The sequence below is a fragment of the Simochromis diagramma genome, unplaced genomic scaffold (assembly GCF_900408965.1).
Source record: "Simochromis diagramma unplaced genomic scaffold, fSimDia1.1 OVJJ01000031.1, whole genome shotgun sequence".
Lineage (NCBI taxonomy): Eukaryota > Metazoa > Chordata > Actinopteri > Cichliformes > Cichlidae > Simochromis > Simochromis diagramma.
In genome coordinates, this window is record NW_024386983.1 from 731,598 (window position 1) to 803,221 (window position 71,624).

Sequence of the window (71,624 nt, forward strand, 5' to 3'; positions counted from 1 at the left end):
GCTGACTAAACGTCAAACAGAAAACTGATTAAACAGAAGTATGAGACAGTCGAGAATTTACGCCAGTGTCCTGTTATATTTTAGATAGCAAGGAGCAGACGGCTGAGTTTATTAAACTCCACCGAGACAGCGGTGACGCTAATCAGAAGGCTAGACCGTCCAATTTCACGGCCGTTTACTTCCGGCCTACCCGACCTTCTGAGGACCCGACCCACGTCGACCACGAAGGCCGGGTCCTCAGGAGGATGCAGCCCATGAATTTGGACACGACCAGTGAGTGAAGAAGAAACACCCAGTGCATCATGGGAATAAGCAGCCTACACCTGTTGCAGCATAACTAAGGGAGGATTCAGGGTCACCTGCTCCAGCTCTAACTATCCGGTCGTTATGTGATGACGTGACGAATCCTACTTCCGGGCCTAAAGTAGTCTGCGTTTAATATGGCTTTTGTGTTGTCAACATGTTTAATGTTTTGTATTTTCTTCTATTTAATCTCAAAAAGCTCCTAAAACAGTCAGTGATCACTGTTGACCTCCCTCGGCTTTTATTACCGCTAATCATTTATTTAAGCTCAGTTTTTAAAACCTTAGGATGTAACTACAGCCCAGCCCATGCAGCAGTATATGAATGACTAACCTCGTATTGTGGATGGATTATCTCAGTTGTTCTCCTGGCTGAAGTTTGGTCCTTTTACAGCATCCTGCCATGCGATTACATTTGTTCCTGACCACCGAGAACACTCACGTTAACTTTTATCCAGTGGAAAAAAGTTAGCTTGTTTATATTATGCTAACATAGCTGTGTCGCTAGTGGTCACGTAGCACATCATTATATAGCAGCTAGCCCAACTTCAGTAACCCTACAAACGTCACTGCTGTTTAGTTTTCTGTCTTCATTTATGTTGGAAGTGATAACAGAGCTGTACATTTGAATTTGTTTCCAAAACCCCGCAGTCAGGACATGCTATGTTGTATTTAGATAGAAGCTAGCGAGCTAACTCCCTGCTAACTTCTAACTCCGTTAAATGTAATAAATTCCGTTTTCATGGATGCCTGGATGTTAAACTCAATTGTTACACCTGGTAGAGCAGAACGCTGATCATTTTATTAAAGATGAAAGACTTTAGACAGTTTTTCAACTCTCAGTAATGCCACAGTGATCGTTTGATATATGGACCTGCAGCGGAGTTTAGGCCCAGACATGGCTAGTGACGTCAGACTTAACGACCGGATATGCTTTACCAAAAGGAAAGTTTGAAGCCTAATTTTGAAAGTAGAGATGGTGTCTGTTTCCTGAATCCAAACTTCCCTGTCCTGTGTTGAGGACAGCAGAGCCTCATCACATGCAGACCTGAGAGGACAGCAGAGGGTGTCCACATACTTTTGGTCACACGGGCGTCTCCTGCACTCCTGGAAACACTAAAAACATTGGAGTGATGCTGTATTCAGATGTAGCAGGTGTGATGAGTTTTCAGGAAGCTTTCTGATTCGAGGCACGCTAAGAATTAAAGTTTTGTGAGTTTGCTCTTCGTCTGTTACCAGTTAAACCAGTCTGACCGTCCTCCTCCTCGCCCTCACCTCCCTCTCTTCTCAGGAACAAAAGGAGGCCTGCGACTCCCCAGAGACGCCCCCCTCACATCCTCCTCCACCCCGATCCGCCCACGCAGGTAAAGATGATGGGTTTTACTTTCTCCCTGGGGGTTCTCAACATGGGGTCCTGGCCCTGCCACGGGTCCCCTGAGGGCGAAGCAGGACCGAGGGAAAGATGGGAGCGAGCCGTGTCCGTGGCGGGCCGACCGAGGAGGGTATCTCTAATGAGAAGGTTAAGACTGGCTGCAGATGTCCGACAGATTGGAGGCTCTTTTAGGGCTGGAGGGACCCGGAATCTGGCAGGAATGTGAAAGGAGGGTCGCTCTGGATCACAGGCTCTGAGTGTCGGCCAGGGAGAGGGGTCATTAAAGAGGGCGGCCGGCTGAAACTCGATCCACGCCGGCTTACCCGGGAAACAACCCGACAGCTTGGCTCGCCTCAGAATGCTGCAGCTAATGAGTCGACACATTTCACACAGGTAAGCTTTCTCAGCTCGCCACTTGTTTCAGTTTCTGGATGGAGGACCTGAGCTCAGGTTTCTGGGGTTTTTCATCTTCTACACCCACTAAACCTCCACCAGCCCTCCGCAGCAACACTCAGCGTCACTGAGCCACTGAGCTGCAGCAGCTACAACTACACACTGACACCTGAACAAGTGCTTTACATCAGTTAAGCTGGGATGAAATAAAGGCACGAAGAACCTTTTCAAAGTCTCTGAAGCATCAGTCAGGTCACACAGCCTTACGCGTTCAGTCTTTTTCTAATATTACTGTAATGAACTTTAACCTTTAACATGCTAACTGAGGCCTGCACGGTCTGAACTCAGGGTGGGACGTCCACTGCTGGGAAGACTGCAGCTTTGTGCACACACGGAGAGGAACTCGGGGTTCAGTATCTGGCCTGAGGAGCAGCCAGGGATCGAACCTCCTGATTAGCAGACGACCTCCGGAGCTGCAGCCAGTGTTTCACAGTGTTTCAGCATTTTGTCTCAGTTTATGTTAAACAGATAATGAGACAGTGTAGTATCTCATGTGTTTTAGTGCATTTTTATCCACCTGATTTAAAGACCTGCTAACTACAGTTATGTTCAGATACATAAAACCAGAGCAGAGCCAGAGCTGTACATCCAGGCTAAAAGTGAAGGACAGTCCCAGTTTCCTGCTGATGCACAGCGCTGCATGCACACAAGAACAGCACGATTCAGTGTATGAGTTCCATAAGAATAACAGAGAGACTTTTAATTTGAAAGTCATTTGGAATATGAATCTGCAGGCGACGTTAACCTCCCTGTTTAAACACAACGTTTAATGAAGGAAGAGTGGCGAGATAAAGAACGCCTGCACACACTGCTCTGGACTGTGTGTGTGTGTGTTTAAACGTTATCGATTCTTCTCTAACAGTAATTAGCTGATTGATGAGGGAGCTTCACAGTCAGGACTGCACACACACACACACACGGTGACAGACTGACCAAGCACCCGCCGTGTTGTCGCGCTAATTGCTTTTAGGTAATGCGTCATGTATAAGTGTATGGATGGTGCTGACCTCTGACCTCTGGATGGAGTGATCAGTGAGAGAGAAAACCTGATGAGACGTGATGAGAGTCCTGCCGCTGCGTCGGGTTAATGTGCGTTTAGAGAACAATGAGGAAGTGAAGGGCGAGTGGACACGCCGAGGATCAAACAGCCAGCCAGGAGAAAATAGATGAAAAAATAGAAATGAAAATAAAGACTTCACAGTCGCCTCTGTTGGTGCACAGCGAGCGTTTTCATTGGTTTATCATGGGTTTATAATCTGTAGCTGATGGATTTAATAAGAGATAATCCTGTTTTGCATGGATGCCTAACTCTATTGTAACACCTGATCAGAGACACTGTGACTCTCTCACTCTTATTTATATTAATAATAATTAATAAATAAAAACCAAAGTAAGAGGAAAATCGATATGAGACAATCCGAAAAAGTGCAAAATGGTAAGATTTGTGTTAAGGAACAGAAATCAGCATATTAAATATAGATGAGTGTGTGTGTGTGTGTGTGTGTGTGTGTGTGTGTGTGTGTGTGTGTGCGCGCGCTGAGTTTAATGGTTGATGAGTCCTAATGGCATTCTGTGTGATGATAAGTAACTACACACCAACTGTCTTCTGCTCAACAATTAACTCACTGTCACCACAGACATACACACACACAGACACACACACACACACACACACACACACACACACACACACACACACACACACACACACACACACACACAGACAGTGGAACCATCACTGAATCGTATTTGGACAAAAGGTTAAAGGTCCTCGTGAGCTACCATCCATGGAGCTGCCAGATCCACGCTCTGTAGCTAACTGGCTAACAGCCTCCATGTTGGCTTACTGTGGAAATGACAGGTTTCTGCGTCTCATCCAGGTCGGGGGTCAGTCTGAGCGGAGATGCCCAGACGTCCCCTTCCTGGCCACTTCCTCCAGCTCTTCCAAGGACTCCCAAACAACCCCAGAAACATAATCTCTACCCCTGGTCTCTGGTCCACCGGGCGCTTGTCCTCCCAGCTGGACATGCCCAAAACATCTTGTCCAGGAGGCACCCTGGTCAGATGCTAACCCCGAGTCCCTGCTAAATGATCAAGGCCCTCTCCCTCTCTGAGAGCCCTTGTGAAGAAGCTCGTTTCCACTGATTTCATCCACTTTCATTCTTTCAGTCACTGCTCACAGCTTGTGACTGCAGGCTGAGGGCAGAGAGCTTATAGCAGTGGAGTGGTTTGGGTGCCTATCAGTGAACCCTATCACTGATCAGGGAAAATCAGTGAGATCAGAAAACCTCTCTGATGATTACAAAATCAAAGGACCAGTTCACCCTGCCCAGGCCGGGGCGACTGGGGCCCCACCCTGGATCCAGGAGGAAGGGCTGGAGGGCAAGTGTCTGGTGGACGGGGACAAACCTGTCACCTACAAGTCATTGATGTCAGAGGACGTTAGCTTATTTTATGGAGCTGGTGTGAGTGTGCTGTATACATAAAGATGCTGAAAAAACCTGTAAATGTCCATCAGCTTCCCCTGCTTCAGCTGTAACAGGTTAACGGTCTAACAACCCTTAATTTTTATTCTTGTCATTTCATGATGTCAAACAGTCCGAGTTCTTCCACCACCACAGAGTGACGTTACAGAGGATCCAAGCACCACTGTGGTTTGAGGAGTCAGCTCTGAATTCTGCTTCCTGTCACAGAGGACTGGAAGACGAAAGTGGACACAGAGAGTTATGGTCTGATCAAAGCTCAGGAAAGATGAACGAGGATTCGATATGGACTAAAAACATTGCGGAAGTGAAGCAACTGTGCAAAAGTAAGGAGACAGAAGTCAATACAAGCATCTAACGCCACATCCGGATATATCAAAACGCCAGTTTAGGCCCTGAAGTACTTATTTGATCATCTGACTGTATATTCGTGTCTTCGTGTTTCCGCAGAGTCTCAGAGAAAATCAGAGTAAACTGATCAAAGTCAAAGTGAAAAGAAATGCGGCGGAGGAGGTCGAGGAGGCGGGCGAAGGAATTTTCAGTCAATGGTGGATCAAATAACGGTGGTCGCGTGTTGCAAGCGTGCATTGAATGTAAATTTGCAGAGACGACCTTTGGTACAGTAGAGAACACACACACACTGTAATTAATAACCAGTTGAACCAGTCCACGCTGGGAACATCAGACTGGATTACACATAAATATCTAAGCTGGTAACGCTGTGGTTGGGGGGTTGATGGGGTGTGTGCAGCTCTGTTTCCTTTACACTTTCCTCCACCTGTCCTTAGCATGTCAGCTATAAAAGAACTGATTGTGTTTCTTCTGTATCTGACCAATAATGTGACGGCTGTTTGGTCAGTTCCTCTAATAAACTGTCCAAGACGTCAGAGCTCCAGTTTGTTGCAGCCATAGAAGCTAGCTAGCATTATCTGATAGCGTTGCACTGTAAATACGGTGATGTATGGCTCCCAGAAACCAACATGGCAGCAGTCAAAAGGGTTCAAAGTGGCGAGTGACGTGATGGTGAAACTTTCCTCTGTCGGGGCTGCCGGGGGCTCTGATGCATGTTTATTCAGGCTAACGCGCAGCTGTAAATAAAGTTTGAAGACTGCAGCGTTCAGATGTCGTGCTCATCTTTTATAAATCCAACATGCATGCAGAGGATCTGTGACGCTGCCAGAGGAAACTCCTCTAACTAAACTTTTAATCGATGTCCTGCTGCTGCGGCGGCGTCCTGCTGGCAGGGACGAGAGGGTCTGACTGAGCAGCGGCTCGCATTAATAAACGCTGATGAGCCTGTTTTTCTTTAAAAGCCATTTCTGCTTTATTAGTGTGAGCAGAGTAAAGAGCGACAGGTAGAGACAGATGAGCGGAGCGGGTAAAGGTCATGGTGACAGTGATGCTCAGTGGCGCTCATAGAGCATATCTCCAGCTAATCCCTCTGCTAATACAACCAGTCACAGTCACGCCGTTATTTCAGGCTTTAGTCTGAGACCGCGGTAGCAGGAACACTGCACTGGGCTTTTAGCTCATCAGACTCTTTTAGGGGTTTGGGAGTAAAATTAAAGTTTAGGTAAGTTAGGCTTTGACACTTTGTTAAAATGATTACAATTAGAGTTAAGAGGCCTGTGAATGCATTAATGTCACGGCTGTTCCTTCCCCTACTCATGGACCGGAGCGGGAAGCAGCCAAAGTATGACAACCACTTATCCAGAGTACCTCAGCACTACTCTTCATCAGAGCCCCCCAAACACAGCCAGCAAGTTTGAAGTGGATTGGTTTAACAGCTGCTGAGATAAGCAAAGAAAAGAGACGGAGATACGGAAGTTTCTTCGTGTGGAAACACCCTGTTTGTTAGTGGAAGTGACCTGGAATAGAGCCTGTTTTTATAGTCATCGGCCTTTCTGCTGTTGTCTATGAATGTGAAGGTTTAGTAACTGCAAATACTTAAATACTGTAGCATGAAATGATCATACTTCATAGTCCACACAGCGTCGCTGTCACAGCGAGGAGGCGGAGCAGTCGCCCCCCTGCAGCATACCTGCATTGTTCTGACAGACAGTGAAGCAGCACCAGTCCAACTGTTTGCTTGTGACTGTGTTGTTGGCTGTTTTGGGCGGAGCATAGATTCTCACGCCGCTGTTTCCTGGAACACATTTCTGTGAGACTGTGCCACCAATCATGGTTAAAATACACGGAGGTGCGTTTGCTGCTCTCTGCAGACGAGCTGTCGAACACCATCAATGAGCTGCTATTGATCTCTGCGTGCACACAGCAGGAGATGATGGATGATTTAAATTTAACGCTCAGGTTTTTTGTGTTTCAGGGCTTCGGCCAAAGACGCCACTTAAACATTAATTAATTAGAAAACAACTGCAGCAGTTCAAAAACAGCTAATGTCACTGGTCTCTGGCTCATACGTCTCTGACGGGGTTCAGCGGTTTGTGTCCCAGCTGAAGGTGTCGTGTGAACTGCCAAAGCCTCCCCTGTGCAGTGAGGAAACAGCGTGTTTGTGCAGTTTGGTAGATACCTGCTGGATGAAGGTCGAGCTCACCTAATCACCAGGAGAGGAGCTGGACCGCAGGACGGATACACTCACATCCTGGTCCCTGGACGTCGGGCTTTTCTCCGGTGAATGAGACGGTTGTGTCAGTAAAGTTTGTGCTTACATTTGTACTTTGGTGATAATTTCTAAGAGTAAGGAATCACAAGATGAAAAGTTAAACCAGAGTCCAACCAGTAATTCTCAGGAGCAGTTTATTAAAAGACAAAACAAGAGCAGGCCAGCAGACCAATAACTGAAACTCCCTGAAACCAGCCACCTAATCTCGCCCAATTGATTCAATTTTATTTACATAGCATCAAAACACAACAACTCAAGTCACTTTACATTGTAACAAACTTACAGTAATACAGAGAAAAACCCAACAATCATATGACCCCTATGAGCAGCACTTTGGCAACAGTGGGAAGGAAAAACTCCCTTTTAACAGGAAGAAACCTCCAGCAGAAGCATGTGGCCTGTCTACATTCCCAGTGACCGACAGGGAATGGGAGAGCATGAAGACAGTACAAAGACACTAATTAATAATAAGCCTTCCTGTGTTTGCTTCACTTTCCTGTTACTTCCTTAGTTTCTCGTGGCTCTGTTCCTGTTGGGTTCGGCCCTGATGTTGGTTTATGTCAGAGGGAAGGCTCAGATCTCCCAGCTGAGCGGCTTCCCTTCTCTTTGGTAACTTTGGCGCGCCTTCTGTTGGCCATGGTTAATTTCTTTTGCTTCTTCTTAGATGTTAATAACTGACAGATTTCTTGGAACCACTTCACTCTTTTTGGTTAGGCGGGACGTGGTGTGTAGAAAGACTTTCTGGGGGTTGTGACAGTTGACAGTAAAAATTCAGGTTTTTTATTAATCCATGCGTGCTGCCCTGATAAATATATAAACCTCATGAAAACAGAGGCGATACGCAGACTGTGCGTACTAACTCTGGACACACAGGAACTCCCGCACTCAGGCTGGTGGTCGAACAGCGACACCTGCTGGTTTGTGCTGATTTAGCCTCTCATTTACGTTTCTGCTGATTTTCCCACCTGAAGTCACTTGTTACCGTCAACGGATCAGATTTGTTTAGGAAGTTGTGTAAATGACCCAGAAGTGCTTTCTTTATCACATCAGCAAAGGATGCACCGGAGGATCCTTTGTAAAGGAAAGCAGGTAATGACACCCCACAATTCATAGCAGTGGACCAACATGTTCATTAATGATAGTGTGTTTTCCATTTCATGCCATAACATGTTTGAACCTGTGTCAGGAAAAGTGATTAAGGAAAGACGTTTGATGAGAATGTCAAAATAAAAGTCCTGCAACTACATTTTAGCTGCTCAGTGACTATTTCTGAGCCTCAGTCAGTGAAGCACAGAAGAAGCTCATAATCATTAGCATTAAACATATGCTCCCAAAGAGCCAAGACATCTGACGGTGAAACACATTCCTCCATCAGAGGTGGAAAAAACAATCACCTCAACTGTTTCAGCACGTTTTCCACAATCCACTAAAAATGAATAATTAAAAGAAATTTCAGATGCCAAGCAATTATCATCATCAACATAGATTTTTATTAACCAATGTCTCTTTATAGAAATGATATAACATCATGTACAAGCACGTTCAGTCTGTCCACGTAAAGATGAGCAGTGCCATCTCTTTATTAGTCATCAAAGAAAAGCAGGGTTTGATCTGAGAACAGCCGCTGACATGCAGAAACAGCAAAGCTACAAGAGGAGATAACACTGATTAAAGGTCTCAGGTGAAAACAGACGGGGCTGTGGAAACATTATGAAATCAACATAAATAACGAGGGACTCCTTTTCTATTAGAAAACACAGAGACTAAAGTAAGATATATAAAAATAAGGCATTTCCAGTTATTTTATAGGTGAACTGTGATTCTGTTAGCAGCTAGTCTCGTCACCTGCTAATGGAAGTCGTGTGGTGGCGGGCTGATGAACTACTTTCATCCATGATACATGAACCTGGATTGTTCTCCTGTTCTTGTCATTTATCGTCAGTGGGTGTAGCAGCAGTAGCCCCTTTGTCCACCTGTCAATCAAAGAGGCCACACCCCCAACAATGCAAACTTTAAGCCTTAAGATCATTTAAACAGGAGAGTTAGCCAAAGAGAACGAAACCTTTTGTAAACATGTTGATTTCTGCTGTAAGATCAGACATTTCAACATCTGTGGGGACTGACTCACTGCTGGAGCCTCAAGAGGCCATTAGAGGAACTGCAGATTGTGGCACTTCAGCATTAGCTCAATTCTGCGGTTGATTCTCGTATAAAAGCCTTAAAGATTCAAAGTGTTTTGATGTGTTGGTTTCATATTTTCACTGTGAGCTGTAAATCTTGTGAATTAAGGAAAGACACTGAAAACTTTGTCCCTGAGTTTGTCCTTAAGGCAGCGTTTCTCTGTGGCCTTGATGCAGTTTTACTAGAGACCAAATAAGGGAAACAATACTCTGGTTTATTAAAAGGTGTATTAACTTCCTCAATATGGACAAAAGTACGGGACCACCTACATAAGACAGCTGTAAGAGCTGCTTGGCCATGCAAGAGGAACTTTGGAGCGCTGCAGCCTTTGACTCAACAGAGCGTCGGCGACTTTTGCGAACTGTGCGCCCGAACACTCGAGACCTCGTTCAATTACTTTACACAGTCTGTCACTGCATGGCCGAGTGCCTAAAAGCTTCCACTTTGAAATAATACCCCCGAAAGCGTGGTGAAACATTTAGGAGGGAAGTCGGACTTGATGCAACAATGGTTTCCTGTTACAGCACCTACTTCAATTCAAACTGACAACCCCCGAATTCAATAATTAGGAGATGTGACCCAGTACTTTTGTTCATAAGCGTAGTTCTTGTACTATTGCAGAAGTTCTGAAACCTTCAAGATCTGCCATTTAGATCAGCGGTCCCCAACCCCCGGGCCTCGGACCGGTACCGGTCCGTGAGTCGTTTGGTACCGGGCCGCGAGAGTTGAGGCTCAGGTGTGAAATGTGTGGTTTTCAGGGTTTTTATCAGTTTTCAGCGTTATTTTGTTATCGTTTTTATCGTTAACTCGGTTTTCCTGGGTCTTTTCACGTGTGTTATGAATAAATCTTCTTTTTTTCGGTACCGGTACTAGTTTTATTTTGTTGTATTTATCCGCAACACCTTAAAGGCCGGTCCGTGAAAATATTGTCGGGCATAAACCGGTCCGTGGCGCAAAAAAGGTTGGGGACCGCTGATTTAGATCATCCTGAAATATACGGATCTCCTGCTCTCCAGAGGATGAACTCTAAAGATTTGAATTACCCCTGGACTTTGCTGTCTATCGCCTCCCTCAGGACAAACCCATCTTAATGTTTCTTCTGACCTGCCAAACACTTGTATTTTCCTGACGTGATTTGAATGCAGCATCTCCTTTGAGTTAGAAATAAAGGTCTTTATCAAAGGGTGGAGTTGGTGCCATTTTCACCACAAGCTCCACCCCTTTTCCCTCTACGATGGAAGAACTTCCTCAGACGTCCTCGAACTGCTCACTGCCTGCTGCTGGTTGTGTTTCCCCATTTTGTTCTCCGGACTGATAGTGAGGGCGGAGTCAGAATCTAGGTGGTGTATGGGGGTGAGGTTAGGAGAGCAGTGAGCATCATGGGCGGAGTTAGGAACTGGGTTGGGGTGTGTTTCTGGGACCAGGTCTGAACGAACCTCTGTCCTGTCACATGGCTCCTGCTGTGTTTGCGTCTCTACTGTAAGCTCCACCCCTGCCCCCTCTACATTACCCATAAACCCAGCGCACCCTGAGCAACTCCTGCTGTGCTGTGGCCCCTCCTCCATATTTACGACCCCTCTCTTGAGGTACCCTCTGGGCCGCGTCCGCCTGTCTCTGCGGCTAACATTGGTACGCCCGTTTCGGTGGCCCTGATTGGTTCTGTCGCTCTGGCTCTGGATCCGTTGAGCCCTCTGCAGGGCCATGGCAGCCAAGTCTGAGTGCGATGATGTACTGTCGATCAACCTCCTGCCCAGAGCGAGTGGGCGGACGGGCAGTGCCAGCCTCAGCCTGAGCCAGAAGCGAGAGCGCCACGGTTCAGATCGGGTTCCTCGCCATGTGACGGTGGTGATGGTGGCCTGACGGAGCTGAGGGACCTCCACGCAGGCCAGTTTGCTGACTGAGCGGTAAACCACAGCGATAATAGAGGCTCGGAGACTATTCTCGAGGTACAGACCGAGACGACACTCCAGGAGACTGAAGCTCTTTTCTGCCAGGAAGTTTGGGCTGAGAACGAAGAGGAGGCGGCGGCTCCGCTGCATTGACTGCAGGATGGCCTCTGATAGGTCTGACAGGGGACAGACAAAAAGACTCAAGGACTGCAGCTCAAGGTTCAGCTTACATCTACACGTACACGGGTACTTTTAGCTCTGCCATGAAGAAGACGTGGCAACTTTAGTTTGTCTGATCGTTTCAGAGTTACTGAAAATGTTATGGATAGATCTGCATAAACATTTCACCATAACATTAAAGGGATTCTTCACCTGAGATATGTCAATGTTGGACATTTAGTTGCAAATCTTCATGAAGACACATCAAACTGGGAGACATTGTCTTTATGTTCTCCACAAAATATCAGATATTAAGGGGCTTCATTCATTCATGGTGTGGAGGGAAGCTACGACCGAGGCATAGTTTTATTTTTGTGTGTGTAATTCTGAAAATGGAAGACATCAAATAAAAAACACTGACATGAATAATGATGGTGAAAGGAAAAGACTTTTATACCAAAAAACAGAAATAAAATAACCACAGTTCACAGCGTGACAAAGTGCAGGATGCATTCTCTCATTACAATACTGATTGTTCAGGTTAGAGATAAATAGCGTAGCATATTTTAGTAAGAAAAATATACAATGAGAGCTGATTTTTTGTTGAAATATCAAATATAAAGTGGAAAATAAAGAAAGTGCACAGTAATTAACAAACAAATAACAGGTTACTCAATGCTGATATCTAAAACCTGCAGTGCATGAATCCATACTTGGTTTTTCTTTGTAATGTGTTGTTTAGCAGGTCACTGATACGATAACTCCTCTATGCAGATGACACCCAGCTTTACCTCTCTGCTGGCGTCTGTGCAAAAACTCCTCAATGTCACAGCTATCCAAGCGATGTCACATGTGTGCACGCACAAATCACACAGGTAACCGTACGCACCAGTCTTTAAGAAAACGTGGGTGTTCCCTGACTGGTTCCTGGAGGTTGCTGTTACTGGGTGAAACTGGTTGTACCAAAGACCGTGGATGCTAACAGATTGCTGTAGCTGCACCTACGTTGAATGAAAGTGTCCGATTTGTCTGAAAACACTGTCAACTACTGAGCGGTAACGAAATCACTTGTTGCCATGTTTGCCTTCAAAGTAAAAGTTGTACTTTTTGAGTGGATTTCAGTGGTAAGGCAGAACTTTGTCTTTGAAGGCAAACTTTATTCATTTCCAGGTTTGTGTCGCACTTTAATTTTTACGACTGCCTGGTGGTTATTTTGTGGGTATTTTCAGATGAGTCAGTATCTTTCATACACACTACAGGTGATTGTGTAGTGACCTGCTCATTAGGCAGGTGTTGTGCTCTTTGTAACCAATTAAAATGACGACTACATTCAGCTACAGAGGACATACAGATATATAAATGGAAATGCTGCCCATCTGTGGCACATGTGATGTGTTAGCATCCATTGTATGGATTTGAATAAATTTTGTATAGATGGTCATCGTCGCCCCCCGAGGATGACTCTTACCCACGTTGTTATCCTGACACCTCTCCACGAGTCCCACCAACAGGTGACCTTTGGTTTTTAACAGATATGTAGAAAAAACGATAGAACCCATATCAACCTAACACTGAATGCTAACATGATACAGATACAGGACTTGATTTTAATCCACCTCTATAGTCTATTAGTGTGTTAACTGTGTGTTACCATTTGATTAACATGTGTTTAAGGCTATTTTGTGCATGTTTGCACAAAACACTGTAAAGTAAAACCAGACCTCTTTTATAAAGCACCAGTTTAGAAAACACAAAAGTTTTTAACTCTGGACAAACAAAAAAAATGAAATACATAAATGTGATAATGACACGTGTGATAATGAGTGGATACTGTAGATGATGAAATGGCAGCTAATATCAAAGTTAAATGAAAATGAGTGAAATTGAAAACCTGTAAAACAAACACTTCTATCGAAGCATCTGCATCCTCCTCCTCCCGCTCTCGAGGGCGACCAGCTTTAACGGCACCGTGACTTCAGCTCCAGGACTGACAACACAGACTTCCTGTTGTAATGAACACTGCAGCCTCTAGGGGCGCTTTCAGCATTTTAACTAACGAACTAACCCTTTAAAAATGTTAGTCTGGAGCTCATTTTTAGCCATGCTAGCAGCTTTGCAGTAAGGATGGTAACATCCACGCTTGAACGTTGATGTTCAATGAACCACTTCAAACAATCAAGGTTTCCACAAAGATGAACTCCTTTCCCCAAAGCACCATTAATTGGTCCTTCGAGAGCCGGAGCCCTGGAGTCGACATTCACCGAGGGGAGAAGAGACACGCTGAAAGACTGACGTCAGCCAGGAAGTTCCTGTAGTAAAGTCCCGAGACGCTAAGCAACGCCAAGTAAGTTGGAGAGTGACTCTATAATCGCAACTGGGTTTGTGTCCCGCAACTGGGTGTGTGTCCCGAGAAATTGCCCTGGGTTTGTGTCCCGAGCGTCCCTTCATTGGGTTTTGTCACGCGACTGGGTTAGTGTCCCACTGGGTTAGAGTCCCGAAAGATTGGGTCGGTGTCCCGAGTGTAACGGTGAGAGTTCGAAGTAGGCCTAATTTGTGTTGTTGTTGTTGTCATATGCGTTTGTGTGAATGCTGCGGAGCAGGTGTGGTCTGTGACACGGTTGTTGTTGTTATCATAGGTTCCCGAGCAAGTAAGACTGCCTCACAGGGAGACAACGAATTCACTCCCAGCAGCGCGAGATATTCATATTCTCATACAAAACTGAGATTTTGAGGGTAAATTGGTTGCTGTAAAATGTTTAGATTCAAGTCTTAGAAATTTTCAGAAAACATAGCAGCCTTGAAGAGTGTGTGGAGAAGGCCAGCCCACATCAGCAGCAGTTAAGATATGCTCTGGTGAATGGCTTTCCCCCACCCCTTGCTGACACAAAATGTTTAGATTATTCTTTGGCTTGCCCTGATCAACAACAGCCTGTGCTCCAGACCTTAGATTTAATTGAGGTGGATAATTGTTAAAAGTAATCTGCATTAAGCTTAGGGTTGCTCAAATTCAGTACAATGACATATGAGATGAAGTAAAATAGGTAAATATTTAAACTAATGATGTGCATAGAGGCAATTGACCTGTTTGAAAGACTGTCATCTTATTATGAGCCATTGTTCAGATATAGAGCACACCTGTGAAAACAACTAATATGCTGAACCCTGTATGAAACATCTAAAACTACATGATGGAGAAGCTGAATTGAATATGAAAGTGCACGTCTTTGCCACTGTGGGGCAAAGCATGCAACCACTGTGTGAGGTTGCGTTGTGGTCTCTTCTGAGCTGATGAGGAAGCTACACATTATCAGATCGAGAGCTGGCTGAGAACTCCTCAAAGAGAGGGAAACAGAACTATGATAACTGTGATAACTGGAGTGTGCAGAGTTTCCGTGAGTTCAGCTTCTTCTTTCAGATGTGCAGCAGTTTTTCTGCATCTTGACTCATGTGTGTAGTGTTCATAGCATCAACATCATGATTCTATGAAAAGCACAGGAACCAGAAGCTATGGTGGTGATGACAGCAGTTTCCTATGAACATCACCTAATGCTGTGCCACTGTACTGTGCATATGATGACACTCTGAAGACTGCTGGGATCATAACAGCAGTAAGATAACTGGACCCAGCACCCTTTTCACAGAGGGGTTTTTCTGCAGAGCATGGACAGTAGAAGAGTCATAAGTATCCCCCTCGCAGGACGAAGGCCTGAGGTGAGGTGATGGGGGTTGATAGAGGCCATAAAACTAGAGTGCTGAAGAGGTCTGCAACTTTCATGATAGCTGAGACCCATGTTGACAAACAACAAAACCAACTGGTATGTTTGAATGTCTATTCTACATACATTTGGACTCTGGTCCTATGGACAGTGATGGAAACAACTGGAAGAGACATTCATGACACCCTGCCGAACTAAAACCACTCTGCACAGATGATGGGTGATCACCGCAGAGCTGGGATGTTTTTGAAAATGTTACTTTCTTATTTTAACTATTAAATTAACAATTCATTTGTTTGCTCGTAGGATGCAGTTTGCCATTGGATGAGATCAATGAGGAATGGGATAACTGCTAATACATTTGTTAAACTGTGTACGTTTACAGTAATTTAGGGTGATTGACATATGCTGAGTATAAAAATGTTTGCATTGAAACTGTCAGACATGAGGTGATCATAACTTTTCTAGCATAAAGGTCAAAAAGGGGGGAATGTTAGGTTTTGTATTGTTGATTGTCATTTATGCTTAGAAATATCTACTTATATATGCTTAGAGTTTTATAATTAGTTGTAGATTGGTAGAGGTTCGATCCTTAATAGTCTGCAAACTTTGTGTGCACACCTACATCCTGGGAGCATGGGAGAGGTCGTACCTTGTCTTATTGTTTTATGGTAGGATAAATGTATCTATATCTGTTTTAGGCTAAGTGCCTTTTGTTTAGATGAACTGCTGGACTTCCAGACCAGCAGGTTTAGGGAAGTTATTTATGGGGTCACACTCTGACCCCCCCCCCCCCCCCACACACACACACACACAGGCACGGTACTCTTTGTTTGTATGTAGACGTCATATGTTAATGAACCTATGCATATTCATGTAACCTCAATAAAAGAGCAGTGTTACGGGAGAGCGGACGAGAGCGACTGGGGTCAAGCGAAGGAACGGCGTTTGTCCGGTTCTCTCCCGTGCACGAGAAACATGAAGAACTTTGCCTACTTCGTGTCTTGCTTGCTGTGTAATTATATTGTCTTCAACGTTCCAGCGAATAGGTTCAAGCTACAAACCTATCGGGGAGATTTACATTTTCCTTTTTAAATATCTGCACAGCTGTTAGATGATTAGTGTGAAATATGACTCGCACATACATGGACGTCTGTCCTCTGAGCTGCACGTGCTGGGCTCGACCTGCACCGACGGTGTCGAGCAGCCAGTCCTCTGTTCTCAGCTAGATGTAAGAAGTTATTCCGTTTTTTTCTACCTTACGTTTTTGTAAAATTCATAGTTCATTCCAACCATTTTTAAATTACTTGAACTGTTCTTTGTCAACCACAGAACCACAGTCAAGAGTAAACTGTTATATTTAAGCACCAAGAGCTACGCAGCTATGTTTAGGCATAAAGAACTTGGTCGCCTTCAGCAAATATTGTGGTTTTGGGTTAAAAATGCGACGGCCACATTTAAAACTGAAACTTTGTCCAAAACAAGTCACACTATGACATCGCGTGTCGTTGCACAGAGGCCAAAGGAAACCGTGCGGGTATCTGTAAGTGGTTTTGGCCAAACATCACCTGAAGAGGAAACGAGGTGGAGCACAGTCTCATTAACCCAGGACGCTGAAACATGCCATTTGTTCATAATGCGACACTGATAAAAACATTAGCTTGTTGATGGGAAATGTTTTCTGGTGTAAATACTGACAGAGCTGCTAGCATGGCTGCGGACTTTTTCATATCTTTAAAGGGAAAATGAAACTTTGTTTCATAAAATGAATAAATCTGAGTCAGTCCTGGTCAAAAGCATGACTATAATAACTCTCATTCAGAGAAACCACGAGCCTTCCCCAGGCTGAGCTCCATCAGCTGTAACTGTTCTCAGAGAGCTGCCGCTACGCTGCAGAATTCAGGACTTTCTGCGGGTCTTTGACGGTGTTGCTGATCAGCCCAGTTTGGGAGTTTGTACTGTTCTGACTGTGAAGCCTCATCAGCGCCACCTCCTTACTGCTCTCTTCTTCGTCCTCCCCTCGGCTGCTAACCCTCCTCACGGGCAACTCCACCCTCAGCCTCTTCCAGAAGCGTGACGACAGCTCTCTGGACTTGTCCCCCTGCCATCGGACCAGCGCCAGAGCCACCCGGGCCCGCCTCAGCTCCCTGACCCAGCCCTTCCTCCGGACCGGCTTGTACTGGACCAGGATCACCCGCAGGTGCCCAGCTAGCGCCATGGTGTCAATGCCGGCCTTAAGCTCCAGCAGAGCCTGGGAGCCCTGCGAGGCGTAGCCGGGACTGACGACCACCAGGAGGCGCCTGCTGCGAGCCACGAAACTCAGAGTCTCATCTGTGATGGCTGCAGGGAGAGAGGGATAATGAAGGATGGACGGATGAAAGGATGGATGGATGACGTGTGTTTTGGTTCACCTGTTCAGTGTGTGTGTGTGTGTGTGTGTGTGTGTGTGTGTGTGTGTGAGACAGCACACGTGAGTACTCACTCCCGCCGGGCAGGCTGTCTCGGTCGAAGATGCACACCGAGTACCCGAGCTCGTTCTCCAAGACTCTGCGCAGCGTCAACAGAACAAACTGCTCCTCCTCACTGTTCCTCGCATACGAAATGTACACGTCGAACTCCTTATCATCTGAACACACGCACACACACACACACACACACACACACACACACACACACACACACACACACACACACACGCACACACACACACACACACTCCATTACAGAGGGGAAACTTCTGAGCTTCAGTCGTCAGGAAGTCAGGGCGTAAATGTCACCCACACATGTCGAGTCAGCGAGATAAAAGTGAGTGGAAACTGATCTGATAAAGCACCTCCTCCTCCTTCTTCTTCTTCTTCATTCTCTACAAAACTAAACTGAACAGTCTCACTCAAGGTTTTGGACTTTTCAAATATGCTGCATGTTTCAGTGAATCGCTGCTCTCCACGTCTGTTCCCATTTTTCCACATGACATGAAAGCGTCCCTGCACACACTGCTCAGACGTCCTGTGTGACATTTCTGGTATGCACAAGTTTCATTTGCAGATAAGATACAATCTTTTTCTACCACGACATGTGAAAAATGTCAAATTTTGCCTCCGATCGAGCTAAAGCGAGGGGATTTTTCTGTGAGAAGCTGACCGAGTGTCCTCGAACGCAAACATGTAGCTCTGGAGTGATTTTAGGGTCACAAACGTTCTCCTTTAATAAACTAAATGCTGCAAGCGCAGCCAGGCAGCGCGACTCGTAGAGAAGAAATTTAGTGTCAGGGCATAAAAAGTGAAGTGACACTGCAGATATTTCAGTTACCTGGCAAAAAACAAGGCTGTAGCTTTATTACCTCGTGTTTTACACCCCGAATATGCAGAATCATAATTGAACAAAAAGGTGATAAAAATGGTGCATCTGAGGGTTTATCTGACTGCGGGTCATAAAGGGAACGGGCGAGCAGGTGGAGGGAGCTGGGGGCGGGGTCTCACCTGTGTGCCGCTCGTCTGTGCCAAACCAGGAGCGATAGAGCAGCAGCAGCTCCAGCCAGAAGACGTGATAAACCACGAAGAGGATCAGCATGAGGAGCAGAGTGACGCCGAGGCCGCAGCCCAGCTCCACGGTGGGCAGCGACACTGCAACACAAACACACCTGAGGCCTCAGTGACGGCTAAGCCACACCCCCACGGACAGAAAACAACACTTCATCACAGGGCAGGGGGTCTTCATCATTTCATTGTAACAAACCTGTAACACATAGAACGACATCTGTGCTTTTGATGCTTTCTATCTAACGCTGCTCGAGCTCAAGAGCGCCCCCTGTGGGAGTCCACAGTGGGAGTTCTACATTACGCTGGACGTTATCTATGGTTTTGTCATCGACACCTTGGTCTATTAAAGACGTCACAGGTGTTGGGTGGGGATCACCCAGGACCATAATTCCCAAATCGAACTTCCTGTTTGTTCACTGAGACCTGAAGCTCATCTGGAAAGTGTTTACTGAGCTTGAGTTTCAGATGCATGACGAGCCTTTAATGTGAAACATCCACACGGCATGAGCAGCACTTCCTCACCTTCCTCCTCCAGCTGAGCTCTGCGGGTATCGAAGCCTCGCTCGTTCTTCACGGAGCAGTAAAACTCTCGCTTCAGGTCTTTGGACTGGAAGTCCTGGATCACAAGGATGTTCTCGATAGTCAGGTCCCTGAAGTGGTCTCTCACCACCCTCAAAGCACAAAAAGAAGTGACATTTCAAAATAAAAGCACGCTTTCTGCAGGAATTTACTCTCCGCTGCTTTCGTCTGATAGTTCGAGTTGTTTTAAATATGCTGTGCTGCCGATGGTCTTGCAGCCTAGTATATATATCAATAAAATAGTGTTTCAAGTTTGTTACATTTAAACACCTTAAGAAAAACAGCTCCTTTCACATTATAAGCACTGAGGCTACAGACACACTTTACACATTTTATCTTGTTTTTGTAAAACACTCTTTGAGTTGAACTTTAATTCACTATTTTGAGCTTTTTACTGAAAGGTTTGGAGTTAATTCCAACGGTGCAAAAATAGGAGATGCTGATGAAAGTGAAGGAGGTGTCATTTAAAATGAAAAACCCAAATAAAAGCAAAAACCTTAGCAGTGGTCAGCGCTCTTATCATCAAGTTTATTTGGAGATGTGACTTTATAACAAGCGCCCGTGCAGAGCGGCCGCTGGCGCACGCGCTCTGTTCGCACGCGCTCTGTTCGCACCTGTTAATTTGTGTGAATCGATCAGGAAGTTTGTCCAGCGTCTTCCCATCAACTGTCCACCAGATCTCCCGCCACGGTTTGTCCAGGACGAACGGAAGCTGACCTCTGCACACCAGACGCACCTCGGTGCCTGAAGAGACAGAAGGATATTCATTTCAGTCCAGGATGAAGGTAAAGTGTTTCCTGCTGCAGGCGTGGATGTTCACGTTAAACAGTTCACTCCACTCGTGGATCTGCACGATGTCATAGAGAGGGAATATCCTAATGTGGTCGTTTTGAACTGCGACTCGCGCAAAGCTGCAGGTGGACCTGGAAATGAGCGGCACACGTCCAACTTGGTGACGGACATGACTCAAAGTGATTTTAGTGTATCCTCTGGATTCATTTCTGTTGAATATTTGCGGTTCATTAAGCGATCCGTGCAGAACACATGTTCCCGAGCGTGTTTTTATATCTCGATGTTTCTTTGCTGCACAGGTTCATAAATGCAGTAATTCGGTCTAATTAACGACCCGTTCAAACTTTTTGGAGTCGCAGTGTTTGCTGCTTTGGAAAACGCAGCTGCTGTTTCATGACTTTATTTTCCTTTCACAGACAATGACGCTGATATTGAAGTCTTAGACTGCTGCTGATGACGGCGCTGCGGCAGTCGTTTCCTTCAGACATTTATCAGCCTGCTGGCTGCAGTCCTGCTCGCCTCCATCAGCACCGACTCACACTGTGTGTGCATGTCGCGTGCGTTGATGGAGCGCGTGTCCGTGCACGCCGTTAGCAGCTCGTTCTGTTTTATGAGACGTTCTCCCGCAGCTTCCACTAATTCTGAGCGGACGATTAACTTTGTGAATGTCGAGTCTCAGAGAGCCAGTTTGAAAGAAGCTGCTGGCAGACGAAGTGCCGCCCGTCCGTCTCCGTCACGTCCTCAGAGTCCAGCTGCAGGTGGAAGAACTTCCTCCACAGAGCCACACGACTCTTCCATCAACTGCTGATGTTGTCCATGCACATCTGGACAAATCAGCCTGGTTAGATTCACCCCTGTCCCCGTCCTCTGTGTTAATGAGAGACGTGGCGTCTGTGCAGACCTTTGTGTTCATCAGTGTGAGCAGGACTGAAGGCTGCTGTAGATCAACCTCATTACACTCAAAATGTTCTTAATGGGTTCAAAGATATCTGTGCAGCACGTTTTATTCAAGCAGGATTTATGTTCCTGCTGTGAAGAAGTCACAGGACAGCCAATCACATCAAGCAGCAATCAGAAACAAATCAATGAAAGGAAGTTATTTATTTAACATGTGAGCTCTGTTGGTTTTGGTTTTTCTGTTCTTTCAATTTTTTATTCGTCTGCACGTTTTCCATTTTGACCAATAACAAATTAACACTATCGCTCCGTCAACAGTGACCTCCGGCTGTCATCTGCACCGATCAATGCGTCTGCTGCCTCGCATACAAACAGGGTCTCCACAATGCACGACTGCAGCAGCTCAGGGTGAACGACGACACAAAGAAAACCCTTAAAAACTTGATTTTTCCTTCCGGTCCTCATCATGATACACTCCTCTTTAAATCTACACATAGGAGCGTTTAGCACGTCCTCGAGGCCTCTGAGCTGTAAAGCTGAATGCTGCAGTACAAACAGGAGAAACGTGCAAAGACAAAGACGACTGAACAGCGCTTGTTTGTTCACGTACCTGTTTTGACTGTGAAAATCTGGTCATGTGTGGGGTTCATGATGCTGGGCTCTTTGGGCAGCGAGAGGGGCACTGAGAGTAAATGAGAGCACCGGTTACCTGCACAGTTACTGCCTGTAATCTCTGTATGCGAGTTAGCAGAAACGGTGTCTCACAGATGGCCGTGACGTTGATGCTCCTGGTGAAGTTGAGTGTTTGGTTCCTCCTCTGGTACTGGACTCTGCAGTAATATAAACCCTGATACTGTTCCATCATGAGGTGAACCTGCAGACTGTTTCCTTTCTGCTCCCTGTCGCTGTCCCAGAACGGATACCAGTCGCACACCTGAGAACGGCGAGATTCACACACTTTAGTTTCATCCAGCCCATCCAGACCCGATCTGCAGACGATATCCTGCAGCTCCGCTCGGCTTTACAGCGTGTTTCAGTTCAGCTGTTTGCTTTACTGACTCGTTGACAGAAGGATTAATGAACAGAACAGAGCTGCCACGTTTAAGAGAGGAAAAGCACGAATACCACACTGAACATATTCTGTTAATTGAAAGAAGAAGTAAAACTGTTATTGCAGAAACACAGGCATCCCATCGTACGAGGAAGAGAAAAAAACATTTGTGAGAGAAAATAGATTAATCAGCTATAACGGTGCTGATACGTCTGTGGTTTACTCAGTCATTAGTATCACAAGGTGTATAACGAAACCAGGGAGACTTCTTTACAAAACACATTCATTTCTAGTTAAACATAAAGTACTTCATTGAAGGGATTCCATAAGGCTCAATATTGGGCCCACTGCTATTTTCAAAATATGGAAAATGACTTTATAGAAAGTTAGTTGAATTCTAACTTTGTAACCCTAAAGTCAAACTAAATATGTTTCTATATCATTAATATGTCATCATTTCACCTCTGGTCCTGAAACAGTGCCTTGATTTTCTTTAAAATAATATATAATAAGTGAAGAAATGTTCTATTGTAGAAAAACATCAACATCAGTCAGAGTAACTAAAGAAAGGTAAAGATAATGTACAGCCATTAGAAAAGTAACTGACTGGAAATAAAACAGAGCAGCCCAGTAACCATGATTCAAGAGAGCGCCAACATACAGCGACCAGAACAAACCAATAAATCTGTTACACTGAAGGCTGATTGGAGATGAACTCAAACGTCAGATCGTGTCAGAAGGTGGACGTCGTCTAGCTGCGGCGACTTCGCTTGGTTAAGTCGCTACTCGCACAACAGACATCGATGTGTTTGGTATTTGATTCAGTTTTGAGTTTGTGGCGTTCCACAAGGTTCAGTGTTGGGCCCAATGTTGTGTTCAAAACAATGAAAATGTTATTATTTGCAGAAACATTAAAGATATACTCGATTAGTTTTGATCTACTGACATTTAAGAAAATGTCAATTCAATAAAGAACCGAGTGTCTAAAAGGATTTTAATTTGGTGTCATACAGAGAAAGCACGCAGAGGCTGAAGGACCAGGCTTTATGTCAGAGACCAGCATGATTTTAATGTGATTCTGAGTATCTGAATGCAACAGAATCAAAGACTGCAGATAAAACAGGACAGGGATTAACAGCAGTGCTGAAAACTTACCGGGTGCGCCACAAAGTACCATTGGACCTTTGGTGCGCTCTCTGACATCTTGGTGGCGTCCTGCAGGTCTGGACAGTCTAACGTCTTCCCCTCCTGTAAAGGGATCAAGTCCTCAATCGGTGCCACGGCAACCGGGAGCGCACACTTAACAACGTCGTCCGGCCGCAACACTTTGAGGCGGATGGCGATCTTACTGCAGGAGGACTTGTTACTGCAAGTCAGAGACGGGAGATGTCAGCGAGCAGGAACCCATCCAGAGCATCTGCACATGTTTCAGCTCCGGTCAAACATTCAGATTTTTATTGGGGGGGGGGCAGTACGGAGATTATGTAGGGAAGTGAGGAGAGTGAATGACACACAGGAAACGGTCTGGGGTGGACTCCAACCCAGGCGCCAGCTCAGGAAGGCGCACGCCTTTTCCCACGATGCTGCATCAGCTCTTCTAAAAGTTTCGGGGAACTGACGGCGTTCAGAAGCGGCGTTCAGCCGAAACATGACAAAGTGGAGCAGAGCAAACCACAAACCCACAGGACGCGAACACAGGCTGTGATTTTGGGTCATCGCTGGTCTCGGCATCATCAGCACAACAGAAAGAAGCTGGTTGACTCTCTGCTTCATCTCTAAAACTATTGAGCCTCTTATGTTATCACAGGGTTGTGATTCAGATCAAAGATTCTAAACATCACCAACAAACTGATTATTATCTTATCATATGAACAGTCGTGCGCACGCTAGCCCAGCTGTGCTGTTTTACTCTCAAAACCAAACGTCAGGAACTTACAGGCTACAAATACGTGAACTCAGAGGCTCGTGAGAACTTGAGTTTTGACCTCTGAAACATGTGGATGCTATTCCTGCATCTGTGTCTGCACGGCTTTGTGCATGTGCCAAATAATTCTCTGAAGCCGGTAAGACAGAGGAAACAGGAAGTGACCTGACCACACAGGAACGCAGAACTAGATCACCTTGTTCTTTGAGGTCTGCTGCAGTATTGGTACTGAAAGCAGCTCTGGCAGCACTCGTACCACAGACGGCAGCAGCCTCATGACGGACGGACCGGCAGTGAAGTAAACGACGACATCAGAAGAAATACGTTTGTGTTTGTAGCAAATATGAAAATTAAAATACAGACATCGGTTTTTTGTCTTCATTAGTCACAAAATAACTGATGTGAGCTTAACTGGTTGTGGCTCAGACGACTTACAGGCGGAGCTGTAATGCAGTGCCTGGCAGGGCCTGACCTCCATGAAATGTGTGCTGTGCGTATGTGTGTGTATTCATGTCTTTGTGGGGACCAAAAATTGGAAGTTCAGTGTACTTGTGGGGACCAACGTTTGAAGGCATGTCTGAGACTCAAAATGTGGTTTTAGTGTCAGGGTTACAGTCAGGTTATGTCAATTAAAAGTCCCCACAAGATATGAATCCCCGACGTGTGTGTGTGTGTGTGTGTGTGTGTGTGTGTGTGTGTGTGTGTGTGTGTGTGTGTGTGTGTGTGTGTGTGTGTGTGTGAGTTTTATTCATGTGCTGAGATAATCTGCCCAGTTCAGATTTATTACGGCCGACTCCTCCAAGTCCCCAAAAACGTTCAGATGGAGCTGAAGGAAACCCCGCCCGTCCTCAGTGACTCGTTGCTAACACGGCGAGCCGTTTGCTCACCGTGTTAGCGGGCGAGTGTACGCCGTGTGCAGAGTGCAGCGGGTTCGAGCCCTCCTCTCTCTCTCTCCTGTCTAATAAAAATTCCACGAACAATCTTTAAAAACAAAGCGTGACTGTTGTGCACGGCCGTCTAAGTTTTCATGTTTTTTTCAGTATCATTAGAAATGAATGAATCTTGTTTTGGACGCGCTCATTGGCTTATTGTATTTTTATTTTATTTTGTTTGTGTTTTCTAATAAATACAAAACACAATAGCGACGCAGAGACAGAAACATTATTATTGAAATAAAAAAAGGAAAAGCTTTATATAAAGGTAGTCAAAGCGTCCTCTGAGCGCCGGCTCATCATTTAAAACGCTTCTTCATCGGTTTGTGTTTCAAGGTGCTCGATGAGCTCACCATCAGCCTGCTGCTGTTACTCCATCTGTTTAACGTGTGATCTCCACACCATCCAAATGCTTCACGCTTAAAACTCTAACTCCTATAACTAGTTCACATTCTCATTCTTCTGGATTTCAGAATAAAAGACTTATTTATAAATATGTTCCCGTGCGTTGCATGGTCAGGTGACTCGTGAGGTCGAGTAACGCTGATCTGCTTCCTGTTCCCATCACTCGAAATGAATACGAGGCAAATTCAAACGTGAACACTTTTAGTAAAACGGGGCAGGTGACACTTTACTACATCACGCGATCGTCACTTTGGCACAGATTGACCCTCGTAGACCGATCTCGCTCCATCCGGAGGCTCTTCCCGAGGCTCGAGGACCCTCCTCATCCCCTCGGGACCTGATCCCGTTTGCTGACTGTTACTTGGAGGTTTGGAGCGAGTCCAGCTGACAGGACTTATCCGTCGAGCTGAGCGGCACATCTTTAAGATGCTCTCACAGCCACTTTGGAAGATTAAGTGTGGAGCGGCCAAGACGGAGGATCGAAGCTAAGAAACCGGCTTGTTGTATCTGACTGATCTACAGGCTGATGACCGGGCTGGACCGGCCGTGTTGGGCCATCAGCCGGCTGGAGTCGCTAAAATCGAGGCCTATCCGAGAGACGAGTCTGAAGACTCTGTCAGAATTTATATTAATCTGAGAACAGAGAGGTCAGCTGCCCGCTCAGAGCTGTGGCTGCAGTGAAATTAAATATAATGTGGTCACTGAATGCTGCTGGAGATGGAGGCCCTCTGTCACCCCTCACTTTACAGCGGCAGTGGAAGTGGGTGTGGCCAAGGCTGAACTGCTAATCATTTACACCTGAGGATAAAGGTGTGCCGGAGGCTGGCTCGGTGAAGCTGCTTCGTAGCACTTTTAAAGCAGTTTGAAATAAAAACAGCATTTCTGGTCGTAACAGAAGGATTACAAACTGGTCGCACTGTGGCTGGTATTGAACTCAGAGGGGGAAGGACCAGTATAAAACCAGTATTTGTAATAAAACCTCGAGGTTCTGACGCTCTGAGCCGTTGACAGGTGAAAACATTAAACAATAACAGGCTCTGAAGGTTAAAACATCCAGAGGAAACAAATTATGAACAGAAAAGAGGAGGTCGTGTTTAAAGAGGCTCAGTGAGGAACCAGGAATCCTCCACGTCCAGATGAACAGAATCAACCTTTTGGGATTTACTTACCTGGATGATTGAGCGTGCATAAAGACAAATGTTTGATATATTTGCAACATGCGCTTCGGTTCAGACAAAGGCTTAAAAACTTTCCCAGCAGCCCCGGCGTCTTACCGCAGCATGCAGATGTACTGGCCGGTGTCGGCGGCGGCGGCCGGCTGCAGAAACAGTCTCTCTCTGTCTTTGCTGAGCCGCGAGCTGCAGAGCAGGATGACATCACCAATGAGTGAACGTAAATCAGACACGACTCAATTAGAACAACATTAGAACAAAGTCGGCGAGGCGGATCGAGCCGCCTCCCAAACACCACACGTCCTCTCTGGAAGGGAAATCGTTACAGCCCACTTCATCATTCAGCTCCTCTCAAAGTGTCTCAATTAGACACAACCCCCCCATCTGCTTTAAACTCAACCAGGCTCATCTGTAATCGATCACAAACACATCGGCTGTTTATTCCCTCTGTTATTCTCCAGACAACATAAAGTTTATATAGAAATAAACCTAAAACCTTGAACTGGAGCAGTGGAAACCTGCAGGGCAGAAAAATGAAGCCGGTTTTGGTCCTTGGGCGAAACTTGGGCGATCGTGGCTCAAGAGTTGGGCGTTCGTCTTGTAATCGGAAGGTTGCCGGTTCGAGCCCCGGCTTGGACAGTCTCGGTCGTTGTGTCCTTGGGCAAGACACTTCACCCGTTGCCTACTGGTGGTGGTCAGAGGGCCCGGTGGCGCCAGTGTCCGGCAGCCTCGCCTCTGTCAGTGCGCCCCAGGGTGGCTGTGGCTACAATGTAGCTGCCATCACCAGTGTGTGAATGTGTGTGTGAATGGGTGGATGATTGTGTATAGTGTAAAGCGCTTTGGGGTCCTTAGGACCAAGTAAAAGCACTATACAAATACAGACCATTTAAACTTCCCCTGAAAATGACGCCGACGCGTTAATGGGGGTTACCTGTACGTGATTGGCTGCTCCAGGTCGTGGCCCTCGGGGAGGCGGTACCAGAAGAGGTTGTGCCCGGCGCTCTGGGTGGAGGTGTAGTTGTAGACGGAGGGATGAGAGAAAAGAGGACAGGAGAGCCAACCGACCTCGCCCTCCACGACAGAGACCGCCCCCTCGCTGGACTCGCCCCAGTCGTAGCACATGGGCTCTGAGAGGAACATTAAAGGAACAGTTCAACCAAAGCAAGTCCTCGGCGTGCAGATCACACCGAGAACGAGCCAAACATTCAACGGATGAACTTTTTTATCAGAAACTGATGAGTGAACAGGAAGAGGAGTTTGTGGGGGTTCTTCCTCTCTGGATCAGGATGCTGGTCTGGCTCTGATTTTTCTGTGCGAATTAAACAGCGCTTAGTGGATGTCATCGTTAACTGGCCTTGTTAAAGGACGCGTCCGCCTCATTAAAGGATTAAAGCGCAGAGGGCAGCTGCTGCACTGCTGAAATTAAACTGCTTGCAGCGGTTATTAAATTTGGTGCAGAAAGCTGCACAGAGCGAAGGACAAAGAGCCGTGCGTGTAAACAGATGGCTGATATGATGGAGGCACAGATTTCTGACCCCGACCTCCAGACTCAGAATATCCCAGCGTCCAGCTGGGAAACACAGACATCAGCATCTGGCACACAGACAGACACCCGGCACAGATGATCATGACTGCTGCCTCACATGTCCACAGCCAACTGAGACCTTTTTTACTTCTTTAAAGTTAGCGTGGGAACCAGATTATGTAACACAGAAAACATTTGTTGTGGCTTTTTAGCCTCTCGTATGTTTGGAAAGCTGAGGAGAGAGAACAGGGCCAACAGCCTCTGCATCAGCCCCACACGGAGCTTTCTGCAGCACAGAGCGGTGCAACAGTCACGCCTCATTTCTTTATGTTGGGCAGGAAAATTGGAAATAGGTGCAGCGATTTATTGAAACTTGGAGAAACATACACAGAAATACGGCAAAAATATGTGACTGCCTTTATTTTTCTGCTTGACCTCTGAGCAGCTCTGTCGCCTCTGCACGATGGAAACATGCAACCTAAGCTAAGGCATGCAATAAAAACGGGCTTTATTCATTTCCTTACAAAAATAGAGTTCTGACTGTGCTGTGCCTGGATGTGTGTGTGTGTGTGTGTGTGTGTGTGTGTGTGTGTGTGTGTGTGTGTGTGTGTGTGTGTGTGTGTGTGTGTGTGTCCTGTGATGAAATTTTTCCTGCTGCAGAAAGCAGATGTTCTGATGATGCAGATGTTAATAACAGATGTTAATAATATGAATAAAGCCAAACGGGCCTCACTCACAGTTTTACTGGGCCGCGGAAAATAATGTTTATTTTTATATTTTGTAAATATGAAAACAACTTCATTAATATTTTATTTATATATTATTCTAGTAATCTGGAAAAATAATCTTCCAAAGCCTTTGACTGAATGTGGACACCCCACGCCCCCCTTTAGACTCAGCCCTGCCTGCTGCAGGTATGACGGCGGTGGGTGAAGAAGCTGAAGGTGATGAAGGTCTCGGGTTAAGCGAAACATCAAAATCATCTCTTTCTCTTAACCTGAGCTCACCGACTCGGTAACAGCTCCGCCTCTTTGCTCTCTGCCGAGTGTGTGTAGACCAATGGGTGCAGCGTGTTTAACTATGACATCATCATCTTAGTCACAGGCATGCTCTTTGATACGTTTCTACTGCGGGGCTGTTTTCAGGTGCAGATACGGGCGAAACGCTCACTGACGTCGCGAAGCTCAAAGCAAAAAATGAGCATCAGGGATTTTGTGTGATACTCTGTGAACTGGGCACTCCTACAGAAACAGACGATAAAATATCATCAGCATAGAAATTACACGAACATCTGCTTAAGTTCCAGATTGCCGTCACTGTCTCTGCTTATGAAAATCATATAAAGGTGGAACAGGAAAAAACAGGGTGAATTTTAGCCTAGCACAGACATCACGCCGTGCTGAATGAGGTATCAGTAAAGCCATTAGTGCTGTAGTATTTATAGCTGATGTAATTCTCCTGCAGTGAGGATGAAACAGCTCTAACTGATGGCTGTAACTAAAAGAGAAAGTGCAAACCCTCATCCAGGATTTTTATTGTAAGCAGGACTTAAATTACCGATTGATCATCAAAATTAGCGCAGACCAATTTTCCCTCAATTGATTTAATTGAGCAGCGGTCTCAGCGCTGACCCGAGGCCAATCAGTCAGTCAGATTACAAAGCATGCAGCTCGCTCTACAAGCACCTCATCTATAATGACTGAATGACTTAAATGGAGGATAAAGATGATTTCTGTTCAACACAGCATGGGATAATAATAAGGACGACTATCATCCACCACGAGGAGCAGGCTCTTGTAGAATGTGCGACCCCTAAACCCACCTAAGCACAGGAAATACCCTTAAAATCACATTTAAGACCCCCCCCCTCACAGTCTAAACTGAAACACACACTGAAACTGTCTGAAGGTGCAAAACATTATCAGGGATCAGTGGGACCTCTGTAACCATAGAAACCAGGTAACTCATGCATTATGAGACAAATCCAACAGCAGAAACTGTTTCGATTTCGGGGCTCGTCCAGCGGCCCGTCTGGGGTCCCGAGCCTCAGTTTGAGAAACTGAAGTGCAGGTGGTTTCAGGATGGTGAACACCGAGCTCTGGATTAATGGAGGCTCTGTGCCCCTCCTGTACGGAGCTGGATCGAGTGTGCGTGTTGGTAATTGACCTGTCAGGTTTTCCCGGCCGGCGTATTAGTCTTTCTATTAAAACCTTCTCCAGCATCCGTCCGCCTCTTCCCGTCCTCCTCCCTCGATATCCATCCATCCATCTACACTAACGCCTCCAGTCTGATCCTACCTCTCCACCTCCCGACACACACATCACCCATCCGTCCGTAACAAGCTGCAGCGTTTAGCTTCAGTCCCAGCGATCTGTATGAGGATAATAGGACTACAGTGATGGCGTCGCTGTGTTTGTGATGCTTCAATAATCTGGTTGAAACAGTTTAACGTTGATCTGCAACTCGTGTCACAATCGAGGTTCGACTTTAGTCCTTTTATTTAATTTTGCCGTTTTCAGACGTCAGAAATAGCTTTTATTAATGAACCAATCAGGGATGTTACACATCAGGTGACATCTACATATATCAGCATCGTCCAGGTGACGTTTATTTCTTCACATCCTGCTGATGGTTTTAGTTACTCTGGAGGTCTTTAAGCTACTATTACACCAAACATCTGAGCTTTTAATCATCGTTATCAGGAACGAGTGCTTGTCGGGCCCTGTTTAGTCTCTATAAACAGATCTGCTGTGTGGGTGTGCAGGTCACCCTCAGCCGTGTGTGTCTGCAGCGTGAGCGTGGAGGGAAACTCGCGACCTTCAGGGTGAAATTTAAAATCACGTTGTTGTTTTTGAAACGGTTGATTTATGGCACGTTTGAAGAGAGCAGCTTTTCCGCCTGCAGCGTCCCCTCCCCTCCTCCTCACTTTACATCCACCCACCTCCTCTACACTGACCTCCCACTGCCCACCCCCACCTCCCCGCCACCCTCCGACAGCGTTACAAATGAGGCTCCTCGCTCAGGAACCATCCATTCGCCGTCCCACGGGGCGAGAGCTCCGGCTTTTAATTAACCTCACTTCTGCAGAGTTGCACCGCAGAAACAAGAAAGATTTTCAGTTAAGCAGACCCGAGAGACTCTTAGAGGAAAACACGGCACTCGTTTTTGTCCCTCTCAGTTCCCTTCAGCGTAGAAAGAACTCGTCGCCCTGATGGATCCAAATCCACACTTCATCCTCACTCCTGTGCCTCTACATGAGAATTACCTGAAGCTTTTAAAACAAATGTGCATTCAGATTTTTATCTTTTCTGCTTCGCTGCTGCCGAAAGACAAAAAATGCATTTTTTTTCTGCCAGCAGACTCGAGTCACTGACTCGACCCTCCGAGGAGCTCCGATCTCATCCCGCCTGTCACAGCTGTCACCTACCTGTCGGAGCGCTGGACTGACTGGCAGCAGGGGAAGTCCCGCCCATCACGGCGAGGAGGAAGACGAGGGCGGAGATGAAAGTTGCCCTGCAAAGACAAAGACTGTTAATGTTTATTTTTCAACAACCTTCAAAACAAACACAAACAACATGAAACTGCTTCAAACTTGACAAAGAAAATTTGTTTTGAGTCATTCTTGTCATCATTTTTCCGTAACTCCATCCATGACTTCAACTTTATAAGTGAGTGAGAAAACCAAAGAAGACGTTCACGTATGTGTGGTCTGAATATGTCTGAATGTCTTTATGAAATTATTTATTCCACAAAGACTCTTTTGTTACGTTGGGTTAGTGTAGCATCAGGGTTTAGAATTACAGTCCTCCGCACATTCGAGGTCTTAAATAATCAAGCCCCATCTTATCGTAATGACCTTGTAGTACCATATCACCCTATTAGAGCACTTCGCTCTCGCTCTGCAGGCCTACTTGTTGTTCCTAGAGTATTTAAAAGTAGAATGGGAGGCAGAGCCTTCAGTTTTCAGGCCCCTCTTCTGTGGAACCAGCTTCCAGTTTGAATTCAGGAGACAGACACTATCTCTACTTTCAAGATTAGGCTTCAAACTTTCCTTTTTGCTAAAGCATATAGTTAGGGCTGGACCAGGTGACCCTGAATCCTCCCTTAGTTATGCTGCAATAGACGTAGGCTGCTGGGGATTCCCATGATGCATTGGGTGTTTCTTCTTCACTCACTATGTGTTAGTAGACCTCTCTGCACTGAATCATACTTGTTATTAATCTCTGTCTCTAACTCTGTGCTGAAAAGGTCACTGCAGCTGACCTCCCAGCAGTCTACACACCTGTCTGCTGATTAACTTGCATACATGTGTAACTGACAGCTGTATCTGCTCACCTGACCAGCATCCAAAGGTGTGCAGATCATGGAGGGATATCTGAATGATTCGAGAATTCGTTTGTTTTTTAATTCGCATCCGTTGCCGGGGAAACCTCCGACACACACCGGCTGTTTTACTGGACTACAGCATGAGTCCAGGCCGACCTACCCCACCTCTGTCTGTCTGTGCACGTCCATCTCCATAAATCTGCAGCAGAGTGAGCTGATTAATCCAGTCGTTATCTGAGATGAGATGGATGATGACCTCCACGTCTAAGGAACTGACTTCAAATGAAAACCAACTGGCATGGCAGCGAGAAATGAGAAATTGTATCTATTTTCATTTCATTTTATTGGTTTATTGTGGGAGTGTGTGTTTGCTCTGCAGCAGCGAGTCATGATTAATTTTTATGGATCAATATGTGCCACCTCCTCCTCTTCCTGCGTGCAGCGCGCTTCAGGACAGGAAAGGGGGTTAAAGGTCACATGCCTCCTTACATAGATGATCACAGCTAAATAAAAGCTAAAGATAGATTTGAAAAACCTCAAAATTAACGGAAATCAAATAAAAACTAGACTTCTGCCAAACAACAGGATCTGACTGAGTCAAACTCCAAACACAGGAAATGTCTTCAGCTTTAGTTGTTGTTAATCTGCTTAAATCTGCAGCCTCAGCGAGCCGTTACTATCAGACAGTACTCACATATATTCCTACTTTAACTATACAGCTGAGAAAGCCATGCTTTATCCTAATAATCTATAAAAAGCAGAGTAAAGATTACCCGGTTACTAACAGATAAAAGAAAAAAGGAGGCACGGCTCGCAGGGACAGTAAAACTTGCAGCGCCTGAGATTTCACTCTTAAAGGAAGTCACGGTCCCCTGCCCGCGCACCTCCACAGAGAGGCTGATGAATGTCTCTGAAAAACGAAACGACCCGAGCTGCAGGTAACTGCTCATGTCGCGCTGTCTGAATAACAGACCGTCTTCATGGTCGCTTAGTAATCCAAACCCGTCGCACTGACAGGAAGAAGCTTTGCAGCTTGTTTGTCTTTCCTTCGTCCACCTGGAACAATTGGAGGAGACTCGGTCAGCTGATCGCAGGTGAGGCAGGTGAGACGTTAATGCGCTTAAATCTGGAAATCTGAAAAGTCACATGATCAACACGAGACGCTGATCACTGAAAACGGTTTTGGGCTGAAATACAGTTGTTGGCACTGAGCTTTCTCAGTTGCCATGGTAATGCATCGTCTCTGAGGAGGATGGGCAGCGTATATTTATCCTGCAGCTACAATCCACTTTGCAACCCACCTGCACCCGAGCTCCTCCCTGTTATGGCATTCCTAACTACGTGAGCGTGAAAGCTGCTCTCTCCGAGGAGGTCGGGGTGGTGTGCAGTCCCCCTCCACCAAACTTGACACTTGGAACAATGCAGTCAGAAAAGTACTGTTGTCCTGGCAACTGCCAAACCCAGACTCGCCCATCGGATTGCGAGACGGAGAAGCGTGATTGGTCACTCCAGAGAACACGTCTCCACTGCTCTAGAGTCCAATGGCGACGTGCTTTACATCACTGTATCCGACGCTTTACATTGAGCTTGATGATACAGCCGGTCGCCATGGAAACCTGCTCCACAAAACTCTCTACGCTCTGTTCTTGAGCTAATCTGAAGGTGACGTGAAGTTTGCAGAAGTTTGCAGACAGTGGGTGACCTCTGTGCACGGCGCAGCTCAGCATCCGCTGACCGCGCTCTGATTTTACGTGATCTACCGCTTCATAGTTGTGTTGCTGTCCTTCACCATCGATTCCACTTTGCTATAATCCCACTAACAGCTGACTGTGGAATATTTAGTGGCGAGGAAATTTCACGGCTGGACCTGTTGGAACACCTGAATTCAGTGAGTTGGTTGGTGAGTGGATACTTTTGGAGATGTAGTGCATCATTCAGGAGACGACTGCAGCGAGTTGGGCGTGAGTAAAATAAATAAAGGGTTGTGTTGACCAGCACATCGGCGATAACCGCCGCCGTAGGTCTCAGACTGAGCCTGTCGAAGGCTGTGACGCAAACAGAATCGTGACTCACGTCTTTATCTGCTTCATGCCTCTCATGAACAGAAACCAGCCTCCCAGTATGGAAACCATCACTTTCACTTCAGTTCCCATTAGTCTCATTAGTCATGTGGTCTGGGAAAACATCCCAAAACTTCCAGTAAGACTTTGTTCTGTTCGACCAACACCTGAAAACCCACAAACGTTCATTCACCTGAGATGTGAGAGGCCACAGATCTCAGCTGTTCCTGTTTGAGTTTGTAACATTTTAATAACAAACTAACAGCCGAGCGACGGGAAAATGCACCACAGCAGAAAACGAGTAAGAAGGTGAAGAAAGATGGAGAGGCGCTGCAAGAGACAGACGGAGGGACATAAAGAGTCACGGTGGACAATCAGGCAGAACTAGTGGATCCCAGGAGGGACATACAGACCCAGAGCTGCTCACCAACGCCATCCATCACTCACACACACTCTCTCACTCACACACACCTCCTGTGTGTGTTTGCACGAGCGAGCGATACGCTTCATCACAGGTACAGAGATATAACCCCCTCGAGCTTCGCCCCAGAGGATTCTGGGTACTAGATTGCCCATTTTTAGAGACTGAGTGAGTTAAACAAACACACAAAACAAAACAGCAGCTTCCTCTGAGGAAATCTTCATCACTCCATCTGCACACTTCATTTACAGTTTACTCATCTGCTCGCTTTTATTTCTTTGTTGTTTTTCTTCATTTCTGGGCGGGGGGGGGGGGGTTACTGCACTGCCTCATCAGTTCAGTGCTTAGATGTGAAGATGATGATGATGAAGAGGCATGTGGGCTGCAGTTATGTTTCTGCTGATCACTGCAGACTCTGACCTGACTGACTATAATCGGATTATCGGGACCAGATCGATGGAGACTGTCCTCCAAACGTCAGACTCACATTTATAAAGTGTCCACTTCCAGCTGCCTTCACATCCGGACAGCTGTGAAACAAACTTCATTATTTTAAGAAGCTCTCTGTCCTTCACGTAAAATTCGGCCCTCATAACATATCAGAATTTGAACTTCCACTCACAGCAGCAGCAGCAGCAGGACAAAGCGTAAATGATTTACTGGAGTTGTACATGTTTTTGAGCGCGGGCAGGTCGGGGCAGGGCACGCACGCCGAACCGAAGAACACATAAACATGATATCAGCTGACGCGCGTTTTCTGATAAAGAAAATCGATCCACGCAGGAATTGTGAGATTTTGAGAATGAAACTCGGCATGCAGGCGCACGGACACCAGCAGAGAGGCTCTGCGTCCGGACAGCCCGCTGCGGATCACCGGTGTGCGCGGTGGTGCTCTCACTGACGGCGGCTCTCCGTCAGTGAGCCCGCAGAACCAACCCTGAGCCTGGTAAAGCACAGCGACGGGGTCCGTAGAGGAAACAGTACATTTAAAACCAGCAGGCGGTCACTTACATTGGCAGCAGGTCCTCCGGGGGTGAGAGGTGTGAGTCCGGTCGGGGCTGTCCAGCTGGATGTGCCGGTGGGCGGACCCAGAACCAGGAGTGTCCGGGTCCAGTGTGAGGCGCCAGAGTCCTGCGGCTCACTCACTCCCTCACCCTCTGGGAGCAGCGGGGCTCTGGTGATTAACGGCCGCGTGTCAGGGCTCGATCTCGGCTGTAAATCTCCCACGGAGGCCCCGGTGCTCCGGGAACTCCTCCAAAGTGACGCTCGGAGCTGCTCCGGGTAATTAAGCAGCCGCGGTTAACATCACGTGCCGACTAATTAAAGGCGCGGGAGGGTAGAGCGAGCCTTCGAACAGCTGTGGACAGATGCTGACAGATGTTAACAGCTGGACTCGGTCCGCACAAACTTTAAAGAGTCTTAAAAGCGCGTAAAAGGCGCAGCGAGCGGCGCAGTATTTACGTGGAGGAAGTAAAAGTTCCGCGGATTCCGGTCCACGCTCCTCCTCCTCTCTCACTCTGTTGCGACATCGATGAGTTATTTCCCAATAACACACACACACACACACACAGCTCCGTGAACGTGCCCCCCCACCCCCCCTCCATTAACAGGTCTGTTGTTTGGTGTTGGGATGGATGATCGTTTCTGAAATAACGGCGCTTTATTCATTTCTATCTGTGATGCTTTTTTGAATTCGCTGCGTTTTTCTATTCATGTTTTTATTTCATTCACATTTTTATCAAGATTTGAAACTAGTAAAATATTTACTAGTTTTATTTAAGGAAATCGTCAGAAACTCCAGCTGGGAACCAACAGCAGTGCTGCTTCAGTCTGAAACTGTAATCTGATTACAATGGTTGGACTAAAAGTTGCAGCCTGGTGTGATGTCGCCCCCTGGTGGTGTCTGTCAGCAGTCTGAGCTTTGCAGGCTCACTGACGGAGGAGGCGAAAATCGTTCAAATGTGGTGAAGTACATTTAAAATAAGAGAAAAATAAAACCTGATCAATCCCAATTTTCTGAATCTTTCACAATAAAAGCCTCTCACCCGTTGACTCGATGACGCCAGAGAAAACGCTACCCAGTTATTTCCCAATAAAATCCCCATGTTTCTTCACGGTAACCAACAGCTGTTTTAATTTTAATGGAGTGAGGATGAAAGATTTGATCTAAACTACTGAAATGTGTAAAACTGGTGGAAATTCAGTGGAAAGCTCTGCAGCCGTACTCTTCCTGAAGGCGTTAAAGGAAATTAAACTCATACAGCCCACCTTTACAGCACTGACGATGGAGGACCAGCCAGTTCATTTTTGGATCAATAAATAATCAATAAAGGTGTGACTGATCAGAGCAGACTAAACTTGAAGTTTCTGATACAGCTTCACCTTAAAATTCCTCCTACAGCTTCACAATAAAAGCCTCCTTGTAATTTCACAGTAAAAGCCTATTAAACTCTTTACAGCAAGTCACATAGATCAGGGGTCTCCAATCCCAGTCCACGAGGGCCGGTGTCCTGCAGGTTTTAGATCTCACCCTGGGTCAACACACCTGAATCACATGATTAGTTCATCATCAGGCCTCTGGAGAACTTCAGGACATGTTGAGGAGGTCATTTCGCCATTTAATTCAGCTGTGATGGATCAAGGACACATCTAAACCCTGCAGGGACACCGGCCCTCGTGGACTGGGACTGGGGACCCCCGACATAGGTGTTTCACATTAAAAGTCTCCAAGCTGCTGCTTCACAATAAAAGCCTCTCATCTGTAGATGAGACAGTAGAGATCCCCAGGCTGCTTCAAAGTAAAACCCCTTTACCTACTTCCCCGTGAAGACCCATCGTGGCTCCACAATAAAAGCCTACCGTTTACAAAGAAAAAAAAACTCACGAAGTTCCTTCAAAGTAAAAGCACTAAAACGGCTTTACAGTAAAAGTCCATCAGTTTAATTTTGAGTTTACCTTTTCAAGTTCACTTGTTAAAATAAAAGCCCTTGCATTAGTTCTCCAACATCTTCAAAGTTAAAGCCCTCCCCATCTTCTTTATAATAAAAGCCCTACAGCTGTTTTACATTAAAATCCAAAAGATTACATTAAAAGCAGGAAGTCACACAAACACTTCACAATTAAAGTCTTGAAACACATTTGAGCAGTAAAAGCCTCCACAGTAAGAATCCTAAGCTTTGCAAGAAAATCACCAAAACGATTACAATAAGTCACAACAATGTTTCAAAGTAAAAGCTTAAAAGTCTATGGTTTGCTTCACAATGAAAGCTTCACATAAAATAAAAGTCTTGAAGCTGGGTCAGGGTACTACTGCTCCTTCACAATAAAAGTCTCTCAGTGCACACAAAATAAAAGCACAAAGATGCTTGAAATTAAAAGCAAACAAGTCCTCCTATCACTTCACAATAAAAGCCCACCAACAGTTTCACAATAAAGGTCACAAAGCTCCTTCAAATTAAAAGACTTAAAGTGGCAATTAAAACTCAACAAAATTCCTTTACTTGCTTCACAATAAAAGTCCCCTAGTAGCTTCACAGTAAAAGCCTCTGAGCATTTTTACAGTAAACTGTTTCAAAATAAGAGCTCAGAGACAAAATAAAATGCTAAAGCTGCTTCGTAGTAAAACTCTCACAGCTAACTGCGTGACCAGATTTAGAAATGAAACTCTCGGAGTCGCTTCAAACCGTGTGAATTGGTTTGTAATTAGATGCTTCACAATAAAAGTCATTTCTTTCAAAATAAAACCTGCCACCTGCTTAACCACGAGATGCTGTTGGATCCCAGAGGTCAGGCTGACGGTGTTTCCTCCTTGTTGCTGTGATGTCAGCTGATGGTCGTGTTTTTGTGTCTCTCCTTGTTAAAGTTGGATGAAGCCGCCTGCGAGGTCGTCGCCCGTAAAGTGGAAACCAGCCGCTGAGTGCCTGGATGAGCTTTTAGACCATCTCTGTGGGTTTCATCTCGGGAATAATTGAGAGCTTTTTAGTGGGAAACCACAAAAACACCTGAGTGTTTCCTGCCGTGGCTGCTTCAGAGATCCCAACGTGACATACACGAGCTTTATTTGTGGCCTAAAGTCTGAATCTGTGCGTTTTGTGTTTATGCAGCAGGACCGAAGTCATTCGAATACAAATCCTCGGACTTACAGGAGATTTGATGACAGATAAACGAGGCCCTTTATCACCATGAAGCAAGTCTGCTGAAGTTACAACTTCAAATAAAAATGAGCGATATCTGTGCTACTCTGACCTTTTCTCAATATTGTTTAAAACGATTCTTTCATTTTCTTTACACATTAAAATCACAGACTCACTAATCTCAAATATTTTGGGACAGACTAATGAACTAACGTGCTTATGGACTGAACAGCTGAACGTACAGAAATCCTGTTTTAAGCAGGCGCTGCTGAAACGTCTTTAGGCAGCTGTTGTTGTGAAATGTTGTTATTTAAAAATAAAAGTGAATTGAACTGAAACAGTGGCCAGAGCATGAGGATTCATTTCAGATTAAAACACAGAGGCCGACTTTGTTGCTTATTGTGTTTCCAGGGTCTGTGTGCAGGGGATATCCTTAAATGGTCATGTCTGCACAGAAGCCCCGCCCTTACGCCCTTGAAACCTCCTTTATGTGAGGAGCAACCAATCAGAAGAAAGTTGCCCTGAAGGATGGGCTGTGCAAAGGGCCAGGATAAGATAAAGAAGGATTATTTTGTGACTCATGCAAAGCTGCTGAGAATGAGCAGATTAACATGTACACAGACAAACAAGTTCATCGTCAGGAGTAAAAAACAGCCAGACACTGATGCTCATATATGTTTTTTTATTTTTCAGTACTCTTTTTTCATCCTGCTGCGTATTTGCGATGATTTTCTTCTAATATATGATGCGTTTTTATATGGAGGTGCGTCCGAAAAGGTGCAAACATCAGCAAACACAAAGAAAGAGCAAGAGATTTTAGGTTCGACAAACACGTTGCAACTCGGTGACGTTCACCCTCCTCCTGGGCCTGCGTCGCTTCGTAATGACATCATCATTTTGTGATACGACAGTGCCCCCTACAGGTTCAACATCTCACTGTTTTTGAGTAAAAAAACTGAGCGTCTCAGTTTTTATAAGCAGGAAACTTTAAAACTGCCATCGTCAAATTTCTAGAGAGCTCAGAGTCGAACCCTGAACCCTTTAAAACACAGACTTTTGTCTTTTCTACACTTTCTGCTTCTCCTGAACCGGTTTACAAACTCACGCTGCCTTCAGGTGACGCAGATTACCATCGATGCGAGCCTTATCAACGATGGTTCAATGTTCCCGCTCTGATTTTGTGCTTGTGAAATAAAGGATTTGAAACCCTGCACTTATTTTTTGCTAACTTGAGAAGACTCGAGTTAAAGTATTTGAGAATGTCTCAGTAAAATGACAACAGGCAGCACGGAGACAAAAGAAACACGTTTCACGTTTAAAGCAGCGAACGAACGCACACATCTGGTTTTTCTTACACTTTAAGACATTCTCAAATATTTGATACACAACTAAAATCTTTTCTTCGCAGGCGTTCGTTTGAGTTTGTGAAAGGTGACAAATGTCATCTGGCGTCACATGTAAATAAATCGAAACAACATTTTTTTAAATTTACTTTAACATATAAAAGTTAAATTATATAGTTAACAACAGTAGAAATTATTTTATCTATGAAAGTTATTACATTTATTACTAAGTTGTTGCTGATTTTTTTCCCCTCTATGTTGAATTTATTTCCTTTTTTTTCTGCTTTTGTTTCATTGCTGTCGTGTGCTAGCGTGCTCTACGAGCTCAAATGTGAGCGCCATTTGTAGTTACTTCATGTTTGCATTTGAGATCATTTTTTTGATGCATATTCTGAAATAATGTATATTTTCATCATTTTAGTTTATTTTGAAAAGTCTCAACAGGATCTTGAGCTTTATTGTGAAAGGTTTATGTGAAAAATAATCAAGTGGACGGTTTTTTGCTAACAAACCGACGCGTAAAACAGGCGCTTGTACGTCCGTAGTGTGGTTATTTTAAATATAAGACAAAGAGAGAACTATAAGAAGAAAGTAAGATGGCCACTACATCAACATTTAATTTCTATCTAGATTTTAGATTTATTTAGATAATAAACTGAGATTTATGACATATGTTTCGGTTATGTGACTGGCACTTTGCTTCCTCCGTACAAACGGGCTCTCACTTGATTTTTGAGGCGAACTTATCTCGTAACTTGAAGGCAGTTAGATTGAAACTGGTTCTGGGTCTCCTGCTGAGCCTGAAGCAGAGGATGTGGTAGAAAAGACACCCGGTACAACATTTCTGTCGAGTGGTTTGGTTGTGTTGACGCTTACAGAAACATTAAGAGGAGAGCGTTCGTGCCGAGCCGCTCGTGTTCCAGTCCTCGCCGTCCGACCCAGAACCCCAAACTGGAAGACATTCTCAGAGGCAGCGCAGCAGACTGTGACTGGTCCATTCATTTCCACCCTTCAGTCCATTTATCCATTTACAACCTCACCAACCACGCCCCGCTTGACCCCGCCTCCTTTTACCCTCCACTTCCACCGATCAGAGTGTTTTTAAGTGTCATCTCTGCAGCTTGGTGTCGGCCGACGGGAGGTGACGAGTTTCCCAAAAACAAACACATCAAAGTTCAAACTCTCGTTCATCTGCAGGCCGAGCTCCTCGTTTGGTGTCCAACTCCGGTCCTCCAGAGCTACCTGCAGCTTTTAGACGCAACCTTGTTCCGACACACCTGAATCAAATGAATGGTTTGTTATCAGGCCTTTGCCAAACTTGATGTCTGCTGAAGAGGGAATCGAACCTTTTGATTCCGCTGTGTTGGAGTAGGGATGCATCTAAAAGCTGCGGACAGCAGCTCTGGAGGACTACAGCTGGACACCCCTGGGTTAAAGGGACTTTTTTGTAACAAACGTGCAGAACTTCATCAGCAGTTGTTGTTTTAACTGTTTTAAAATGTGACTGTTCTTTAAACCTTTGCTCTGTTTTTATCCCTACGCTCTTTTCGCTAACAGACGTTACTCTCTTACTTGGCACATAAGGTGTTTTTAGTAACTTACTTAAATACGGCTACACTGACTTGCTGCTCCTTATGGTACAAACTGGCCCAGCCTAGTTCTAAAATGAGCAGCTGCTTATTCAGGTTCTGAGAGCTTCCTGTTAATCAGCAACAGAATCAGGATCAGAAGAACAGCCGGGACTGTTTTGGGGACTTGGTCCAATCTAGATGTGGAACCAGGGACAGTACAGTGGAGGGACATTTCAGCCTGAGCAGAGGTTTTCCATCTCTGATCTTTATGACTCAAAAATATCTTTACAAATGATTTTATGATGACAGAAGTTTCTCAGGGTTGTTCTGAGCCAGCGTGACGACAGAGGCTGAACTTGTGGAACCACAGTATGAGCTGCAGAGACAGGATCGCAGCACTAATGGCACTAACGACTTTCCATACATGCTGCAGTCCTGGTGATTTTCTCCCGCTGAGAACGGTGAAGGCAGTGATAGAACGTGTGCAGGAGGAAGGACGCGTTTGATGGAGACCCGTTTCATTTCTTTCTCCGGTTTTCTTTTTGGGAAACTCGGCTGGTAACATCGGAGAGAAGTAAAGGGTCTGAGTGAGAGAAGAAGGAAAGTCTTAGAGGTTGGAGAGGGCAGTGCAGCGACTCAGGCTGAACGTCTAAACTTTACTCTCTGGAAAGGAAAAGATCTCGCCGTCACAGAGCAATGCAAGGAAGAAACGTACTCGGGGTGGACACAATAAAGGGAGCTTTCAATCCTGAGCATCCACCCAGGGAGCTGCATGTCTGCTCTTCCTTAAACTCTTGACTTTTATTTTGAAAGATGACAGGAAATCTTTTCCTTTCAGCTGTGTGAAGTTCAGACGGGGTTGGAGTGAAACAGTTTTCAGGGCAGTGCTCTTTGTCTAAACAAAGCGGGGCAGTGTCAGAAACGCTCCAAAGCCCCCCATCGGCCGACACCTGAATGCATCACGGTGGAGGGAGTGAAAGCGGGAGCGTCGGACGTTTTATCCAAACACATTCACATCCACGACATAAAAACCTGTTCTGGAATCTTTTGATTCACTAATCAATAACCGACCACTTCATCTTTTCCTTGAAGTTAAATTTAAAATTCTAATTTTCTTCTCTTGAACCGCTGCACACATCGTGCCAAGTCAACATAAACAAATGGACCAATCAGAGCTCAGTGTGCCCGTCCTCATCAAAACCAAACATACAGTCGTGTTAATAACAGACAAAGTGAGCGCATGCTGTGGCGTTTTAACCCGTTAAATCCTGATCACGCAGAGCTCCAACACGCCTGCACAGGGCAGGTCGCGGTCGGCTCGTCGTTCAGCTTCAGTCCTGTTCAGACCGGATCAGAGTTACACAACTCGGCTGTTAGTGTCTCAATAAATCATTTAAACCTCCCCATGTCTGCGGGGGCGTCGCACAGAAAGTACATCATGCAATATTTCTTGTAACGCCGCAAAACCCAAAATCTTGTCATGTGATCAGAGCCTGAACGCAGCACAGAGAGACTGAGCTGCGATCAGTTTTTTATGACATTATTGGTGGACTTCACAGTCCTGCTGATCTCTTTTTAAAACCAGCAGCTTTCAGACCAACCTCGTGTCTGAAACTCCCCACAGTCAGAGTTACACCTCCACCTGTGCTCACGGCTCTTTGACCTTTCCTGCCCGGGTTGTGTCTCACAGGCTGCAGGCCTCTCTAACAGTAACTCACACCAGCCGTGTTTTGGAGAGCAGACTGTATATAAAGGATAGCTGTAGCTACCAGGACGTCACTCGCTGTTAAATCCAAATAAAATTCCAGAATTTCAGTCGCCAAAACTGGAGCTCAGACTTCTTAGGCGGGGGAAATTATCTCCAACAGTGTTTTTTACCAGGCTGTTTATTTCTACTGTAAAGCTGGGCATTTTAACATATGAGTCTATGGGGACTGGCTCACTGCTGAAAGTTGCTGCTTGATTTTGGGCTCCTGCCGTCCTTCATTTATTACTTTCTGTGCAATGGAAAAGAATTAGCACTATGCTAAGCTGCACAGTTTGCACAGTTCATGGTTACTACTACAGTGGGTGTGCTCGCTATAATCTGACAGCACACTGACTGTACAGTTTATACCGAGAAGCATCCAGGGTTGTTTTTGTCCTACGTTTCCCCTGAAATGATTAATTGATTATGTTTTAGGATATTCAAAATCCCCCCATCGTCAACTATTTGTTCATGGAAAATATTTGGGAGTACACCATCTATACTACAGTCTGTTCCAACCGTAAACTGGGCTTGTATTTGACCTATAAACAGCTGCAGGTGCTTTTACAAGCCTCTTGGCAACCCACCTCCACCCCAGCTCTTCTGGGGTGTATCATATCTGATGTCTCAGATGCATAGTGACAAATATAAACTCCTCTGTAGATGTAACAGCCGTTAACACAGCCTGAGACGAAGCCTGCAGACAACACTCAGGGCTGAAAGGTCAAAGCCTTTCTCTGAGCCTCGCACAAACTTTTTAGAACTCGATCCTTCACGTTTGGATGCGTTTAAAGAAGTTTCGTCGGTTTTCGTCAACGTGAAGCGAAAGCAGGAACTCGATCTACAAACTGCTGAGTGATTTTAAAAAGCAGGAATGTGGAGTTCACGTGGACACCACCTGCAGCGACCACACAAACCGGCACGCTGTTCTGATCCTCTCAGGCGCACAGTCACCCGGTCGCCCGACTGACCTCCGTCACAGGAAGCGGTCCGATCGGCACAGAGCCGTCTTCCTTCCTTCAGTCGCCAGTGTCTGCAACAAAAACCCACAAAGGCTCCCACCCCGAAAACACAACATAACGCACGTAAAGATGTGGCAGCTGAAGAAGACGAAACAGAAAAGGTCTTCCTTCCAACCGGACAGAACATCACGCAGAAGAAGAAGAAGAAGCGCGGCGTGTCAAAAGTGCGAAAGTCTTTGCATTCATTAAGAAATGAAAGGAAGTGAAGTTTCTACATGGCTTAAAGCTTCGGAGTTCTCAGCGCTCGCTCGACTCGCAAAAACATTTTGTCGTCGTTGTGACAGAAATGATGATGATGATTACAATGTGGCGATGAAGAGTAGGTGGGCTAGCCTCTCGGCGCCATTCCAGCAGGGCTCTTTGCATAAAATGTAAATCATCATCATCAACGTCTTGTTTTTTTTTCCATTTCCAAACAGGCCCCTCCCCCTCGCCCTCCCCCATTTGATTTAAAATATTTCATAATGAGCACGAAGACCCCACCGCCCCCCCCTCCCCTTTTTTTAAGCTTCTTTTTTTCTTTGTTTTCGCCGTCGTTGTTATGGCGGTTGTTGTCGTCGTCGTCGGTGTGGTTGTAGTTGTTGTTGTTGCTGAACAGAGGGAGTGTTAAAATGGGAGTTCTCCTCCTCCTCCTCCACCTTCGCCTCGTCTTCCTCCTGCGGGTGGCGCTGCAGGCTACGACGCCTCTCGTTCTGTGGAGGACTCCGCTGCCCGCTGCTCCCTCTCCAGGCTCCTCGCCCGCTCCTCGCTGTTCATCGTCGGGCTCCTCGAGGACTTCAGCAGCTTCTCCTCGAGCTCGTGCAGCGACGGCTCCTTATACATGCAGACTACAAGGGGGAGGGCGGGGGGAGGACGGGGGAGAAAGACAGTGAGTCATTAAAGCATCACGCCACCACCAACTCTCGAATTTACACATAAAATAAACTGAAAGAAATCCAGACGTAAATTCAGATGTCAGAGTTCAACCTGTGATGCTGCATTCAGTGACATAATCATAACTAACAGGTGTGCAGTTTGTGTCGTGGACGAGGACACACCTGAACCTTTATGCAAATAAAGACAAACCTATTAAAACTAGCAGCTACTTCGAGGTCTATGTGCTGACGTTAAATAACAGAAAAGAAGAAGAACGAATCAGAAATGAGGAGGTAAAAGAAGACATCAGTGAGTTAACGAGGGGGGAGAAGGAAGAAGGGGAGAGGAGGAGGCTGAAGGACACCGAGGAAGAGGAGAAGATTGACAGAAGGACGAGAGGAAGGTGATAGTTGACAGATGTATAGTTGATGGATATTTTTAAATGAAGATGAGGGATGAGAGGGGAGGGGCAGAGCAGCTGAAAGCAGAGACGGAGCTTCGTGTTTCCAGTTAAACCTCCATCTGTGATATTAGAGCTTCACCTTGTCCTCACACTCTGAGTTCTGGCTGGACGACCTCGGCTCCTGGCTCACCTCTGAGCTCTCCACACCTTCCTCAAACGCTCCCGTTTGCTCCCAGGATCTAAGAGCACAGCAGCTGAGCTACAACGGCTCCTACAAACCGACAGCACAACCTCCCAGTCTCACAGTCAGCTGCCGTTTTACTGGTTGTATCGTCAAACAGGACTAAAAATATCACATTAAAAGACTTCGCTATTCTTTCAATTTATGCCGGTAATTCTGGTTCGAGTTCACCAGGAAATACGAGTCTCGGCTGCTTTACTGTTAAGAGCGTCAGTGTTTACGCAGGCTTTACTCGGCCAACGGTTCACCTGAAGTAGGTCAGAATGTGAGGCTGAGGATTTTGAGATATGACGTCCAGAAACACTTTTTCCTGCCTCTGTGTTTTAATATCAGGACGTTTCCAGCACAGTTTTGCTTAGAAAGGCAGAATGTAGATGTCAGTGTTTCAGTGTTAAGCACCTACATTTACAAAATCACCTCTAAATGCAAAACCTCAAAGCCCATTTTGCTTATTGAACTCATCTTCTACTACGATAAACTACAGACATGTGGAGAACCGTCGATTTCAAAGTACAAAAATCCCAAACTGGGAGAAAAAGCTGACTTTTCTACTCCTTCTCTCATGTTTGCGCTTAAAAAAAACATTTTGTTGTAAAAATACAGAGTGTGGAGTTTAGCTCAGAGCGGGAGGCGAGGTTACACTTTCCTCTAAACACAACTTGTGTGTCTTTCACTGACGCGGAGCAGAGGAAGCTGAAGATATCAGCAGCATGTGCACACAGAAGAACAATGTGAAATAGTTTTAACATTAGCTTATTAAAAGTTTTGAAATATGATGACCTGTTGGAATCGTGAGCTCCTGTCGTGTAAACATGAACCAGAAATGTAACTGTTGGACTGACGTCATCACAGACCTGCAAAATCAGTCATGAACTGTAAGGATAAATATTCACTCTGGGACAACAGAAAACAAGCTTGAACTCCAGGACGGTTCCCCGAGGACCTCAACAATACTGCAGACCCACAAACCTTCTTTACATATAAAGAAAATCGACGGTGGCGTTACTAATTCACACTTCGTCCTCGTGTTTTGTCTTTCTGTCTGACCCGTGAGACACGAAAGCATCGCCACCACCAACATCTGTGTCCACAGCTGGTCTCACCTTCGATGGGTCTGGGGACAAAGTGTGAGCACGGTTTGGTTTTCTTCACTCGGTTTCCCTTCATGATGATTCCTTCCTTATTGAGGCCCAGGAACCAAGCCCGGCCCGACTCGTGCTGCCGATACATGGTGGACGAGTAGATGACGTAGTAGTTTTCAAAGACCGACTCCTTGAACTTGCACTCTGGTGTGAACACATCCTGATACACAAACACACAGAAAACATTTCAAGTGTAATCAGCAGAGAGATCATTTTGTAGTTTTCCTTACACGACCGCCTGCTTCACATCTCTGTGCGTCCACGTGTTTGATTGCACGACTCGGCTGCTTTTATCTGAGTTTTATTTTGAAGTTTAAACTTGGGGCTTTTATTTTGAAATGAACAGCGTCGAGTGCTGACCAGCAGCCTTTTAGCGTCAGTTTGTGCTCAAAGCTTTCGTCATCATTTTACTTCCATATGAATCTGCCTGCCTGGTGTGACAGGACAGGAAACGCTCACTACATGCTGATACTTCACAGAAACACGGCAGGATGTGATAGGACACAACACGCGAAGCAGCCAATGAGCCGCGACCAATACGAAACACCTCGAAGGTGATCGATCACATTACACGCACACGATAGCGTCAGCAGCACTGCAGCGCAGAGGCGCAGCGTCACATGTAACAGGACATGAGAGGCTTACAAAAGCTGGGTCTTAATTCTCAGCCTGAGTTCACACCGAGCACAGGTTCACTGCTGCAGTCTTTACAAAATTTTAATTAAACAAAAGGAATCTGAGCTGTAAGAACTTCAATAATCCATAAAACATAAATGGGAAAGGAAGCTCAGTGCAAAGCAGCTGAAGAATAAAACTCTACATTATTTTGAAAGCTTCAAAAAGCTTTTAAGTTGAAATATTAATGTAAGTCTTGTTCGTGCACTTTATCCTTCACGGAGCAGGAAGCTGTGGTGGACACCAAACGTGACTGCTGGGCCGTTTAAAGTCCCAGTTTAGCACCTCCCTCCAGGTATAACAGGTGTGTGTGTGTGTGTGTGTGCACCCTCTGGATATAACAGGTGGTCAGGCGAGCCAATCAGAGCAGAACAACCCCCCCTAGCCTAGAGCCAGAGCCGGCGTTCAGTTACCTCAATTCTGTGTCCACTTAATAAATGAAAAGCAGTTTTGGTCAGCAGGTCTGGGCTGCAGGCTCCTGGAGAAGCTTAGAGGCTGTTTTTATTTGTAATCTGTTGCCGATTATGTTTATGTGTCGCTGTGCTTCCTCTCCCAGCCTTTTGCTGCCCTGCTCCGACCTTTGAGACGCGTTCCTGTCATAAACTTTGTATTGATGTAAAAACTTTGTTCACCGTGAGATGTCACAGATGCTAATTACAAATCTGCCTCTGAGTGTTTAAAATGATTCACGAGTGACTGAGAATCTGATAAGAATCAAGCTGAAGTCACTACTACACTTAATAAAACCCAACACAAACACAGCAACAGATAAAGAGGAAAAAGGAGCCACGAGGAAGGAAAGACGGGACTTCAAATGGAGCGTGACGATGATGTCGAGGAGGAAGAGGAAACAGAATAAATGATGAAAAGCGTATTTTTTCCTCCCAGCACGCAGCCTGCATCTCATATCAAGACGTGATGGTTTCAGTAAACAGTGTCGAGACGCTCGGGCCTCCCAGCACAACTTTACTTGCAGCTGTCTCACCGCTCATGCTGTAATGCTCTTACATAACTGCAGAGCAAGAGGAGGAGCTGCTGTACTCTTCATCTGAAGCTACACCTGAGAGAACATGAGTTTATATTTTATGGAGCCGAACCAAATCCTCACTTTACCTCCTAAAAAAACAGGGCTGTCTCTTCCATCCTGGATTTATCCGGCATGTGGTTGAAGGGCTGAGAGATGGGAGGAAGTCATGTGATCTCCCCGCTCTCGATGGGAAGCATTTACATTTCAAAGCATTGAGCAGTCAGGACCGACTGGTGAGATGGGATCAGGCCAATTTGTGATTAATTAATAATTAATTAATGATTAAGATTCATGAAGAGGACCATCGAGCTAACAAGTGCAGAAACATTTACTAACAGCTGCACTTCCATATTTGGCATCAAACCACGAAGCAGAAGCGCAGCTGCAAAGTGGCAGCAAGGTTTCATCACGTACCCGCCACGAAGGCGCGCTGGTGTTACACTGACTCAAACTACCACACAGTCAGCGTCCGCGGCTTCAAATCGCAGTGGCGGCGAGACATCTGTGATTGACAGGCAGCAGCAGCCAATAGGAGAGCTGCAGAACAAGTAGTTCATGGTCGCTCCTCAGAATTACATCTTCCCCACAGCGCCGACCAACAATCGCAGCTAACAGCTAGCTTCTTCGGGCGCGCTGCGAGCTCATATTTAGTTTTTGTGTCTAACACGCCTGAGAAAGCTTCCTCACATCGTCGCTGTTATCCTCCTCTTCCTCCACCACTCTGCCTCCATCCTGATGCTGCGCACAGAGAGGCGCATTTTAAAGTTTTATGCACGTGTTGTGAATTATGGATGTTAGATGGGCTCACAGAGCAGGAGTACAGCTGTAGATGTCCTCGGTCTGATCAGGGCTGTCCTCCTAACTACTTCCATTGTTCATCATCAATTAATTATTACACACGCTGTCTAAAAGTGGAACTTTTGTACCGTAATGTCACCGAGTTTGCATCTGAACACGAGCTGGAACAGAAAAAACAAACGCAGGATCTCTTTGCAGGGGAAGAACTGGATCGGTCAGATAATGAAATAAGATCTGAAATCAGATCTTGTGGGGATTAAAACTGAGAGAAGTGTTTTCACTTCAGTGAGAAACTTTATCTCAGTGTCACCCTTTAAATTCTGCCCGAGTCCTTGAGCAAAGCAGTAACACCTTATTACCTCACAAACAGTAGTTGAGTATCAGTGTTTTCAGGAACATTAAAATGATTGTTGGGGACACGTCAGGAGCTCCTGGCTTTACCTGCTCCAAACCTTTAACGAAACAAGCTCAAGAAGGACATGAGGATGAGGCAGATGTTCTTACAGATGTGTAGAGGAATCCCTCGGCGTTCATGGCCACGTACAGCGCGGCCTTCACTCCCTGGATGGCCACGACCCTCAAACCTACTGGGATCAGGTTAAACAGAGCTGGAGGGCGAGAGACATAGAAACAGACAGAGAGAGAGAGTTAGGTAGTGAGAGGCAGAAATGGAGCAAGAGTAGATTAATACAAAACGTCACAGAGAGCACAGAAGACGGACGGAGCTACCAGGAAGTCTGCCGCAGTTACCGAGCTCTTATTGTGAAACCTCGAGTTGAGTCATTTGGCGTTTTGAAAGCAGATGTGACGATCGAGCGGCGGAGATGAACGAGGAACTAAGATACTGCACTAAGTAACTCCTGGATAAAACTCCCCTCTTAACGACCATGATTTCAAACGTTGATGACCTGGCTCTCTTCCTCTCCTTACTCCTGCAGGTTACTTCCTGTTAAAAGGGAGTTTTTCCTTCCCACTGTCGCCAAAGTGCTTGCTCATAGGAGGTCATATGATTGTTGGGTTTTTCTCTGTATGTATTATTGTAGGGTCTACATTACAGTATAAAGCACTTTGAGGAGACTGTTGTGTAAATAAAACTCAATTCGAGACCTCCCAGAATATTTTTGTTCTATGAATATATGCACGTATATATCAGACGGAGCAGAAACGTTTAACACTGCAGGATGATGTGAAAATGGTGGGTTAGCCACGAGGCCCCAGCGTCTCAGCCAGGCGGAGGTTGAGACCCGGACTCGGGACCGTTGCAGCAGCTCCATTCTTTCCTTTTTCAGCTGTTGCATGCTAGCATGCTAACAGAGGCCTGTAGAGTCTCCTGGGGGGAATTTGCTGGGACATCCACTCCTGAGATGATGTCTTGAGTGTTTTCCACGTGTGGATACCGTCCTCCGCTGTGGAATAACGGACTTGAGATTCTTTGGCGATGGCCTTATCCCTGCGTGACCGATGGACATCAACTGATGCTTCTTTAAGCTCGTTGCTGATGCCTTTCCTGCTCTGCATTGTGTTAACACACAAACCTGCAAACCTCAGAAACGTCTGCTTCTATCTGTTCACACATTTGCAGTAAAAAGTGTCAGAAATGAAAATGTCACGAAGACTCGCACAGAGCAGGTTTAAATTAATAAACCAGCAGTGATTCTTCCATCTCTGCTTTAAATCTTCTGCACCTGTGTAAATCAGACCCACTCAGCATTAAAAAATCCCATTACACCTCCTCAAACTGTGAATTCTTGTGCTTTTAGTCGATCTGTAACGGTGGTTAAAACCCGGCTCAGCCTGCTGATGTGCTTCCAGCTGATAAAGCGAGAGAAAAAGACTGAATAAAAGCAGAGAGAGAGCGAGAGGGGGGGTGATAGAGGGACGCAGTGATGAGAGGTGATTTAATCCTCGGGGACAGAGAGCTGCAGTGTGGGTGAGGATGAGGAGTAGGAGGAGGTGGAGGAGGAAGAGGCCTGTGGCAATGGCTGCGGTTAATCCTCCTTTATTTAACTCAGAGATGATCAGAGAGAAAGCGAGAGGGGGAGAGAGGGGAATCCAAAACATCTCCTCCTCCTCCTCCTCTTCTTGTCCTGTTTTTGCTTCTTTTTTTCCAAACCAAAAGGATTTACAGGAAGCAGCAGAGGCTGTAATCCTGAGCTCATCCAGCCGAGAAACAAAGACCTGCAGCGGGAACGTGACCGAGTATCGACGATCAGAAGCTGCCTTCAGACTGCTCCACCTCGGATCACTCCGTTACAGACGGCAGATGCAGCTTCAGCTCTGTTTTCTGACGCAACCCCAAACGGGATTTGTGGAATCGAACCAACGACCTTTTGCTTGCCAAGCGAATGTGTTAAACATGACAGCGTTGTAGGGGAGGTGCCTTTAGTGAGGGGAGGGTGGAGCGTGAGAGCGACAGATGGATTGGGGCGGAGTCTGCAGCGGTGCAGACGCTGCATTGACATCCCTACACTCACCTGTGGGGAGTGACTGAAAGAGCTGCAGGTGTAAGCTGTGGAAATGCATTTCCTTTGAAGCGCACTTAGTGACGGGGCTCAGAGCAGATCTGCTGGTCCTCCACATCGAATAGTTCAGGCAAGTCCGACCGGGAGGAGGCCCCGGCAGACCCAGGACTCACTGGAGAGATTATATCTCAGCTGGCTGGGATCAAATCCCCCCGGATGAGCTGGAGGAGCTGGCTGGGGCGAAGGAGGTCCGGACTTCTCTGGTTAGACTTCATGACCCAAACCCAGGGGAAGCAGCAGAAAATTGTTGGATTATGTTTATGTTCTGATTTAATGAGCTGTTGTATTTGAGATCCTTCTTCTGTGTAATGTTTCACCTTTCTGAGCTGTTCTCTTGTTTGACATCGGATGATTTGATCCACGGTGCTTTTACACTTTGGCTGTGAAACACAGAAGTTTCTTTTATGTTGTCTTTCCATAAAAGTTGGAGGTAACGACCACGACATCACACAGTAGTGAGTGTGAAACAACATGCTCACTGAACCCTTCATAAAACCGACTCCTGACACCAAACTTTAGAAAATGACGAGCCCATAAACCCTCAGGATCGCCCCCTGGAGGCCATTAAAAAGAGTACAGGTGTGAGGCATTTTCACTTCACTCTTCAGACAGAGAAGCCACGCCCATTTTTTATGTAGCGTGCGGTCTAGACAAATACAGTTTTAATGTGGGACTCACTGTAGTCGCTGTTCTCGTCCTTGGTGCCGCTGATGGCTCCTTCGGGCTGCATCTGCAGGAAGAAGCCCTGCTCGCTGAAGAGGCGCGTCACGATGCCCTTCAGCTGCGGCTCTGAAACACAAAGACCGATGTGAGGTTCAGCACACACACACACACACACACACACACTGTACCTGACAGCAGGTTGTCAGGTAGCATTGCTGAGTTTATCTCACTCATGTAAGCGTTTCTTCTTCTTCTCTACTTTCACATTTGAGAAGAAGAAGAAGAAACAAGCGCACATCCCAACATTTCCCGTCCAGCGTTCCTCACACAGACTCGACCGCAGAGAAATGTCACACCTGTGCAGTCAGCTTGCAAATCACGCTAGCTAGCATTAGCTGATAAATCAGCAGTTCACCCTTTGCTTGCATAAGACATATAACACTAACAGTGTGTCAGCCACTAGTTTAAGAACATGTTTAAACATGACCATCGGAAACCCTCCAATCTGTGTGGAGAGAGTCAGGAAGTTCCTGAAGCCCCAAATCAGTGACCTTTGCCCTCAGAGTTAGCAGATGGCTGCTGATGGGTTTCCAGCCTGGGCCACGTGAAGCTTAAGGGCACACAAACACACATGGTTCAAACCCCAGGGTGTCACATGTGCCCCAGAGACAAACCCTGAGGCCACGGCTCAGCGCGCGAGTCCCTCCTGCTTGACTTTAACACCGAGCTGAAGGTCTGAGGACGTAAACACGGTAGAAGCTGAGCAGACGAAGTGATGCTCCAGATGACAATGTGGGCCAGAAGGACTCATCTCTGGCAGAAATAGACCAAAAAGACAGCGAGGCTAATGTGGAGCAGGCCGCTGTGCTACTTAACATCTGAAAGGACCGAAGACACACATACGTGTCTGGAAACGACAACAAGGTAAATCTTCACCTTTTAACAGGGCAGACGTGAGTGTGAGTGTGGAGGAGCTGACACACAGCAGGACCAACCGGCCCTGCAAAACACAACGACCTAAACAAAGACCTTTATTGGCTGCTGCTCATTAAAGTCGTTTGGTTTTACTCTGATTACTCGTCAAACAGCTCACATGTATAAATCTACACTTCCTACATTTCATGCAGTCACAGTATTACAGGCCTTGCTTCACAGAGAGGAAGTGGATGCAAACAGCTTCCTGCTTTAAACGGATCATTTTCACATTGACGACAGCATCACTGACCCACTGCGTTGTGTGTCCTTATTATCCAATTCATCCTCACTCCCAGCCGGTCGCAGCAGATAGCCCCGCCCCTCCTTGAGCCTGGCTCTGCTGGAGGTTTCTTCCTGTTAAAAGGGGGTTTTTCTTTCCCACTATCGCCTTGCTCAAGTGCTCGCTCACAGGTTTACTTTCTGGTAAAAGCAATCTTGGTTATGAATTCAGAGAATAATAATAGCCTCCAACATGATCATTTTAAAGGATTAATTAATATTAACTAAATACCGATAAGGACCTAAAGTTTATATTCAAGGAGCTAACTTATTTATTTCTGGTCATTTTTACGTTCATAAATACATTCAGTTGTTTTCCCACATATTTATGTCATCAGTGCATTTTAAAGGAAGGCCATAGAAGTCAGCTGGTTTATTTTAGAGGGCAGTGGCGTGCCTCACGCTGTGTTTTGATGTTCAGAATCCAAAGTCAGCGTGCTGACGATTCAAACACCGACAGTCACGAAACATCTGCAAGGTGTAATCTCTAATTATAAGCACGGATCCAGGAGCTATATCTGTGAGTATGTGTCACGCTGTGTGAAGACAAGCTGTGAGTTTTAACATCTGTGAGGCTGCGGGCGACAAAACACCTCGTCACACACTGCTCCCCGAGCTCAGGTGTGATCAGACCGACAGCGCCTTTAAAACTCAACCTCGTCTTCCCGAGTCGCAGCGAAACGATAAACGCTGAACTAAGAACGCCGTCTGCTGCTGTGGGAGCTTTCTACACGAAGGAACCGTGACATCGATGAAAGAAAACCCCCTGCTCATCTCTTACATATATTTACCGATGACCCGAGATGGTACGAAAGCCAACGTTTTCTAAATGTGCATTCCTTTTAAAGGCCACCAGGGGGCGACACCTGAAAGAAAGACTTCCTGTCCTTTAGAGGTCTACGAGGAAATAGCTCATGGACCTCATTACTGGTTTCCACACACCAACACAGTGATGGTGTAAATCAGGAGTGTCAAACATGAGGCCCGTGGGCCAGAATCTGCCCGACGATGACTCCAATCCGGCCCACTTTAAGTTTTGCAGTTTTCCCTCCACGCCACGCCAAACTACAGGATATGCTCTGTGAATTAATGAAAACTTTACATTGTAAATGCATAATTACAGGACAGTCTGAGCGATGAGCTACCAGAACCTTCTCTGCAACTTTCCTACCTGTTTCAAGCCCAGTACACATCACAGTTTTCCTTTTAGGACATTGCAGGCCAGACTGAGAGGGCGAGCGGCTTGATTCTGGCCCTCAGGCCACACTTTGCCCCTGTGTGTGGTCGATTCTGCACAAAAAGGTGGCGAAAAAGCCGAAGGAAAACCTGGAAGTGCTGCTGAAGGATACTGGAGGCACGCGGTCGTGTTTTGATTTGAACTTGAGCAAAGTTGGGGGTGAAATCTTTACGGCTTCAAAAAGGCTTCATGCAGTAACAGATCTCATTAGCAGAGGACTCACTGAGGGCGAAACATCAAAGCAGGGCAAAGTGCTGACGTTGAGCTGAACGCCGACTTCACCAGCTGCAGAACAACTCATGAATAACTCGGCCTCTTCCTACCAGCTCCTTACTGGAGAACTTGAAGTCTGCAGACTCTGAAGGAGCTGATCAAGCACAAGTGCTGCGTAATAGTTTCTTTAAGAAGCTGTTTGTTGTATTGCCAAGAAAACAGGAGGCGGAGGCGACGGCGGGGAGTCGGCTAATGAGAGATGAGAGCTGCAGCTAGCTCATAAATGTGTAAACGCAGACATCCGTCCAGTTCTCCGACGCTCTGCTGCTGCTCTCCGAGAAGCTTTCTCTGGAGGGAACGCCGCTCGAGTTCAGGTCGACTTTTATCTCGTTATTCTGCAGGAGGACTAAAAAAGGTTTGCAGTTACTTCAAGAAAAGAAAAATGCCGCCTGGAATCACACCGTGGGGATCTGATGATGCAACGCTCATTACAAATAAAACAGAGAACATGGAAGAACCCACAGCAAACAGGGAGGTGAGTTTTCTTTATGCAATCCAGTATCATGATGAACCCACAGAACATACAACACCACGGAAACCTCAAATTAAAGCTGAGCTTCAACTTTCTGAGCTTTAAAAGGCTGAAACCGTCCTCGTCAAGGCAACCAGTGAACTTCTTCAGTGTTGACGGACCCTCAACAGACACAGGTAAGGAAAGCCCTGAATCTGAATTTATCAAAGTGAACATAAGGATAAGCTTTATTTGTCAGTTGCAGTTGCCTGCAGCTGAAATGACAGACCTACAGACAATATACAAACTTACACTGGGGAGACAGGTCAGGCTAGAAAAAGGGATAGACAGTGAAATATGTAACATATGGGGGCAAAGCCAGGAGAAAACAAAGGGTTTCTGCCCATGATGACTTCCAACAAGTGAGTCATCATGAGGAGAAAGCACAGAAAACTCCATAGCACACAAAGAAGCACAGATATCATCACACTCAACGCCATGAAACACAGACAAGCAGCATACGGGCGGGGGTACGCCGATGTACACAGTGGTCGCGGACGCTGCAATTCCTCGCGCCTCCAGCTGAGCCGCTGTCTCCATCGGGGGAGGGGGGGTAAGCACGGTTACCTGATCAGAACTGATCAATCAGTTCTGATCAGGTAACTGTGCAGCAACCAAGGTGTCTGTTTAGTGTTCGAGTGGGAGGAGCCAGACGTCTGAAAGCCACGTTAATAACTAGGGGGGAGGGGGAGGGGCTTCAAAATAACTGCCCGGATTTGTTCAAGTTGCCAAGTTGGGAGGTTTCCTTCCTCAAAGATTCCTGCGTCATATGGCGATCTCAGGTGCACAGAAGGCCTGCTCACCTGCTGTTAAAACCAGCCAGTCAGAGGAAAGCTGAGTTAAAGCTGCAGGTTGTTCACATTAAATTGGACCTGTGTTATTTCCTGTCATATATCTGCTACTTTACGAGCGACAGCCAATCAGAAGGACAAAGGATGCCCTGTGTAAGATAAAGAAGGATTATTTTGAATGGTGACTCGTGCTAAGCTGCTCTGATCAGCGTGGTCATGAACCTGTGTGAGAGCTGGCCGCAGCAGCAGTGTTCCCGTCCCGCCGTAATACGGCAAACCTTTGCTCTCCGAATCGTTCCACCCACCTGGTTTCCGGCGTACTGGTCTTTTCTTTCCGCTGCAGAAGCGAACTTTGCTAAAGACGCTGAAGATGTGTCGCTCACACAGAGACCTCGGGTCTTTACTGGGACTTGAGCGTCGCTTGTTAGTGGCGACTTTGTCGCTGTTGGACTCGCGGGCCTGGCGCTTCTGTCTGATCAGGGAGCTGGCGATAGCCGCCGCCATATCTCTGAGAGGAGGACGAAGCCACAGAGGAACAAAATATCTGCTCCTGCTGTCCGAGTCTGAGGCTGACGACCCTTCAGTCCAAAACAGGTGACATGTCGCCTGACGGGCCTCGGAGGGACCGAGCCAAGATGAAAAATCTTCTCCCTTATGGCAGATCGTTGATTAAGAACCAAAACGTTAGAGATCCACTGTGTGGAACAGCTGATGCACAACGGTCACACGTACAGGCTTCAAAAGAAAAACACCAGAAGGATCCTGAAAATCCACAAAAGTGAAGAACCCGGAAGTCGTTTCACGTTCGTGCGATTCACCGCACAAAACCTGTGTGAACTCCGATGTTAGGAAACAGATATTCCTCTTAAACAGTTTAAATGGTTGATTTATGAGTATATGTTTACATGTTGAGGCTTCCTTTCTGACGACTAATCCAAAGAACGGTGATGAAGTCCCCGCACTCTTCAGCTGAGGGTTTGGAAATAGATCACAAATCCTGATGGAGCTCTGAAAGACGGAAACTTTAAATATCCAGAGAAGAACAGAATACCTGTTCCCTAAATAACCCTACAGGTTCCCACACAAGTTAAGACGCAGCACTGGCCTGGAGACGATTAATAAAGGAATAAAGAAAAACTCTGAATGAACATTTGATGAGTGATTACGCCTCGATCGAGGAGCTCATCGTGTCTGCTGGGTAATTTATCACTTTAGGTCGCCTCCATCTTTCAGACGCTCCGATGGAAGCGCACATGGCAGCAGGGATTTTCTCGATTTACGCGCCACAAACAGAAGAATCAAAGAGCTTCACCGTGACGTTTCTTCACATCTCTGTGGAGCGAGAGGAAAGCATCTTCATCCACCCGCCTACATCAGCTCGTCAACAACTTCCCGACATGCAGAAAAAGAGGAACAAACCCGAGAAGTTCAGAATTATCCCAGAGAAGAGCCGATAAAGCCGCCGATTCCACGCGCATGCACTCCGCTCTGCTCTATTTTACTCTACTCTGTTCTCCTGCCTCATCCTCTCCTCCTCCTCCTCCTCTTCCTCGCAGGCTGAGAGCTGCTGAATGTGAAGAGAGAGGAGCGAGGAGAAAAGAGAGCAGCCGTCAGCGAGAGATCGAGGAGAGAGAGAGAGATGGAGAGAGGAGAGGTGGAGGTGTGGAAGAAGCTCCTAAAAATATTCCGCCTGATGTTTCATGTTGCTCCCACATCAGACCACTCCATCTTCACTGCAGCATCCCGACGCACACGAGCGCGTTACACGCCGCAGGACGACTGGTTACTACAGAACAACATCAGCATCGAGGCGCCCCGCTGTCGGAGTCGTGCATGTTAGAGAAAAAAAACCTTTCGTTTCACTTTAATCTTCAAACCAGATCATCACAAATTACAGCCAAACGCTGGCTTCTGCACTGAGCGCAAACATTTTGAGCGCTGACATTTTGAGCGCTGACATTTTGTTTGTTTGGACCCAAAAGTGACCAGATCTGGACACGAGCGTGGTTAGAAGACCTCATTTAGGCTCTGATCAATTTTAAAATGAGGATTTTCTGCTTTTGTTTTGAAAATATATCTACGGGAAAGGCAAAAGCAGCTGGCGATAAAAAACCTCAGAATCCTGCAAACAACACGGCGCTGTCTGATATCACAATCTTTTGCAGCACAATCCGCGCACAAACATGTTCTGGAGAGCATCAGCATGAAAACAACTTCAAAAGCTACGTTTTCACTGACCTAATTGAAAAATAAAACAACTGAATTTTAGGATTTTGGGGTTGTTTTTGTAGCAGGACACAGTTTGAGAAAATTCAAAAACTATAATTATTACAGAATTATTAGCAACAAGCACACTTCTCTAGAAAATTGCCACATAGTTCAGACATAGTCCTCATCATTTTGAACATTAATAAAAAATAAACTTTTATTGATCCCTGTGGTGAAACTCCTCTCTGCATGTGACCCATTCACTCAGCAAAGCAGTGGGCAGCCACCAATCTAGCACCCAGGGGAGCAGTGTGTGGGGACAATACCTCGCTCAGGGGTACCTCAGGGTAGCCGTTCAATGGATTCGAACCCCCGACCTTCCGATCATAGGGCCACCAATCTACCTACCGAGCTATCCCTGCCCCTACGAAGCAGCTTAGTGTCATTTTGAGAAGGAAAATCTGTCGTAAGAGGCGGATCTCCCACAGGGCTGCTCCGTTATGGCAAAAATCCACACTTAAGGAAACTGAGGCATACTGAGTGTCTTGATGCTCAATCATCCAGGTAAGGAGATCCCAAAAGGTTGAGTCTGTTCATCTGGAGGTTTCAGTGGCGTTTCATCATCATCAGGCGACTTCTTCAGTCTCAGCGGACTGCAGGTTTCAACATTATAAACAGGACATTTGGACAATGACTGAAACCAGCCAATGGGCTGGGAGGTCACTTTCTTTATCATTAATATGCAAATTGACATCAATGGTCATGAGTCCCATTCACAGAGAGTTGGGGAATGGCTGCAATCACAGCATGTAAGATGGTGACAGATGCACCCTTAGGCCCCTCCTCGATTCAGAGATGGTCTTTCCCTTTTCACATAAATGGCCCCCTTGACTCCGCCCTCAAACCAGCGTTCCTCCCTGTCCAGGATGTTACATCCTCATCATTGAAAGAGTGTCCACCCACATTGAGGTTGTTTGGTTGTGTATGGAGGAGGTTGGGGTGGATGGATGGGTGCAGGAAACAGAAATGTTCAGACAAATCCTGATCTTTTCCTCATCTGATCATATTCCTGATGAAACCAGATATTTACATTTATATTACTACAGAGCAGACGGCTTATTTAACAGTGATTTGTGGCCCATCTCTTGCTGCTGTGGGTTTTATTGTGGAGCAGAAGCCCTGAGGAGATTCTGATTTATTCACGGAGGGAGCAGATAAACGCGGTGCAGTAAAAGTCTTCACTTTTTCCATGAAGCATGTAGTTTAAAACAACGGAAACAAGGTGCATGTTAAATTGTCGAGCTCTGCAACCTCTCAGTTTCTGCTCTGAAGCGTCTCTGCTGTGCCGCGCTCACACTTCCTGTCAGAGGCTGTGAAGTCAACTGCAGGGTTACATAAAGGCATCTTTATTCCCGCTGCATCTCTACAGCGGCAGCACACACGGCTCACGAACACGTCGCCGGGGCTGAATAACCATGAGATCTGCTCCAAGTCAGGAAACGCTCTCTGAGCCCGCAGGCAACGACGTGATCTGACACTCAGCCCGCCGTCCTGTCGTTCTGCGCTCAGAGCAGAAATGATTCACTCATCGCTTCACATCTGATCACGCTGTGAATGCTGGAAAGCTGCAGCCTCAGGTGGGGAGACAAACCCAGAGAAAACTGATCCCAGCTCTGTGCACACGGCTGAGTCTGAGCTTCATTATGAAAGAGATAAATCTACAACAAGTATTTCAGATATGGATTAAAATACAGCTTTTTTCTAGATTCGCTAAATGATTCTTTGGCATAAGATTTCCACTGAAGCCTCTTTATTTCAGACCTCTTACTACTAATGCTTCTACAACTGTTTGTTAATACAGTTAACCTCTCAGCAGTCGTGCTATTGGTCAGATAATGTCATTAAAACGGCTCCAACAGCACAAACACAGTCCAGAGGTGCAGTTCAGGTGAAGCTAGCAGACCGCTAGCAGCTACAGCCGCCTGTGTCACCAATGGATCTATTAATGCAAACTTTAAACCTTAATACAATTAAAACAGGTGAGTTATTAATAAATTGTCCTACGAAGGAAGAAATGATTTGTAGAGACCAAAATAGTTTTTCTGTCAGGCTGTAAACGGGCTTATTTCTGCTGTTGGACATTTCATCGTGGGAGTCTTTTTGGACTGACTCTGGAGCCCCCTGTGGACATTAGAGGGACTGCACCTGTGTGTTGGCTTCATTTGCTGTCATATTTCTGGCATCCAGTAGCCGTCTATAGCTGCATGTTTGTGTTTTAATTACCGTGTTTATATTCTTTCCTTGTTGTTTCTGCATTGATGTGTAAATGGAAAATAATACAGATCCATATTTTTATTCTGGTACTCCAAGGCATAGCTTCACATTACATTACAGTTTCTTTAAGCCCTCCCGATAAGTGAGCTTTCATCTGATTGACCAGCTCTGTAAGCCTACCGAGGGGCATGTATAGGCCCAGTGTTACCAGTAATCAGTCCAAACCAAGAACTCAGAGCATCTGATTGTTCGGCTCAAACAGGTGGTGAGGTACCTGAAACCCCACAAATGGCTTCTTAGTCAGACGTCCACACCTACTGTGCTAAAGACAGGTGACCACAAGATCTTATTATTATGGGGGTGGGCACTTATGCTAAAACACTGGTCCTTTGTGACTGACCTAATAATACGGCGTACTGAGCTGCTGCAGCTATTCTCCTGTTAAATCTGCTGATTAAAGCAAATTTTGGGGGTTTTAGGATCTGGTTCTGATCCAGATCATCTCATTTTTCTTTCTGGAGAGTGAAATCCTGCAGAGAAGTGTGAAACACTTTCAGCAAACAGGTCATTTCAGCGCCGTTAAAGACGAAGGCTCCACCTCTCTTTGGTTTGTCTCTGGACCTGAGGCTGAGGCGTCCAGCAGGATCCATGGCTCACGCACCGAAGTGAAACTGAATGGGATTGACTTCGTCACTAACCGGGTGCGCACGTGTCAGTGAACGCACCATCATGCTGAATGTAGGCCTACACTCTCGTAGAAAAAAAAAAAAAACAGGTCAGCGTCTTTAATTACTGTCGTGTATTTGCGTCCTCGTACCTGCTCAGTGGGACTGAGGGAGGAGAAACGTCTCCGTCGCTCACTCTGATTATCAGATCCTGACGCTGCCAGTTATCCTGCCCAGATCAGGTCAACAATGTCTGACTCACTCGATGTTAAAAGGATCGTGTAGTTATTAACTTACTGCTTTCCGATATCTGTAGAAACAAATGAAAATGCTTATTTGAGAGGAGATGTGCAAGACTCATGTCTACCTCTAAATCTCTTAACCCAGTTCTCTGACACTGAAGCTGAGGTCTGTGGGCTAAATCCAGCTCCTCACAAGTTTTAGTCTAGCACATCGCACATCTCCTTGTAGCTCCTCCATTCCTTAAAAGCCCACTTTCTATTGATTGGTGAACATGTGGAAGCCTGCCAAGAGTACGGAAAAATCATAGTAAAGAAAACGCTGGAGGCCAACTCCAAGGCAACCACGCAAACGTGGAAGATAAAGATACGAAGCACCGTCCCCGCCAGTGTTCTCCATAGACCTGCAGCTCGTCGTCAAAAGCAGAGACGCACATAGATTCAGGAGTGGAGTGGCCATCAGTCACATCCTGTACGTGGACGACTTAAGTCTGTACGCCACGATAGAGCGAGGCATCGACTCAGCGATCCACATAATCAGGATCTGCTGTGAGGACATCAGGATGTCATTCGGACTGTAAGAGCGACACGTGCTGAGAAGCTGAACGGCAGGAATAAGATCCAAGCCATCAATACGTACGTCCCCCAGACACCCAGCTGGGATAAGAAGGTGGTCACAGGAGGAAGTTACCGATTTCTATGTATGTGGCCATTGGAGGAACTGCAGCTTTAAGCTTAACCGAACCCTTTTCTTCTTCTTTTTATACACTTTTAGTACTTTGTGTGGTTTGAATAATTGATGTCAGGACAGATGAGTTTAATTCAGGTTTTGTTTGGTCTACATCGACTCTGCAGCCTGCATCAGGGACTTAACAAGACGACTGTCAAACTATTAGCTTGCTAATGTTGATATTTATCCTCCACCTCCAACTGTTCACTGTAGACAAACACCTGTACGACATCACTGACCTGTCCTGATGGTCGCAGGTTCGATATCTGCTGAATAATGTAAGTGTGATAGGTTCATACCTGGGAGAGTCCAGGACCGAAGGACAGGAAATCCACTGTGGCAGCACCACAATCGATCCCACGGCTCATTGACACCCAGCAGGTGTGTGTGTGTGTGTGTGTGTGTGTGTGTGTGTGTGTGTGTGTGTGTGTGTGTGTGTGTGTGTGTGTGTGTGTGTGTGTATACAGTTCAGGTATGTTTCCTGATCAATAGACAGACTGCCTCATCAGAGGGCAGGAGAATGTCAGCAGGGCAACAACAGCAACACCATTAAACTGCCAGAGAACACAGTACACACAGTACACACAGTACACACAGTACACACTACAAACTCAGTACACAGGTTGCTCATGGTATGAGAGAACCTCTCAGACTGAATATATGTATTTAATACTGCATTTGTCTTCTGCCCAACACAGTGTGTTAACCACAGAGTCTGGCTGAGCGGTGACTCACAGCAAAAGGTGGTTTAAACCCACTGAGCTGCAAAGCTCTGCTCTCACTGTTATCCTGTAATAAAGAGGTTAGACTGACCAAACATAAATAACTGAAATAGGGACCAATAATGATTAAACACTGTGGTATGAATGTGTTGTTCTAAACAGAAAGGTGAGAATGTGGAACAGGTAAACTCGATAAGGACACAGCAGGAAAAGAAGGAGGAGAGAGATAGTGTGAGGCACAGGTGAACTTAATCAAGGATCGAACCTGTAAACTGAGGAAGGAAGACATGAGATAAATTATTAGGTTCTAAAAGAAACAAAAGATGAGGGAAAGTAAGGCACAGGTGAACATAATCAAAACAATAAGCACTGTGAGAAAAGGAGGGGAAAGCAGGAAAAAAATCAGAGAGCGAACACAGGAAACACGAGAAACCAGGAACAAGGAAGATGTGCAAAGCGAGATCAAAAGACCGCGACGATGAACCAGGACAGCTCTGGGATTTACTTGCAGGAAGACAGTAAGTATGAGACGGGAGGTGTTTTCAAAAATAACCTGGAAAAAAAATCTATTCCAGGTCCATCAGAGACACATTCAGCCCAAAACTGAGGAAAGACTCCAACAAACAGCGGCGTGGGCGGCACAGAGGACGGCCGCTGGATGTTCAAAATGTTAACAGCAGCACGTATTGTTCCTCCGTCTATTGTTTCACGCCGAGCGTGCACACAGCGATATATTTTTAAAAATCTGCCGTTTCTCCTGCCGATGACTCACCGCTCATAACAAACACAAGCTCAGAAAGCTGGCCCGCCATCACAGAGATGATCCGAGAAGCGGGATTCAGACGACTTTATAGGACGGCGTGAACGACACGTGCAGAACGGTGCGAGCAGCTCAGAGGTGCAGTCAGACTGGACTCTGGCTGCATCTACAACAACATGAATCTGATTGATTAAAAACAGCAGCACTTCATATGTGATGTGCTTTACATAACAGTGAGGGCATCAGGTGGAGAGCTTTTATGTAACACGTGTAATTTATTGATTTTGACTTGATTTAATGGATAATAGAAATGATGTGTGAAGAACCGTAAAAGTCTTTATTTGGTCATTCCACGGGAACGCAGAAAGAAAGGAATTTTTCCCTCTGTGAAAAGCAGGAAAAGGGTTGTTTTTTTTTTATATGGACACTGATTCGTTTTAAGTGTTATGTAATATAAATTTGATAACGTTTGAATATTTCTGTCTCAGTAAACGGGCTCTGTTCACTGGGCAGATGCTGCCATCTGCTGGATGTCAGGTTAACTGCAGGTTTGAGTCTGTGGGGAGGAATCAGTTTCATAAAGTTTTTTTAATCTGTTTTCTTCTTGTTTTGGATTTTAATGTTTGGATATAAAGTTGATGTTTGTATTTTTCCACTTTTACCTTAAACCTGCAAAGAAACATTAAAGTAACTTTTTCCTGATCTGGAAAAGGCCGTAAACACTTGGATTGTGTAAGAGATTATGCTTTTTACATATACATATATAAATATAAAATATTTTAATGAGGTGGAGTTAGTGTGACGCCGTATCGAGGCTTGAATGATCACATGCATGGCTAAATGCCCGGTGGGCCGATGGTGATTTTTCGTTTTTATGGGTCGATGATACATATTGTCCAGATGCTGGTCGATGTGTAACAATAACTCAGTTTGGTGGTGGCTGTGGCGGAGCTTCCACAGAGGCCAGCAGGTGGATGGGGGAAAGGAGAGGCAGGAGGAGGAGAGACCCGAGGCGGCCGCCGGTCCGAGTGTCAGGTGAACTGAGCTTCAGGTAAGAAGTTATGACCTGCAGTCTGTCTGGGTCAGATATAAACCAAGTTTAGCTGGAGTTTATTTTCGTTACCATCAGTTACAATAACTCGTACTGCGTGCTAGCTAGCATGACGGAGTTTCTATACAGCTGGGTGGTGCTATGATGTCACTGATAGTGAACTTTATTTTGTTCATAAGGTTAATTATTAGAGTTGCCAACCGTCCCGTAAAAAACGGAATCGTCCCGCATTCAGAGAAAATATTACGCGTTTCGTGTTGAGCTGAGAAGAGACACAGTTTGTCCTGAACTTCAGCTACAATGGAACAAAGACAGAGCTGGAGTTATTCTGTGTCTTTACGCTGCAGCTGCCTCTTCTCCTCTCATTCTGTCCCCTCTCTCTCCTGTTGCTACTTCAATCATGAAACTGATCAATGATCAGCTGATCGGCTTTTCTCTCTTGTTTGTTTATCGCTCACTTTGCGCCGAAAGAGGAAACCAGCGGATGTCGCGCTAAACAACAGCAGCACGTTTAAGCTTGATCAGCTGTTGTTAGAATTTATTTAATATTAATTTCTAGTATCAGCTGATGTTTGCTGGAGCCACAGCTGTAAAGCTGCTCATCATGATGTCGGTTTGGATATGTGGTGAGAGGGAAACATGAAGATGAAACCAGGAGATGTCCTTACTGAATCATCAGAGCTGAACAGGTGATGGAGAAACAGGTTTACCTTTTAGGTGACATGGATGAGTTGAAGTTATGAGCAGTTTCTGAGAGACAAATAACACCAGGATCCTTTTCTGTGTAGCTGACAGCTGGTAACTGTGCAGGGGCGGGTCTAGCAAAGTGTTGCCAGGGGGCAGGTAGGGCATTAACAGGGAGAGGGGGGCACAAAGAAATACTTTTCTTTCTTATTCTCATTTAAAATGTTTTGCTTTTACTAAATAATTATCTGAATCTTACAACCAAAGTTTTTATCTGACGTAAAATGTATAGAAATCATACATATACCAACAAGACTGTACATCACTGTCAGAGCAGCATTTTCATTCAAAGGCTTTATGGCTTTAATACCTGGGGGGCCGGTCTCTAGTCAAAATGCCCGAGCCAATTTTTTGTCCCAGTCCAGCCCTGATCACATGACCACAGTCTGAACACAAAGCTGCACAGTTAAATGTTTCATGCTGAATCACTAACTCAGGAGATTCAGCTGAACTATTTATCGCCTTGAATATGGACACAAAGCAGCTTCTCTACATCCTGCGGCCTGGTGGATCTGAAGAGGTTCACATCCACTCGTGACATTCCTCCTGAATAAACACCACAGAAGAAGAACTGAACAGCCAAAGCTCAAGCTGACACGGCTGCTTCTTATTCGCTGTCAGCGAGGTGTCGTCACAAACTGAATTCTGGACGTGTTGCTTGCAGCCAACGTTGAGATTTAACTTTTGAAGCACTGGCCAATCAAACCACATTATGTAAATACTGCGAGAGAGCACGGTGGCTGTACAGGTGGGAAAGATTCAGCCTGTTATACGTCAACAGTACCTGTAGTTCCAGCTAGCTTGTCTGATGCTAACTGCTGACTCATCTAGCTGACTACTCATCTAATTGTTGCTATGACAACCATACTTGTAATATATAGATAGATACCCACCTAAAAGGAGCGCCCGCTATCAAGCTCCAGTGATCCTTCCTGCCTGAAACTTTAAAGGTAATTTCTAGATGAGACTGTGTATTTAGCATGTGGCTAGCAGCAGCGTTTAAGCTAACGTGAACGCAGTGAAGCAGGAAGGGTTGACCTCGCCTCAGCTTTGAGACGATTGGAATATAAAACCCCTTTCTAGTTTTTTTTCAGCCAATCAAAGTGCTTTACAGCACATTCACTTTTACCTGCATGCTGTGGGTTTAGCATCAGACGGGTCTCTGCTGAACCTGCTAACGTTAGAGTGCAAAAAAACAAATCTTCACAAACAAGATGTTGCTTTTCAGGTGACATTTCTTAAATTCATTTTGCGGTTCCAAATTATTCCAAGTGGGTGAAAATTCAGTAGAAAGTAGGGGTGGGGGAAAAATACTGTGTAGTATCGTGATATTTTGTTTGCTAATAATGTATCGAAACAGGGACAGCAGAAATCGATATTTTGTTACAAAAAAGGTTTTTGTGCTCTGACTTCAGAGCATGTTGATCCTTTTTCTGAGCAAGAATCCTGACATTCCTTCACTGTCCAAATGTGTTTAACTTGTTTTTGGCAGCAATAAACATGACAGTTTACTTATTTTAATTTAAGACATGTTTTATTTTAATCAAGTTTAAAACTTTTTTATTTAATGTAAAATTATATTTTGTTTTAATTTACTTTCAAATTCTTCAGTTGCTGAAGGGGCTGCATAGTTATCATAAATTGCATAGTTCAGAATAGCTATAATTGTACCAGATGGTTGCATTCAGTTAAGTTGGACTAGACTGTAATACAAACCGTTCAGTTTGTTAACAATAAAACTGACTGAAATGAGAGAAAGACTGAGTGTGAGACTTTATCAATATTCATTTTATCTAATAACAAAGTTTACCTTTATGTACAGAATCTGAATATCGCAAAATATTTAAAAAAAATTGCAATAATATCAAATCGTGCGTTAAGTATTGTGATAATATTGTATCGTGAGTTGTATGGTGATTCCAACCTCTAGTAGAAAGGGGGTGATGCAGACCTAACTCCACCCTCAGTCACTCAGTCTTAAAGCCGAACCCTAACTCTCAGAGCCTGGAGCGTTTCGGTTCGTCTTGAAGTTTTCCTGTTTCCTGTTTCTCCACATACTGAGCCCTGAAGTGGGTGTGGCGTTCACTGTCTACTAGAAACAACTCCTAACCCTAAACAGGTCAACTGGTGGATGTTACAGAGGTTCCCCCTCTCCAAGGGTCAGGTGCAGACCTCGCAGTTAAAAAGACAAAAAAACTCAACAGATCAAACACAACCAAAAAGACAAAGAAACCAAAAAGATTCAGATTCACATAAATCTGAAGCATTCGTCACAATAAACACTACACCTACAAAAATGACCAAAAGTTTAACTGAAATCAGGATTAAACCTTTTTTCTGACCTGGAACATAAACTTTTACCACCACGTCTGCTGAATCATCCGGAGGGTTCAGTTCACGAGTCTCTGCAGACGCCCACCTCCACCTGAGCTCCTTTCTCAGACCTCTGCTGGTCACATCTCACCTCATTTCTGTGGTTCATATCCACAGTTATTTTCATAGTGACAAATGTAATTTGCAGCTGTCCTCTGTATTTGTTGCTGTGCGTTTCCTCTCAGTCTCATGGAGGAGGAGGAGATGCTGACTGTGCCCAGCAGAGGGAGACAGAGACCCTTCTACAGCTCCTCTTCCTCAGCTCCTGTTCTGTCTGTGTTCAGACGATGTTTCGGTCGTTGTGAATCATTCATGTCATCATGTCAGCCACTTTGAAGGATTAAAAAGAGAAGCTGAAAACACTCCATGTTCTCATTTTAGACCACACTTTCAGGCACAGCAGCAGCTCGAGGTCAGCTTTCTCTTCCTCCATCAGCTAAAAAGTCCTTTTCCGTAACACGTCCAACGTCAGTCGAGTAATTTAGTTATAGAGATGTCAGCACAGCACGCACGCACGCACGCGCACACACACACACACACACACACACACGTTTGTTTGGTATCAGCACCGAGAGTCTGCACAATTAAAAATCATCTGAACTGAATTTCTAACCTGTTTTTATTTGGTTTCAGATGTTAGAGTTGATGATGCAGGACACCTGCTGAAGTTTAACCTGCAGGCGTTCTGTGACTGTCACACTGATGGTTTCTATAACTGTGAATCTTGGACTTGTGATTGACGAGCCTTAAGCCAATCAGCATGCAGAGGACGACTCAAACAATGGCGTGACAGAGATTTATGAAACAGATTCAACTTTTTATTCAGCGTGACTGAAAGTGGATGAGTCCACAAAAAGTGTTCAAGTCAGAAAAGCTGCTTTCCCGCCGACCGCAGCCACAGCTATCACCATCTGGTGGCCTCACGATAGAATGCAGGTTTATGGCACTGATGGAGGATTCTAGCTGCTCAGCAGTCCTGGCTCTGCTTTGTCCTGGAACATTATTATTCACTGCAGATGATCAGATATCCAAAGTCCTACGACGCGTTTCTGCCATCAAATTCAAAATGAGCTCACAGTGTTTCCTCTACTGTGAGTAAAATGTGGGTTTATGAGATTAAACTCAGGATGTAAAAACTGTAAAACAATAAAAACGGAGCTGAAAAAAAGAAACCAACTCTGGAAACTATCAGAAACCAAACTGAATTAGAAACAGGAAGTCAACATGAAAGATAAATCTGTGACGAGCTGCCGACCAAGCAGTGACGTGTTCCCTCCACATGATGCTGAAGGTGCATAGATTTGTGATGAAGGAGCCTTTCTGCTTCTCCTTCAGTTTGACGCACGTGATCCAGTCTGAAAAACTAAAAATCTACAGCAGACCTGGTGGACCTGACACAGGAGCCGAGAGACGGTGATCGACTGTTTCACTGAAGCTTCATCAGAGATGCTCTCAGTGGAAGGACGGCTGTCAGGAAGTCGCTTCACTGAGCAGAGGAACAGGTCTGATGGAGAGATGGACGCACATCAAGGTCAAGAGGAGGTCAGGAGGAGGTCCATCAAAGAGGCTACAGACATCTGAGAAACACGGTGGAGACTCTGTCACGGTTCGGGCTGCGTGTCAGTCAGCGGTGTTGGACAAACTGATGAATTATGAAGTCAGAGTTTGAGCCATCATGCAGTAACATCTGGAAACATCTGAGTGGCAGCAGCTTCATTTTTCAGCATCACAATGATCCCAATCACACTGTTAATGCAGTGAAAGCACACCTGGATAGAAACGCACACGTCGGTCATGGGTCGGCCTCCCAGAGCCCGGACCTCACATCACTGAAGCAGTGTGAGATCATCCTGACAGAGAACAGAGCAAAGGGCAGAAACATCCAAGAAGCCTGGAGAACTGTTCCTGAGACGGTTCCTTAACGGGACAACAGAGAGCTGAAGAATAAAGGTGCTCATACTGAATATTGTGCGTCTGCATTTATTTTAATAACTGACATTTTCCTAAGAAGTGTGTGTGTGTGTGTGTGTGTGTGCGCGATTTCTACTTGAGTCCGTCCGGAGTCACTTGATATGGACGGGTCTCTGGGTCGGAGCAGCAGAAATGCAAAGTGCTGACTGAGCCGAGCAGACTAACAGCTGCTCAGACAGAAATACACGAAGGTGTAAATACGACGGAGACAACACACACGCGCGCACACACACACACACGCGCACACACACACACAAACACAGTGTGTGGGCTAATTTTAGTTAGCATGTTCTGTTTCTGTCACAGGCCTTTAAATGTTGCTCTCGCTGCTTTTTGTTTGACACAGAAACTCAAAACTAAAACGAGAAACTCCAAGAAAACTGACCCAGAATCTCCCCCCGCACTGCCAGTTTATTAGGCACACTTATCCAAAGTAATTCAGCAGTTTTTCAGTTTAGAGATGAGCTTTATCGTCACTGTGGATGCTCCGTGAATCATCATGCCTTCAGCTCTGCGCTGTTGGAATAAACTGTGTTTTATCAGCCTGTCGCTTCAGCTCGACTCCCAGCTGTCAGAGGATGAGCTTGGAAAACTTTCAAATAAAGTCACAGAAGGCCACGCCCCTAAAAATGGTAATTATAAACAGGCAATGATCTCTAGAGACGAATCCAGTTTGTTTTATCAGGTTGTAAACATGTTTAGTTCTGCTGGAACGGTTTAATACAGGAGTCTGGGGGGACTGACACCCCCAGTGCACGTTAGAGGAACTGCAGCTTATTCCTGGGAACCAAAAAACATCAGGACTGGTTATTGGAGGGGGGACACCTGGAGTCCAGATGTGAGGTTCAACTGAGACTTCCTGCTGTCTCTAAACGAAG

General features: G+C 45.7%; 3 protein-coding genes and 1 long non-coding RNA gene across 6 annotated transcripts in view; 1 reads left to right on the plus strand and 3 right to left on the minus strand.

The window, feature by feature from the left end:
* Positions 1–10,292: 10,292 nt before the first annotated feature.
* Positions 10,293–15,768, minus strand: LOC120738491. Its single transcript, XM_040039780.1, has 2 exons — positions 11,676–15,768; positions 10,293–11,479 (listed from the first exon to the last, which is right to left on the minus strand). The coding sequence occupies exon 2, from the start codon at positions 11,451–11,453 to the stop codon at positions 10,644–10,646; it is 810 nt and encodes a 269-aa protein (XP_039895714.1). The 5' UTR covers positions 11,454–11,479; positions 11,676–15,768; the 3' UTR covers positions 10,293–10,643.
* A 712-nt stretch (positions 15,769–16,480) lies between these two features.
* On the minus strand, positions 16,481–36,314 carry LOC120738490 (interleukin-1 receptor accessory protein). The gene is made up of 12 exons (XM_040039779.1): positions 35,813–36,314; positions 31,422–31,507; positions 27,401–27,596; positions 26,572–26,655; positions 23,192–23,402; positions 21,751–21,919; positions 21,596–21,667; positions 19,911–20,040; positions 19,240–19,388; positions 18,658–18,801; positions 17,661–17,804; positions 16,481–17,518 (listed from the first exon to the last, which is right to left on the minus strand). Coding segments are annotated over exons 1-12 (1,842 nt in total). The 5' UTR covers positions 35,815–36,314; the 3' UTR covers positions 16,481–17,063.
* Positions 36,315–45,147: 8,833 nt separating this feature from the next.
* Positions 45,148–71,624, minus strand: part of LOC120738493 (fibroblast growth factor 12-like) — a 45,120-nt gene continuing 18,643 nt past the window's right edge. For 2 of the 3 annotated variants that reach the window (XM_040039783.1, XM_040039782.1), the window contains exons 2-5: positions 52,959–53,069; positions 50,263–50,366; positions 47,220–47,418; positions 45,148–45,444 (exon numbers count right to left, since the gene is read on the minus strand). In XM_040039783.1, coding sequence (XP_039895717.1) covers positions 45,293–45,444; positions 47,220–47,418; positions 50,263–50,366; positions 52,959–53,069 — 566 coding nt within the window. In that variant the 3' untranslated portion in view covers positions 45,148–45,292. Of the gene's footprint in view, positions 45,445–47,219; positions 47,419–50,262; positions 50,367–52,958; positions 53,070–57,314; positions 59,933–71,624 lie in introns of those variants that run through there. The other variant, XM_040039781.1, reaches the window with a different exon arrangement.
* On the plus strand, positions 54,204–61,741 carry LOC120738494. Its single transcript, XR_005696987.1, has 3 exons — positions 54,204–54,329; positions 56,767–56,771; positions 61,730–61,741. It is a non-coding gene; the product is annotated as an uncharacterized LOC120738494 (long non-coding RNA).

What these genes read in the sequence shown, in the direction of transcription:
- LOC120738491 (XM_040039780.1), bottom strand. Translation starts at nt 11,453, where the DNA reads ATGCAGCGGAGCCGCCGCCTCCTCTTCGTTCTCAGCCCAAACTTCCTG.
- LOC120738490 (XM_040039779.1), bottom strand. An exon ending in CAGTACATCTGCATGCTGCG is followed by an intron (nt 23,403 to 26,571) that starts GTAAGACGCCGG and finishes TCTGACTTGCAG; the next exon opens with TAACAAGTCCTCCTGCAGTA. An exon ending in CATCAACGTCACGGCCATCT is followed by an intron (nt 21,668 to 21,750) that starts GTGAGACACCGT and finishes ATTTACTCTCAG; the next exon opens with TGCCCCTCTCGCTGCCCAAA.